A 60,948-nucleotide genomic window follows, 5' to 3' on the forward strand; every position below is an offset into this window, starting at 1 on the left:
CTCTCTGCTTCATTTATTTCCACCATTCTATCTTCCACCTCATTTATCCTCTCTTCTGCCTGAGTTATTCTACTGTTGGTTCCCTCCAGAATGCTTTTGATCTCAATTATTCTATTATTCATTATTGATTGACTCTTCTTTATTTGTTCTAGGTCCTTGTTAAACATTACTTGCATCCTCTCAGTCCTTGTCTCTATTTATCTATAGCTCCATTTTGTTTTCAAGATTTTGGATCATCTTTACTATCATTATTCTGAATTCTTTTTCAGGTAGACTCCTTATCTCCTCCTCTTGTGTTTGGTTTGGTGGATATTTAAAATGTTTTTTACCTACTGAATACTTCTCTGCCTTTTCATTTTGTTTAGATTGCTGTGTTTGGGGTACCCTTTCTGTAGGCTGAATGTTCAAGATTCCTCTTTATTGTGGAGTCTGCTCCCTGTGGGTGGGGTTGGATTGGTGGCTTGTCAAGATTTCCTGGTTGGGGGAGCTTATGTCTGTTCTGGTGGGTGGAGCTGGATCTCTTCTTTCTGGAGTGCAATGAAGTGTCCAGTAATGAGTTTTGGGGTGTCTATGGGTTTGGCATGGCTTTGGGAAGCCTGTCTTTTAACGCTCAGGGTTGTGTTCCTGCTTGCTGGAGAATTAGCATGGTATGTCTTGCACTGGAACTTGTTGGCTCTTGGGTGAGGCTTGGTTTCAGTGTAGATATGGAGATTTTTGGGTGAACTCTTGTCTATTGATATTCCCTGGAGTTAGTTCTCTGATGTTCTCAAATTTTGGAGTTAAGCCTTCTGCTTCTGGCTTTCAGTCCTTCTCTTACAGTAGCCTCAAGACTTCTCCCATCCATACAGCACAGATGATAAAACATCTAGGTTAATGGTGAAACAATTCCCCACAGTGACACCCAGAGAGATACACGGAGTTACATAGAGAAGAGAAGAGGGAGGAGGGACAAAGAGGTGACCAGGAGTAGAAGAGGGGAGTCAAAAGACGAGAAAGCAATCTAGCCAGTAATCAATTCCCTAAGTGCTCTCCATAGCCCGGAAGACCTAGAGAGATTCAAGAGTTACACAGAGAAGAGAAGAGGAAGAAAGGAGATATACGTGACCTGGGGGAAAAATCATTTCAGTTGCTCAGTTGTATCCCAACTCTTTGAGACCACATGGACTGCAGCACAGCAGGCCTCCCTGTTGGTCCAACACCAACTCCTGGAGTTTACTCAAACTCACGTCCATTGAGTTGGTGATGCCATCCAACGATCTCATCTTCTATCATCCCCTTCTCCTCCCGCTTTCAATCTTTCCCAGCATCAGGGTCTTTTCAAATGAGTCAGTTCTTCACATCAGGTGGCCAAAGTATTAGAGTTTCAGCTTCAGCATCAGTCCTTCCAATGAATATTCAGGACTGATTTCCTTTAGAATTGACTGGCTGGATCTCCTTGCAGTCCAAGGGACTCTCAAGAGTCTTCTCCAACACCACACTTCAAAAGCATCAATTCTTCAGTGTTCAGACTTCTTTATAGTCCAACTCACACATCCATACATGACTACTGGAAAAACCATAGCTTTGACTAGACGGACCTTTGCTGGCAAAGTAATGTCTCTGCTTTTGAATATGCTGTCTATGTTGGTCATAACTTTCCTTCCAAGGAGTAAGCGTCTTTTAATTTCATGGCTGCAGTCACCAGCTGCAGTGATTTTGGAGCCCTAAATAATAAATTCTGTCACTGTTTCTATTGTTTCCCCATCTATTTGCCATGAAGTGATGGGACTGGATGCCATGATCTAAGTTTTCTGAATGTTGAGCTTAAAGCCAACTTTTTCACTCTCTTCTTTCACTTTCATCAAGAGGCTTTTTAGTTCCTCTTCACTTTCTGCCATAAGGGTGGTGTCATCTGCATATCTGAGGTTATTGATATTTCTCCTGGCAACCTTGATTCCAGCTTGTGCTTCCAACAACCCAGCATTTCTCATGATGTACTCTTCATATAAGTTAAATAAGCAGGGTGACAATATACCGGCTCGACATACTCCTCTCCCAGTCTGTTGTCCCTTTTCCAGTTCTAACTGTTGTTTCCTAATCTGCATACAGATTTCTCAAGAGGCAGGTCAGGAGACCTGGTATTCCCATCTCTTTAAGAATTTTCCACTGTTTGTTGTGATCCACACAATCAAAGGCTTTGTCATAGTCAATAAAGCAGTAGATTTTTTTTTTGGAACTCTCTTGTTTTTTTGATGATCCAACTGATGTTGGGGGAGAAAAGAGAGAATGAAAAGGGGAGACAGCAATCAAGCCAGTAATCAAATCCCTAAGTGAAAAATGGATACTTGAAGATTAGATTCTTAAAAATTCAAAATTGATAACAAATATCAAAAAGCAAAGATTAAAAATCTAGAATAGAGTTTAGACTCTAGAAAATACAATATAAAAATACAAAACAAAATCAATCACAAAATTTATATATATATATGCTGGGAGCCAGCATGAGGAATTCCACCTGTGACAAGGTCATGCGGCAGAGCTCTGATGGCAAGGCTAATCAGACCTCAGGTTTTCCCCTTGGTATTTCCTGAGCATGTACCCCCCAAAATAAGAATCTGCCTGCTTTTCCACTCTTCTGATATTCTCTGGAAAAAGTCAAATCAGGGCTTTAGTCTTCTGCATTTGAAAGGGATGTTTCAGTTAAACCCCTCTGATAGCTCTCTAGCTTGCCTAACAGGTTCCCCCTGACCTCTTACAGCTTGTGAATTGCTTACAGCCCCCAACCCTGAAAGGCACAAAGCTTAAAGCATCTTAAAGATACAGAGCCTTTTTTAAAGAGCTAAAAATCATATTGGTGACGGGTTTTCACTGTTGACTCAATGATTGCAACTAGGCCTCCATATTCTTTATCTTTTAGGCACCTGGGAGGATGTTAATCAATGTAAATGGGATATGGAAAAAGATATATAGTAGTTTTGATGTTAGCCACCCTAGACTTTTGAGTTAATTACTTTTCTTTTGTTATAAATCACTGTACTCCTTTTACTTGTTATAAATTGCTGTATCTTTGCTATGTAAGAATGTAACTTTATTTAGTGCTTTCTGAGAGTGGCACCAGACTTTGAGAAGAACAACACAAATAAGTCTTCTAGTTGACAAATCCTTATCAGAAAAAAGGTTGTAAAATGTTAATTGGCCCTTTTGGCCAGAAGATGATGTAAATCACCTAAGACTTGTGTATACAACTAGGTATGCAGAGAGAAAACCTTGGTTTTGATAAGAGTCTGGGCTGCTAATGCTGCATAATTTTGTATTACCCATTGATCTCTATGTACAATCAAAAAGGTATAAAAGGCCTTCCTAGACAATAGAGGATGGGCCAGTCCCTGGACTGGTTTCCCCCATGTCTTCTCTTTACTCTAATTTCTGGCTGAATTCCCATCTGGGGCGAGGAGGCTCGCCATGTCTACTTACTTGTCCCAGCTTCTAAGATCCGTAAGAGAGAGAGCCCAAGGTGGGGCACTCTCCAATATTCAAACGGATGCTGGTGGCCTAATGTAGATGGTGCAAGCTCCTTGTCTGGAACTTTATTGGCTTTCCACGTAAACCAAGTTATTCAGCCTCTTCTCTCCACTTAATTTTCCTACTACACTATTTCTTCCTAATCTAATCTTATATTAATAAATAAATAAGTTTTTTCCTTCACCAATGCCGTCCTGGCTTTGAATTCCCTGGACCCCCGGGGCTGGACCCCAGCATATATTATATATATAAAATTTGCTTTAAAAATAGGGTCTTTTTTGGCAAGGTAATAGTAGGGTATAAAAATGAAAATTGATGGAGTAATAAAGAACTTAAAAAAATTTTAAAGTGACAATAGTAAAAACATATCTAGGAATTTCTCTGGAGCTGTTGTGGGCAGTGCGGTGTCAGTTCAGTTTCAGATAGTTCCTTGTTCCAGCTTGTACTTGTTCTCAAGGTCTATGGGCCCCCTCCAATGCACGGTCAATATCAACTACAGGATTTTAGTCTGTTGCACCTGTTGCTTCCAGAGCAGTTCCCTCTTCTTTGTTTATTTTGGCTTCCTCTGTCTGCCAGTCTCTTCAGTGTCAAATTTCTGCCCTGACACAAGGAGGCAAAGGTGGTCCCTTATTTAGGTTCAGTTGTGTTGTGGGGAGGGAGGGACACTGCAAACAAATGTTGGTGCCATGTGTGGGGAGTGCTTGCAGTGTAGGGACCGCACTGGGTTTGTTTGCCACATACCAAGGTGGCGTGTGCTCCCCACGTCTACACTGCTTAGGCTTCAGGGTGCTCTGCAAGGGCACTGTCCCAGGTGGGCCCTGCATTTTGTGCCCTTCCCATGTCGAAGCTGCTCAGGTTCTTGGGTACTCTGCAAGGGCTCAGACCCGGTTGGGGTGTGCATTTTGTGCCCTTCCCAGGCCTGAGCAGCTCAGGTGACCGGGTGCTTGGAGAGCGCCCTGTCCCAGGTTGGCCATGCGTCTTAATCACCTCCCTGGTCTGGCCACTTGGTTTCCCGAGTGCGCCATGAGAGCACTGTCTCAGGTGTGCCGTGTGTCTCCTCGGGGGAGCCGATCTCAGGCTGCTACACTCCTGGCAGATGTCAACCGTCCAGGATTCCAGGAAGACATGGATAGCAACTGGGAGCCTGCTCACAGTTTGGTGGAAGATGCCGTCTCTGGGGCCGAGATTGCAGCAGCCCTCGTCTTCTGGCTCTGGCTTTCACAAGCCTCCCTCTCTGCTTCCAGCTGGGGAGGGGCCTACATGCAGCCAGCTAACCCACTCCAGTGTTCTTGCCTGAGAATCCCAGGGACAGGGGAGCCTGGTGGGCTGCCGTCTATGGGGTCGCAGAGTCGGACACGACTGAAGCGACTTAGCAGCAGCAGTAGCAGCAGCGGCTCTCTTTTCGTATTCACTCAATCCTTTGTTCTGTGAGCATGCCAGGCTGTGCATTACAGCATTTGTGGCAAAGTTTTTTTTTTTTCTTCTCTCTGGCGATCCCATGATTTGGGTTGCTATCTCACATTAGCTCCCTCAGATCATCCTCAGGGAATTCAGGTCCAGTTCTTACCCTAAGGACTGATGATGCAACTCCCGCCTCCCTGGTGGGGGACGTGAGTCTCTGGGCTACTTCTCCACTGGCAGTTGTGGTTAGGCATGTATTCTGTGGTTTTTTTTTTCTCTCCTGATTATGTTGCCCTCTGAGGTTCCAAAACTCCCCACAGACCTGTCGAAGGGTTTCCTATTGTGGAAACTTCTCCTTCACAACTCCCTCCCCAGGATGCTGACTTTTGTCTTTTTTTTTTTTTTTCTATTTTGTCCTACCTCCTTTTGAAGAGAACAGGCTGCCTTTCTGGGTGCCTGGTGTCCTCTGCCAGCATTGTTTTGTGGAAGTTGCTCAACATCCAAATGAGTTTTGATGAATTTGTGGGAGAGAAAGTGGTCTCCTGTCCTATTCCTTCACCATCTTGGGACCACCCCACAGGCCTAGGTATTTTTCATGGGCCAACAGATTGGTGTGTGTGTTGTAAAACACAACATGAAAACAGAAAATTGAAAACACTAAAGTTTAAGTTACATGGCTACAGAATATGTAATGTTAACCTCATTATTTTATAATTTTTCTCAAGCTTGATCAGAATCATCTGGGGTTGTTAAAGCAGATTGCTTTCTATGCCAGCATATCTGACTTAGTTTGTCTTGGTTGGGTCCTATAGTTTGCATTTCTAACAAGTTCCAGGTAATGCCAATTAACCTTGTTGGGCCAGAGACTGCACTTTGAGAACCAACAATCTGAGAATGTTGATTCATGTTTATTGGCTTGAGCACCTAGGTAGTTAGTAAGTGAATTAGGAAATCATTAAGTGAATTAGGAAACTCAGCAAAAAGGGCAATTTGAAATGACTGGTAGAAAGATGATGAATCTGGCTTTTTCAAGGAAACAGAAGAGTCTACAGAGTCAATAATATATTTCAGTAATATGCAAATGAAGCTAATTCTTAACTGGACAGGTGAGAACTGGTGAAAGGTAAAATACAACATGCTGTTCTTTCACTATAGTAAGTGGTAGACAATACATTGGCTATGTGAGTCATCTAATCTTACATCAATTCCTAGTACAGAATAACCCCTGCAGGAGGAAACTGGCAACCCACTCCAGTATTCTTGCCTGGAAGTAATCCCATGGACAGAGGAGCTTGGTGGGCTACAGTCAATGGGGTTACAAGAAGTTGCACACGGCTGAGTGACTAAGCATGATCACGAGGCTGAGTACAGAATGCGCAGGGGACACACTAATGTGAATAAGAGTGTCTGCCTAGGCTTACTTGTATCAGTGTTCCAATTCAGAAGTTTAAAATGAATATTTTCCTATTTCTAGTGACATTTCCAAGCTTCCTGGTTCAGCCCTGTTCTTATGCACTGAAGTGTCCCTGGATAAATGATCTCTGTGACACTACAGATCACTTTATGAAATTTTCATTTAGGAAATATGGCAAATGACAGATGGTGGCAAATAAAGTGTAAATGACACCTCTGGTGTACATTTTCTACTCAGAACATGCTAAGAAAAAAAAAAACTGGAGAAAGTGATGTGATTGATCTTTTAAAATTTAAATACCTTTAACAATTAGTTGACTAATCGTGGCTCCTTATAAATTCTAAACAATGGCAAGGGTCTAATTTTCCTCATACAAATCTTGATTCCAGATGACTCCAATTAATTATTTAGTATAGATTATCTTCCACATGAGGACTCTGAATTGAAAGATTCCAAACCCTTGGCAATTTTTCTACTAAAATCATAAACACATATTTGTTCCAAGCCCACTCCTTTCCCTTGCTACAAGCACTATCATAGACAACTGATCTCTTCAAGGCTGTACCCTTTGCGCTGACATTGTTTGGGATTGTATCACATCAGTAATCATACTCCAATCATCCCAGCTCTTTGATGCTCTTGCTATTAGTGCCTGTGCTCTTTGATCACAGCATCAATCAGTTCTCTCAATTCATCAGCCAACTCCTGACCTTCTTCTCTAGAGTCAGAATTCTGTGATGCATCATCTAGCCCCGCGGTACTCAAATGCTCTGTGGCCAGTAGCATGGGCATTGTCTGGGAACTTGTTAGACATGCAGACTCTGAGGGCTCGCCAGACTGGCACTTTAGAATCATCTTAACAAGATTCCTAATGATTTGTATGCAGATAAGGCGGGCTTCCCTGGTGGTTTAGACTGTAAAGAATCTGCCTGCAATGTGGGAGACCCAGGTTGGATCCCTGGATCTGGAAGATCCCCTGGAGAAGAAAATGGCGACCTACTCCAGTATTCTTCCCTGAAGAATCCCATAGAGAGAGGAGCCTGGCAGGCTGCAGTCCATGGGGTCACAAAGATTTAGCGACTAAAAATAACAACTCTCTGCAAGAGTACTGAACTCAGTTATTTACAAATACAGATAGAAACCATGGGTCACAGGAGAAACTTGGACACACTTGAAATTTGTGGAATAAGGGAAGGACTAGTTGGAAGGTGAACAGGAATATTTGAAAATGGTTTCCTTGTAATCAGCTGTCTCTTCCCCCATCTTCTTCACCAGACTGAGTTGTCAGGGTTGGGATGTGTGTCTCATGCACACAGAATCCTCCGCCAGGCATCTTGCTTATAACATACACACTTAATGAATTTGGGGAATAAAATGGTTTTAAAGCATTTCTCAGGTATGATTAAATAAAATGGCAGTCTGAAGCATATGAATATTGCCAGCAGTTCAGATTATACCAGCAAAGGGGTGATGTTAATACCTGAATGCCAGATACTCAATCAAAATTAACCATCAACTTTCACCATTAGCCATTATCAGTGTTTCTCTGGTTACAGATACCTTTCTTAATACCCCAGCTCCATTAGAGAAGAGAAATTATGCAACTACTTTATAAACTGATTTATCAAGAGTCCTGCTTTTCTCTGCATAATGACTAAGTGCCTTACAAATACTTTCTCTGCCGCTTACTTGTAGAGTGATAGAACATTAGCTGGAGATTTAATGTCACCATGGTTGTGATTTGCATGTGGATGAAAAGTTAACATAATGCAGAACTGTGAAATTAAGCTGGTCGACTATGAGCAGCAGTCCTGCTAAGATCCATTCATCTATCCTCATTATTTCACCCCATGGCTTATTGTGTTTGCTGCTTTCTTCCATTACTCACAAAATTGTCAAATAAGTCCCAGAGGATTCACTGGCACATGGCTTCTTCTGGAAAACAGTGTTTGCAAAGCTTACATAATGGGACCGATGAAGCCAACATGTGAAAAAGCCCAATGTTCTCTTGCCTTGTTAACTGACCCTCGGCTTCAGAGGGAAGAGGGTGAATCTGGATAGGAAACAGAATGAGAAAGCAAATTATCAAGGGACTGTCTTGTATTTTTTTCTTACTTTAAATGATGCCTGTAAGAGTCGAGAATACATGAGACTTTATGACACAGTCCACAGTGGGAACTATCTTGGGGAAAAAGAAATGGCACAAAACTGATTACTCTAGAGTATGGGAAGCAGGGGGTCAAAGGCTTTTTCGAATGCAAAGTGTAGGAAAAAATAAACTACTGTGGGTCAATTGCAGGAAATGAATTACTTCTTCAAGTTTTGTTTGCTCATGAGATTACAACTGTGGTGCAACTGAAAGTGCATGTTATTGTTTTTTTTCTGGTAGGAAGATGAGCCAGGAAATGGTAAACCAGAGAACAAAGCTAGCTGCTTTATCAATTGAAATGTAATCTTGTGAAGAGGTAGGGGGAATGCTCCACACATCACTTTGGAGTCTCTGGGTGGCCTCTGCAGAACACCGTCCTCTCCACAGTCCTGTGCCCACATCCAAAGATGAGGTGCCCTCATCTCTACCTTCATTTGATCAAAGGAGCAAAATAAAAATAACTGAATTTAGCCTTAGTAATATAAGTCATTCAAACGATAGACAAGGGGAATGAAGGGCATTTTAATCAGAGGTACAGGGAACAAAATATAACTTGGGGATGGAAACAAGTATTTTATAATTTGGCAAATTCTGGTGTGCTAAGTGACACTAAATGGCCGAGTCATGAAAGGAAGTAGTACAGTCATGCCAGGTGACTGAGCAGAACTCCTTTCCAACCTCTGTACACACATTTTATAATCATGCCTCATTTAATCTCCCCCTCCATTCAAAGTACCCTTCAGAACCGGTCAGCAGGGAAATCAACTTCTAGAATGAGACTTTTATTAACCACAGGGTGGTTTCTCATACGTATGGGATGGTTAATATACTGCCCTACTTGAAGCCTAGTAGATTCTTCTTAATTCTATTAATGATCAGATTTTAAAATGTCTTTCTCTAATAAATCTTTATATTCATAAAGTACTTCAAATCTTGTTTGACTCAACAATGAAGAAAAAGTCAGCAGCAAGTTCTAGGGAATGAGTATAAAGAAAAAGCCATCATTTACCACTGAAAGAAAATATTTCTTAAGTTTAAACCAGAGCAAATAAGAAGCACATGACAATGTATGGTCGTAATAAAATTTTATTGAGAACCAGTATGATAAATCCTTTATAGAACATATAAATACATACAATTCCAGCCCTTTCCAATAAATGGCAATGTAACATTGGCGTAGGATTCCTGAATATCCCAAACACTTTGTTTTGTACCTGTAGGAGAGAAACAGTTCTTCTACAGCTTAACAACACAGAAGTGGGGTGCTCTGACCTATTTAGAGTGGGCAGCACTGGAGACAGAATTCGGCATGGATAAGGGAGGACTACAAATGAGTTCAAGTGGCTGAAAGAGTAGATGAATAAATATTCACTCTTCTCATCATGTATTTCAAACTCAGTCAAGAGAAGGCAAGGCATTATAAAATCAGACACAAATTAACTCGAGGACACATGAGCAAAGCATATCTCTCAATTAAGTTATACAGGGACACTGTAATAAAAGAGAGAAAATGGCCACTTTTACCTAAAATTCTACCTACCGTGAAGGCTTTTGATGCCAAATAATTGGAACTGACATCAAAGATGAAAAGGGAGTCAAATGACTCTAAGGATTAAAGGCTGACTTCTTGATGGGACCACAGATCAATAGGATTGATGTAAATAATGGATGTGACATTCACAGAAACACATGGGAGGATAAACGGATACTGCCTGACACAGTTTTACGGTTCTACTACCTAGTTTTTACATAGAGATCAAAGATACTACTGAGTTTTCTGGAAAGCAATTTTGAGAAATTTTTCATTTTGTTTTGCTTTTTTAACAAAGAGAAAAATATCTGAGGGAAAAATGATATAACAGAAACAGAACTGAAATGATGCCTCTTCCTTTCAAAACTAAGAAAACTAGTATAAAATTTCAGTTTCTACCATGGTGTTAGGTTATTAGTTTGAGTTTTATACCCTTTGCCTGAGTTTAAAAGCCAATCAAACTTTCTGAGCTAGTAAACAAAAACAAACAATGGCACAAGTATAAAATCTTGCCTGTTTAATAACTGATAACTTAATCATGTCAATATTGATAAATTTGCTAATGGATGACAGTAGCTAAACTGCAATCCAAATACAAACAAGAATCTTATTCAAAATGTTCTACTCCCTGCCTTGATGTCTTCCTGGTGCAGTGAAGTCACTCAGTCGTGTCCAACTCTGTGACGCCATGGACTGTAGCCTACCAGGCTCCTCTGTCCATGGGATTTTCCAGGCAACAGTCCTGGAGTGGATTGCCATTTCCTTCTCCAGGGGATCTTCCCGACCCAGGGATTGAACCCAGGTCTCCTGGTTTGGAGTTAAACTAATTAAGATGTTTGGTGAAGCACTGTGATCACTGTCCTCTAGTTAGTAGGAAGTGTTTTCTGTTCTTTTTCCCTTGGCTAGTAAATACAGTAGCTAAAAGTGCAGGTAGAGTACATTTAACTAAACCATACGGGCTCTATTCTTTCAAGCTGGACACCCATCCAAAAGCAAATTAGCTTTACAGTGAATGCTGACACCTTTGACCTGAAACGCTCATGCTCACGAGAAAGGCAAAGCTGGCCCACAGCTTACCAGCAGCACTTTAAAATCTGAGAGGCACAAGGTTGTTCACACTAACACAAGTCACAGAATAAGCTAATCCTGGGAATTGAGCCAGTGGACTGTGTCTTAGATCCCACTGTCATTAGCCTTTAAAGGGTCAGGTAGTTTCCAACAATATTAGCTATTTTGGTGCTACATGGAAAATAATAGGGGATTTCTACCCACAGGAACCAACATACACTCAGTGGGAATTTGGTTCAAAGTTCCAGTTAAAAATAGCATATTTTTATGACTGAGTTGTGAAATAGGCACATTTAAAATTCTTAGACCCTGTTTTTTAAAGTGGCAAAATGTTTCAAAATCAGTCGATATACATAGAAAAGATGAAACAAGCCTGGGAAAATCAGCAATGGAAGAAGGAGGGATGGGAGCTGATAAGTCAAAACATTGGTACAGAATTTAAAGCACCAGGAATTCTTCACCTACCATATAAATAAGCAATCCTGAGGGCTCAGAAATTGATAGTGTTAAAGCCTAGAGTATGCAAAGAGACAAAAGCCATTTGTTCTAAGAACGATCACTGGGTAATACTGTCTCAATAAATGGCATTTCTATCAAAAGCTTAGCGATTCTGCCATATAGCATCCCTCCCCCTCTTTAAACAAGTAGAATGCTTTACTATTTAGTGAAAAGACCAACATCTAGATAAGATAGGAAGGAAAATATCTTATGGCTTGTATCAAGCAGGCAACACTTTACAAAGCATAGTCTTTTCAAGATAAGTAAAACACAAGCTAAAGTTTAGAAGGTCAGTCAGAAAGGGTGGACTCAAATCCTGGGTCATATATATTCACACATAGAAATCTCATTTCCTGATCTTACTAATTCCAAAGAAGAAACACATTTATATTAAGTAATTCCAAAACATATTAGCTTATCTGGAAAAAACAAACTTTTTGTTAGCTTATCTTGAAATAACTATTAAATCATAATTTTCGTATAACGACCATCCCATTTTAGAAGTTTTTGATAAAGGCGTTGGATTATAGAGCCTGAATGCTCTCCTAAAAGGGGTAAATTTGAAAGTATGTTTAGCTCTAGTTTAGATAAAGATTGTGAATTTGAAAAATGGTGTTTCGGTCCCTAGCCAAGTTGACGGCTTTTTCAAATTTTGTCCCCTTTCATAACCACTTAGAGAAAAGCAAAGTCATAAAACTGTTATTAAAATACTAAAGAGAAGAGGTAGAGGGCAATATCAAATAAGAAGCATGTTTTTATCTACATTTAGTTTCTTTTAAATATTTTTAGAACAGTAACAGATGATTATATTCATAGCTTAAGTAAGAATACAATTGCCCCTAAGTTCTGAAATATATACATATATGCCCTCAAAATACTATACATATCACCTACCCTCCCTTTAAGAGAAACTGAAGTTACTTAAGATTTCCTTGGATATTTTAAAATAAAAGTCAATAACAAAAAGGAACTGAACTAAAGACATATTCTGAAAAAACAGTCAACTAAACTACACACAGAGCTTGACTCTATTGTTGCTTTAGCGAAGGTTTGATAATAGAGGTGCATGCAGAGGTGCAACAGAGGGGGAACTTTCCTTTTACAGTTCAAATGCAGGGAACCTGGCTTTTGTGGGCACTAGGAGATCAGCCAAGAAATATATTGTTCCAGCCATTCCTGAAGGAAAAGAAAGAGTCAAAAGTTATTATATCAAAAGATGGTATTTTTTATAGAGTGGCTTCATTTTGCAGATAAACAACATGATGATATAATTTATATGATTTAAATGAAGTAGGTGTCTGTTTTTATATGTTGCAGCTCATTAGAGGGGATCACTAGTAAGGTGCCCAGCCTCTTTATGCAAGTAGAAGACAGGAGGGAGAGTGGAGCCAGACTGGTTTAAGGCCCGGCCCTACCAGCTACCATATGTGAGCTCCTTCATCATGGCCTGACTTACCTCAGGCCATGAGCCTCAGATATCTCATCTATGACATGAGGATAATAATACATATTTCTGATGAGATAATTTATGATGACAATCTACAAAATGACTAGCATGTGCCTGGCTCCATAAACAGCAGTCATCATAATTGCTACTATTGGATCCACGGTGGTCTGGGTGCTAATGGATTTTTAATACTGAGTTATCATATTAGGAAATAAAGAAGTAGTTTAAGAAATAACTATAAAATCAATTTGCTGATAAAATATAACATATTACTAAGGAGACAAGTGGATGCTGATATTATCAGGCAAATAAGTAATGTGTGGAAAATACCTTCAAAGAGGGAGAAGGGGGTGTCCGGTGTCCGGCATCCGTGTTCTCCATAATCTAAGCACCATTCAGCAAACTAAAATGAGACCAAGTTAAGTTATTGAAATGATTTCTTCTAGAGACTCCCAAAAGTTGACAGAGGTTGTCTCTAAGATTTACTCTGAAAAGACAAAAACTATTCTCAAGGCAGGGAAAGGGTTTAACCCAGAGAAATGGATGGTCTAAAAAGAAACTACAAAGCATGGGAGGAATTTAATGAGTTTCTGAGTCACGTCTCCAGGGCTATCAAAGAAGAAAGGAACAAAACCACCTTACAGCTCCCAGCAAACACAACATCCCCCGGCAATGCTGTTGAGTAGCATTATGTCCTTTAAAAAAAACAAAAACAAACACCTAATTCAGTTGAATGGTTTTTCTTAAACTGTGTTTGTTCTATAGACTTATGGTTTAAAAAAAAAAATGAATTAAATCAGATTAACCAGAGCCACTACGATAACCTCCTGGGCAAAGGTGTGCTCTGTTTGACGGTCCTGAACCCTACCTTACAGGCCCTGTACAGGTACTTAGCATCCTGCGTGAGCTTGTACAGTGACAGGAAGGCGTAGGCATTCCCTGCAGTGCCGTGGCACAGCCCATACCCCTTCTTCAGCAAGCCATACTGCCAGATCACGTCCGCACATTGATAGGCATCATTGAGATACCGTTCTTCTTTGAACACCTGCAGAGTCAAGGGACTGAGTTTATTATAAGGGATATAAAAGATACTTCTATTGACCTTCCTTCCTGATAGGAGAGAAAAGAAGATGGGAAAAGGGAAGAAGAGAAAGGGAGGTCACTTAGTAAGAAAGGGTAAAAAATTCAGAGACAGAGATATGTCATATTGGTGGGGAAAAATTACAATAATTCATTAGCATTTTTTTTGTTTTAAAATACATAACTGGACATGACTTTGTCCATATGATCTAAGTTTTATATGCATGTGTGTTTGTGTTGTTGCTGTTTTTTACTTGCTAAGTCTTTTTGGACTCTCTGTGATCCCATGGACTGCAGCCCACCAGGATCCTCTGTCCATGGGATTTCCCACATAAGAATGCTGGAGTGGGTTGCCATTTCCTTTTCCAAGTTATCTTCCCGACCCAGGGATCAAACCCATGTCTCCTGTATTGGCAAGTGGATTCTTTATCATGGAGCCACTGTGTTTGTATAACTGAATGTTACTGGTGAAGTAGCCTTATTTACTTGCAACTTGCTATTATCCTTAGTCACTTTGCAAAGGATAAACACTATTTTCTCTGTAACAATGATGCTCTTCACTATTAGGAAGTTTCTTATACCCTGGAGAAGAAACTGTTTATAAAATTGATTATAAAACAGTATACTTTGCAGAAAAATAGGGATACATCTTTACAATCTTTTGTGACCTCCTAACTCTTGATTAAAGATGTGAAAAATATACGTGTGTGTGTGTGTGTGTCTGTGTGTGTGTATTTTTCCCATGCCATGTAGCTTGTGGGATCTTAGTTCCCCAACCAGGGACTGAACCCATATCCTCTGCAATAGGACACAGTCCCAACCACTGGACTGCCAGGGAATTCCTGAGAAATATTTTCTGAGTAGATATTTTTAAAAGTAGAGCAAGACAGTTTAAAAAATTTTTGTATTATATTTGACTTTCTGAAGGCAAAATCTGACCTACTAAGAGCTTATTCAGACCATAAGATGCCAGAGACTATTTAGAGTCTATAAAATTGTAATTTGTAGAACACGTACCAATGAACATCAATACTTGGTTTACTTCCATTTTCTTCCCCTCAAATAAAAACCTTTGCTTCTTTGATTATGGCTCTGTCATAACATGCTTTTTTAGAAGTGATACTTGCATTTTAAAAATTATGGTGAAATATATGTATGAAAGCTACCATTTTAATCATTTAAAGTGGACAATTCAATGGCATTAATTATATCCCCTGTGTTGTTTCAAGATGGTGAAAGAATAGGATGGGGAGGCCACTTTCTCCCCCACAAATTCATCAAAAGATCATTTGAATGCTGAGCAACTTTCACAAAACAACTTTGAACACTGGCGGAGGACACCAGGCACCCAGAAAGGCAGCCCATTCTCTTTGAAAGGAGGTAGGACAAAATATCAAAGACAAAAAGAGAGACAAAAGAGTTAGGGATGAAGACCTGTCCTGGAGAGGGAGTCGTGAGGGAGAAATTTCCCTACAGTAGGAAATCCTCTCACAATCTGTGGGGAGTTTTGGAATCTCAGAAAGCAACATAACCCGGAGAAAAGAAAAAACCAAATAAACCACAGAAAACATGCCTAACTGCAACTGCAGAAAAGAACTTCCCTGTGAAAGGCTCTAAGTGAAAGTGAAAGTGAAGTCGCTCAGTCGTGTCCGACTCTTTGCGACCTCGTGGACTGTAGCCCGCCAGGCTCCTCGGTCCCTGGGATTCTCCAAGCAAGAATACTGGAGTGGGTTGCCATATTCCTTATCCAGGGGATCTTCCTGACCCAGGGTTGAACCCAGGTCTCCCACATTGCAGGCAGATGCTTTTACCTCTGAGCCACCAGGGAAGCCCAACCTAACACCTAATGCACAGTCTGGCCTGCTCACAGAACAAAGGATTGCGGGAATACCAAAGGAGAGCTAGCCCCATACACACTGGTCCCTGCCCGCCCCGAGGCAGAGAGGCAGGCTTGAGACAGAAGGCAAGGGCCTGCTGCAATCTCAGCCACAGAGATGGCATCTTCCACCAAACTGTGAGCAGGCTCCCAGCTGCTAACCAAATCTTCCAGAGATTCTGGATGGTTGACACCTGCCAGGAGGGTCGCAGCCTGACATCAGGTCTCCAGGGGAGACATACAGCACATCTGAGATGGTGCTCTTGTGGCACACCTGGGAAACCAAGTGGCCGGGACCGGGAGGTGATTAAGATGCACGGCCCACCTGGGACAGTGCACTCACCAAGAACCTGGTCGTCTGAGCTGCCCAGATCTGGGAAGGGCACAAAACGCATGCCCAACCCACAGAGACTGAGCCAGAACTGTGTCTGAGTGTCTCCTGAGGAGGTACGGGTCAGCAGTGCCCTGCTGCAGGGGCAGGGGCTCTGGGTGCAGCAGACCTGGGTATGGCATAAACCCTCTTGGAGGAGGTTGCCAGTAACCCCACCATAGAACTACCAGAGCTTACACAGGATTGGTGAAAGAGACTCTTGGAGGGCACAAATAAAATCTTGTGCGCACCAGGACCCAGGAGAAAGGAGCAGTGACCCCTCAAGAAGCTGACCCAGACATGCCCATGAGTGTCCAGGAGTCTCTGGCAGAGGCGTGGGTTGGTGGTGGCCTGTGGCAAGGTTGGGGGCACTGAGTGCAGCAATGCCCACATGGAACCTGCTGAAAGAGGTCACCATTATCTTCAAAACCTCCACCATAGTTTGGCCTTAGGTCAAGCAACAGAGAGAGAACACATCCAGCCCACCAACAAAAACTGGATTAAAGATTTACTGAACATGGCCCCACACATCAGAACAAGACCCAATTTCCCCCACAGTCAGTCTCTCCCATCAGGAAGCTTCCATAAGCCTCTTATCCTTCTCTATCAAAGGGCAGATAGAATGAAAACCACAATCACAGTAAACTAACCAATCTGATCACATGGATCATAGCCTTGAATAGCTCAATGAAACTATAAGCCAGCCTATAGGGCCACCCAAGATGGACGGGTCATGGTGGAGAGTTCTGACAAAAAGTGGTCCACTGGAGAACGGAATGCAAACCACTTCAGTATTCTTGCGTTGAGAACCCCATGAATAGTATGAAAAGGCAAAAAGATAGGACAGTGAAAGATGAACTCCCCAGGTCGGTAGATGCCCGATATGCTACTGGAGAAGAATGGAGAAATAACTCCAGAAAGGATGAAGAGATGGAGCCAAAACAAACACAAGACCCAGTTGTGGATGTGAAGGGTGATGGAAGTAAAGTCCAATGCTGTAAAGAGCAATATTGCATAGGAACCTTGAATGTTAGGTCTATGAATCAAGGCAAATTGGAAGTGGTCAAACAGGAGATGGCAAGAGTGAACATCAACATTTTAGGAATCAATGAACTAAAATGAACTGGAATGGGTGATTTAACTCAGATGACCATTATATCTACTACTGCGGGCAAGAATCCCTTAGAAGAAATGGAGTGGCCACCACAGTCAACAAAAAGAGTCCGGAATGCAGTACTTGTATGTAATCTCAAAAACGATAGAATGATCTCTGTTCATTTCCAAGGCAAACTATTCAACATAATGGTAATCCAAGTCTATGCCCTGACCAGTAATGATGAAGATGCTGAAGATGAACAGTTCTATGAATACCTGATAAGACCTTCTAGAACTAACCCCCCCAAAAATGTCCTCTTCGTTATAGGGTCTGGAATGCAAAAGTTGGAAGTCAAGAGCTACCTGGAATAACAGGCAAATTTGGCTGTGGAATACAAAGAAGCAGGTCAAAGGCTAACAGAGTTTTGCCAAGAGAATGCACTAGTCATAGCAACACTCTCTTCCAACAACACAAGGGAAGACTCTACACATGGACATCACCAGATGGTCAACACCGAAATCAGATTGATTATATTCTTTGTAGCCAAAGATGGAGAAGCTCTATACAGTCAGCAAAAACAAGAATGGGAGCTGACTGTGGCTCAGGTCATGAACACCTATTTGCCAAATTCAGACTGAAATTGAAGAAAGTAGGGAAAATCACTAGACCATTCAGGTATGACCTAAATCAAATCCCTTACAATTATACAGTGAAAGTGACAAAGAGATTAAAGGGATTAGAACTGATAGACAGAGTGCTCGAAGAACTATGGACAGAAGTTTGTGACATTGTACAGGAGGCAGGGATCAAGACCATCCCCAAGAAAAAGAAATGCAAAAAGGCAAAATGGCTGTCTGAGGAGGCATTACAAATAGCTGAGAAAAGAAGAGAAGCTAAAGGCAAAGGAGAAAAGGAAAGATATACCCATTTGAATGCAAAGTTCCAAAGAATAGCAAGGAGAGAGAAGAAAGCCTTCCTCGGTGATCAATGTAAAGAAATAGAGGAAAACAACAGAATGGGAAAGACTAGAGATCTCTTCAAGAAAATTAGAGATACCAAGGGAACATTTCATGCAAAGTTGAGCACAATAAAGGACAGAAATGGTATGGACCTAACAGAAGCAGAAGATATTAAGAAGAGGTGGAAAGAATACACAGAACTATACAAAAAAGATCTTCATGACCCAGAAACCACGATGGTGCGATCACTCACCTAGAGCCAGACATCCTGGAATGCGAAGTCAAGTGGGCCTTAGGAAGCATCACTATGAACAAAGCTAGTGGAAATGATAGAATTCCAGCTGAGCGATTTCAAATCCTAAAAGATGATGTAGTGAAAGTGCTACACTCAGTGTGCCAGCAAATTTTGCATATTGAGTCTTCATTCTAATCCCAAAGAAAGGCAATGCCAAACAAATGCACTCATCTCACAAGCTAGCAAAGTAATGCTCATTATTCTCCAAGCCAGGCTTCAACAGCATGTGAACCGTAAACTTTCAGATGTTCAAGCTTGTTTTAGAAAAGGCACAGGAACCAGAGATTAAATTGCCAAAATCTGCTGGATCATCGAAAAAGCAAGAGAGTTCCAGAAAAACATCTACTTTGGCTTTACTGACTATGCCAAAGCCTTTGTGTGAATCACAACAAACTGGAAAATTCTTAAAGAGATGGGAATACCAGACCACCTGACCTGCTTCCTGAGAAATCTGTATGCAAGTAGAAGCAAGTTAGAACTGGACATGGAACAACAGACTGTTTCCAAATCGGAAAAGGAGTACGTCAAGGCTGTATATTGTCAGCCTGCTTATTTAAATTATATTCAGAGTACATCATGTGAAATGCCCGGCTGGATGAAGCCCAAGCTGGAATCAAGATTGCTGGGAGAAATATCAATAACCTCAGATATGCAGATGACACCACCCTTATGGCAGGAAGTGAAGAGGAACTAAAAAGCCTCTTGATGAAAGTGAAAGAGGAGAGTGAAAAAGTTGGCTTAAAGCTCAACATTCAGAAAACGAAGATCATGGCATCTTAGTTCATGAAGTGAGAGTCCCATCACTTCATGGCTAATAGATGGGGAAGCAATGGAAACACTGAGAGACTTTATTTTGGGGGGCTCCAAAATCACTGCAGATCGTGACTGCAGCCATGAAATTAAAAGACGCCTGCTCCTTGGAAGAAAAGTTATGACCAACCTAGACAGCATATTAGAAAGCAGAGACATTACTTTACCAACAAAGGTCCGTCTGGTCAAAGCTACGGTTTTTCCATTAGTCATGTATGGATGTGAGAGTTGGACTATAAAGAAAGCTGAGCACTGAATTGATGCTTTTGAAGTGTGGTGTTGGAGAAGACTCTTGAGAGTCCCTTGGACTGCAAGGAGATCCAACCAGTCCATCATAAAGGAAATCAGTCCTGAATACTCTTTGGAAGGACTGATGCTGAAGCAGAAACTCCAATACTTTTGGCCCCCTGATGCCAAGAACCAACTCATTGGAAAAGACCCTGATGCTGGGAAAGACTGAAGGCAGGAGGAAAAGGGGATGACAGAGGATGAGATGGTTGGATGGCATCACTGACGCAATGGACATGAGTTTGAGTAGGCTCCAGAAGTTGGTGATGGACAAGGAAGACTGGCGTGCTGCAATCCGTGGGTTTGCAAAGTCGGACATGACTAACTGACTGAACTGAACTGAACTGAACTGATGTTGTATTAATACAACCATCACCATTATCTATTTCCAAAACCTTTTCAACATCCCAAACAGAAACTCTGCACCCATGAAGTAATCATTCTCACCCTCCTAGGCCTTGATAACGCTTACGCTCCTCTCTCATTATGAATATGCCTATTTTATATGTCTCACATTAACCATCACAGCATGTAAGTGGAGTCATACTGGATCTGTCCTTTTGTTTCTGGCGTGTTTCACTTGGCATCATGTTTTCAACATTCATGCATGTTGTGGTATGGATCAAAAGTTAACTCTTTTCTAGGGATAAATCATACTGTTGCATGTAGACACCGTATTTTGCCCACCCATTTATCTGCTGATGGACACTTGGATTGTTTCCACTCTTTGGCTTCTGTGAACAATGCTGCTAGGGAACATTGGTGTACATATATCTGTTTGAAACCTCATTTTCACTTTTCGGTATATACCAAGGAGCGGAATTACTTTACTAGCGTGTGAGATGAGTGCAATTGTGCATATTTCCCATTCTGTTGTAAAGTAATGCTCAAAATTCTCCAAGCCAGGCTTCAGCAACACGTGAACCGTGAACTTCTGGATGTTCAAGCTGGTTTTAGAAAAGGCAGAGGAACCAGAGATCAAATTGCCAACATCCGCTGGATCATCGAAAAAGCAAGAGAGTTCCAGAAAAACATCTATTTCTGCTTTATTGACTATGCCAAAGCTTTTGACTGTGTGGATCACAATAAACTGTGAAAAATTCTGAAAGAGATGGGAATCCCAGACCACCTGACCTGCCTCTTGAGGAACCTATATGCAGGTCAGGAAGCAACAGTTAGAACTAGACATGGAACAACAGACTGGTTCCAAATAGGAAAAGGAGGATGGTACCCCACTCCAGTACTCTTGCCTGGAAAATCCCATGGATGGAGGAGCCCGGTGGGCTGCAGTCCATGGGATCACTAAGAGTCGGACACGACTGAGCGACTTCACTTTCACTTTTCACTTTTATGCATTGGAGAAGGAAATGGCAATCCACTTCAGTGTTCTTGCCTGGAGAATTCCAGGGAAGGGGGAGCCTGGTGCCCTGCCGTCTGTGGGGTCGCACAGAGTCAGACATGACTGAAGGCACTTGGCAGCAGCAGTAGCAGTAGCAGCAAGGCTGTATATTGTCACCCTGCTCATTTATCTTATATGCAGAGAACATCATGAGAAATGCTGGGCTGGAAGAAGCACAAGCTGGAATCAAGATTGCCGGGAGAAATATCAATAACCTCAGATATGCAGATGACACCATCCTTATGGCAGAAAGTGAAGAGGAACTAAAAAGCCTCTTGATGAAAGTGAAAGAGGAGAGCGAAAAAGTTGGCTTAAAGCTCAACATCAGAAAATGAAGATCATGGCATCCGGTCCCATCACTTCATGGGAAATAGATGGGGAAACAGTGGAAACAGTGTCAGACTTTATTTTTTTGGGCTCCAAAATCACTGCAGATGGTGACTGCAGCCATGAAATTAAAAGATGCTTACTCCTTGGAAGGAAAGTTACGACCAACCTAGATACCATGTTGAAAAGCAGAGACATTACTTTGCCAACAAAGGTCCATCTAGTCAAGGCTATGGTTTTTCCAGTGGTCATGTATGGTTGTGAGAGTTGGACTGTGAAGAAGGCTGAGCGCCAAAGAATTGATGCTTTTGAACTGTGGTGTTGGAGAAGACTCTTGAGAGTCCCTTGGACTGCAAGGAGATCCAACCAGTCCATTCTGAAGGAGATCAGCCCTGGGATTTCTTTGGAAGGAATGATGCTAAAGCTGAAACTCCAGTACTTTGGCCACCTCATGCAAAGAGTTGACTCATTGGAAAAGACTCTGATGCTGGGAGGGATTGGGGGCAGGAGGAGAAGGGGACGACAGAGGATGAGATGGCTGGATGGCTTCACTGACTCGATGGATGTGAGTCTGAGTGAACTCAGGGAGTTGCTGATGGACAGGGAGGCCTGGTGTGCTGCGATTCATGGGGTCGCAAAGAGTTGGACACGACTGAGCGACTGAACTGAACTGAACGGAACGGAAGGAGTGGAATTGCTTGAGCATATGTTTAATCCTGTGTTTAAGTTTTTGATGAACTGCCAAACTGCTTTTTATAGTAGCTGTGCCATTTTATATTGCCACCAGCAATGTCCAGGGAGAATCCTTTCTATTTTTAATTGATCTCCGGGATATTTATCTTGTCTTTGCCACTAAGACTATAGATCTTGGCTACTCTACCTGTCAAGTGAAGTGGTTCCTTGCTCTGTGAAATAATGTGTGCTATGGTATAAAAGGATACTGTGAGAATGAATTTTAATTCATATAGCCAAGTGAGTTTAGGTCCAACAAATGGTTTGTCTATGTATCCTTGAAGAACTATACAGAAAACTAATTAAGGTGATAGAATTTTATATTCTGTTTGCTAACTTATTTCTAAAAACGAGAAAATTCATGTTACCTTATAGGCCTGAATGAGCATGTAGATTACCCCGGGAGCTCCGTGGCACCAGTGGACGAGCAGATCACGACTGTCGTCCACACAAGGTGGGTAATTGCCTGAGGGGAATTTCAGTTGGCAGACATAGTCTACACTGGGCTTGACCAAATTATGTAGCTTCGCATGGCTCACTTGAAGGCTGGGCTAAGAACAAGAATGGGAATTATTAGTTTTGCTGAAACAAACAGTCCTTTTTAACACTCAAAGTGAAAGTGTTAGTCACTCAGTCCTGTCAGACACTTTGCTCAGGGATGGGTTTAAAAAGAGAGGAAAAGATGACCAAAACGAATTGGAAGTCATTAAATGGTTTTGGATTCCAGTCAATTTTTTCACTTACTGGGACAAATCAAAATTAGATTATCAGTTTACATCTGGAACCTTATATACATATTATTTTCAATATTTATTTTTACCTAGATACATATAAAAATTTCCAAAGCCAATGCTTAAGAATGTGAGCTAAGAGAAGTTTCCTAAGGTCTTATTACCTTAAGCACACTTTAAGGACCACAAAGAGATGCATTAGACAAATCAGGTACAACTTTCATCTAAAGTAGTAGAGGTGATAGTTTAGTCGCTAAATCGTGTCCGACTCTTTGAGACCCCATGGAATGTAGCCCATCAGGCCCCTCTGTTCATGGGAGTTCCCAGGCAAGAATACTGGAGTGGGTTGTCATTTCCTTCTGCAGGGAATATTCCCGATCCAGGTATCGAACCTGGGTCTCCTGCATTACTGGAGTGGGGTGCAGTGCCCTCCTCCAGGGGATCTTCCAAACCAGGGATTCAACCCAGGTCTCCCACATTGCAGGCAGATTCTTCACTGTCTGAGCCACCAGGGAAGCCCAAGAATACTGGAGTGGGTAGCCTATCCCTTCTCCAGGGGATCTTCCCACCCAGGAACAGAACTGGGGTCTCCCACATTGCAGGCAGATTCTTTACCAGCTGAGCTACCAGGGAAACCCCGGAACATGGCATATTCAGCTATTTTTCAGGTAAATAACACAAAATCCATTGAAAAGGCTCCTTAGTTTTGCTCTCTAACTGCGCCTTAGGCAGCAGATCCTTCCTTGTTTTCTACTGATTTTGTTCTTACTCCTGGAACTTCTTTCAATGGGTGTGCCTTATAATGAGGAGCAGTATTAATTCAAGGCATCTGCTGAAAGAGCAGAGCAGAGCAGAGGGCACTTCATATAGAAGAACAGGTCAAACACTTTCTCTGCACAAGTGGCATAAGGTGGGCAAGTGTGGTCACCTACAAATCAAACATCATCTCAAAGCACAGTGCCTTTTACGTTAATACACTTCAAATACACTTGGCAAGTGCTGTTGTTATTAAGTCATTGCATTGTGTCTGACTCTTTGCAACCCCATGGACTGTAGCCCGGCAGGCTCCTCTGTCTATGGGATTTCCCAGACAAGAATACTACAGTGGGTTGTGATTTCTTTCTCCAGGGGATCTTCCTGAACCAGGGATCGAACCTGTGTCTATGGCACTGGCAGACAGGTTCTTTACCATTGAGGCACCAGGGAAGCCCTTGGCAGGCACTACTCTTGTTTATCTAGGCCAGGTAATCACCGGAAGAGTGATGCGGCAGTTGACAGAAAAACCTGAGCTGGAGCACTTGTCTTCTTACCCGAGACAGTATAGCAGGAACCACATTCTAGTTTCATCATCACCACCTCTTACCTGCATCAGGTAGTAATAAATTCCTGCCAGGCCATGAGCAGCCCCCACATAATATTCTTGGTACCATTCAAACATCAGTGGAGTCTTTCCTGTGAACCTTCTCTTTCTAGTTAGGTCTTCTCCAGAAGTTAAGACTGTTTCACAAATCTACAGAGAGAAACCCAACCAGAATAAGGAAAGAATTAGAATGGAGTCAAGGGATTTTTGCTAACAGGTACTGGGGAACATGGCAAGTTAGACATCACCTTATGGCCATGAATGGGCACAGTTTGACTCTGTACTCAGAGAAGCACATGGGATTATTCTGCCTCAAAGAGGGAGAGTCTGGAAGATTTTGAACGCTTTTCACTACAGCTCATAAGAATTCACCTGTCAAAGAAAAATGAAACTCCCTCAGGAACAGAAGGAACACCTACACCTCAGAGGTCAGCTGTGGCCCTTATCTTCCTCTGAATGGCCCCTGAACTCTCACATGGAGCAGCTGGACTTCTTACCCTGAGTCACTCCCTTCAGGGTTAGGGCTAGGGTTAGGGTTGGGGTTAGCACCCCATGTGAAGCTGGTGGTGCTGGGATCATGCCTGACCTTCAGAGGTCAAGATCCACCTTCCCGGCCAGCTGCCTGGGATGTGCCGACGAGGGAAACAAAACCAACAGTTCAGGCAGACAGGAAGTGGGATCCTAAAAAGATGCCAGAAAGCACAAAATGTGGTACCTGCTGAATATGGCTCTGAGGAATCTTTTCCTCTCCAAAGTTCTTATTCACAAACAGAAGAGCACTGATGTAGCCCATTCGTCCATAGAGCATTTCACTTGGAGCATGGGGATCAATCTTATTTAAGTGAATTAGCCTGGGAATAAAAATACATGCCTAAGATAATGTGAAAGGGATTGGATGGAGATAGTTACTTAAAAATGGTACAATTAAAACACACACATACAAATATATATAGGGAGTTATATATATACACACATATGTGGGATTATTATTTATACTAAATATAGAAAATATAATATTTAAATATATTTACATAAAATATATTTAATTATATTTGCATATAAATTATATTGTATACTCTAAATATTAAGTAGGCTGGGCCAGACCATAAATGGGTAATCAGGGGTCAGCGATTAACCATCAACTACATTTCTTTTCTTCAGTTCACAAGGGAAGTGACAAATAAGAATTCAAAGAATGAAGAAACACATGATTATGGCTGGGACCACCTACAGTTTCCCTAGCCCCTCATGGCAGTATACCCGGAGACCAGCAATTGATAACCGAGAAGCCAAGAACTACTGGCTATTATAACATTCAGTTTGAGGAAATGACAAAAGTCAACACTCAAAGGGCCATCCGTTTCCATAAAATGAAATGCCTGCTGCACCCCAGTTATCGCCTTTCCTGGTTTACTTCTGAAATGTGTCATCTGGCCTGGCTGAAGTGTTTGTAGCAGCTTGATCCACCACTATCAGTTACACATACAAACAGCACAAAGGGATCAGTCAGGCTCCGTTTCCTCTGTCTCCCAGCATCTACTCCTTCCTTTCAGAAATAACCCTGGTTACCAATTTATTGTATATTCCGAGAATTATTTTATGCACAGATAAGAATACATAAACTTATTTATAAACATATTTCCCCAAATATTTTGTGACTCTACTTAACAATTCATCTTGCCAATCATTCCTGATCAGCACACACAGAGTAATCTTCTTTATCATAGGTGCATAGTATTCCACTGAATGACTATAATTTATTAGTTCCCTATTGATAGACTCAGTTCAGCTTCCCACCCAAAAAAGTTATTTTTGGTTCTGGTCCCAGGCGAAATGGAGTAAGCATATATCATCCTGCCTCTCACAGCACAAGTAGGTCCAGAACCTTCAGAAAATGTGTGAAGCTATTTGAAAACCCTGAAAAGTAAACAGTAGCTGGCAGAATGGGGATGACCAGAGTGCACTGCCAAACCAGTGGTGAGTTTACCACATTTTCCCTTCTGCTATTTCCCTGGCCTGAACTCAGTGCTGCTTAAAGCCTGGAAGTGTGCATCAGTGGGCTGAAAGAGTCCCGGAAGAAGCCCTTCAGTTCTGTCTCAGAAAAGAAGAGGAAAGGGAACTCTTAACAGCAGAGACTGGTAAAACACTTTATTTTTCTGTTCACTCCCCAGGCCACAAGCAATCTCATGCTGGCAGCAGAAGTGAAGGCAACTGGAGCCTACAGGGGCCAAAATTCCGAGAGAGGGACCTGTCCACACAGATTGGAGAGGCTGCAGTCCCAGGACTGTTGAGGGGGCAGGAGGCCCTTTGCCTCACTTCTCTTTCCAGCCCCCCCATCACTTGAACCTCCAGAGGCAGGCACAATTGTGGGAAGTGTGTGGCTGAGTAGGGTAACTGAAGCCTTGGGGAACCAGAAAGTAGGTGGAGTTCACAGAGGGATAAGAGCAAAGAGAAGCAGCTATACTTGTCGTCTGAACTCTGACAATGAACTTTTTTTTCTTTTTCTCTTTTGGCGGGGCGGCGGGGGGGGGGGGGGCAGGAAATATGATAGCGAGGGAAAATGTCCATGCTATTTTACATTTTTCATCACATTAAATTTTGAAAGCACATCTCAATTATCCCTAAATTATCCTATAAATTCAATGTGAGATCATTTTAACTATTAAAATGATTTAGGTTTTGATGAAACTTGACAAAATGATTTTGGTAAACTAAAAAAGCAAGGAGGGAGAGAGTGGGGGCTTCTGGAAAAGAGGAGTAATGAGAGGACACTAGTCTTACCAAAAAAAAAAAAGATCTCGTCATCAGGTAGCTTATGACACTACACATGCTATTTAATCTCTATACTTCAAATTTCTCAACTATAAAATGAATGATGCCTTCCATTTTAAACATTTATTTTTAAAGCAGTGAAGTATAAATAATGCCTGCATATGTATATTATCTAACTTTAGTCTACATACTAAAAATGTTTAATAAGCATTTGAAGTAACAAAAAAATCCTTCCCCTAGAATGACTGGTTGTATCTCAAGTATTTTATAAAGAAAGCTGAGCGCCAAAAAATTTGATTCATTTGAACTGTGGTGTGGGAGAACACTTGAGAGTCCCTTGGACTGCAAGGAGATCAAACCAGTCCGTCCTAAAGGAAATCAGTCCTGAATATTCACTGGAAGGACTGATGCAGAAGCTGAAGCTCCAATATTTTGGCCACCTGATGCAAAGGGCTGACTCATTAGAAAAGACCCTGATGCTGGGAAAGATTGAAGGCGGGAGGAGAAGGGGATGACAGAGCATGAGATGGTTGGATGGCAACACTGACTCAATGGACATGAGTTTGAGTAAGCTCTGGGAATTGGTGATGGACAGGAAAGCCTGGAGTGCTACCGTCCATGGGGTCACAAAGAGTTGGACATGAATGAGTGAGTGAACTGAAATATTCTAGTAAGGAATCAACATTCATAGACACCTGGCACTTCAAATAACTTTATCAAAATTTACACCAGAGGATCTGATAACATGAGCAGTAAAGAATGTTAGGAAATACTGGTGGAGTGAGTGGCGAAGATGGGTGGGATGTTTGGGAGACGGTACAGGCTCTAGCCACTGTTTGATGAGTAAGATCCAAGAAGGATCAGAGGAGGATGTGGTTTTTATCTGCCATCTCCAGGGCAGAGGACTAACTGTGTGCGTGCGTCTTCTTCCTAATAAATGTTTGTACATTTGGTAGAGTTTGCTTAACTGCTTGTGCCTTCATTTACTCAGTGGTAAAATGAAGGTTATAGCTGAGAGGGTACACAGCCCCCTACCTCTGATTTCTGGAGGCCACCAATATCTACAAACGACGAAAACAAACAGGAAAACAAGAACCTAACAATTGCTACCACCAGGCTATACATCAGTAGACAGAGAGAGCTAGCTCTGAAAGGAAGGTACTTGTGAAAGAGAAGACAACTCTCCTCTCCTGAACCCTCCCCAACCACTTCCACAAGACTGTGGTGGGAGGGGAACTCTTAGGATTAAAAATGAAGAAGACACACTTTAACAAGCAGAATGATTTTTTGTTGTTGTTGTTTACAGCAGCTTTATTCACAATTACCAAAATTCAGAATCAACCCAGTTGTCCATCAGTAGGTGATGAGGATAAGTGAACTGGGGCACATCCAGAGGAATGAGACAATTTTAGCAAGTAAAAAGGGCTGGCAGTTATGAAACAATAACTGAGAAGAAGTTAGGAAAGCGTCCTTAAGGAAACCTACTCCCCTATAGGAAAGAGAGGTTTGAAAGAGCTTGGCTGGTTGCAGTTACTGACAAAGTTAAATGTTTCCATATTTATACCTCAACAAATGGAGTCATCTCAATCAAATTGGCTAAACATGCAAATGCTGGCTCATGCATTTCTTTTGCATTAAAACTCTCAGTGGAATAATGGTTATTAGTAATAGGGACACAGTGGTCAGAGGTTGCTTTCAATTTTCTCATAATACCTTGCTTGACTTTTTTCCCTCTCCAATGCCAACAGGGTTATCTGGTCTATAACCACAGGGTAGTTTTTTTCTACTTTAATACCCCCCCTCATCCCCACAAATCTCTAATATTTTTAAATAATTTAAAAACATTTATTAAGAAAAATTCTGTTTTTTTTTTCTCACTCCAGAACTGGAAGCTCAGTAATGTTGAGAACGTAATAAATAAAATCTGTTAACTAGATACAAACTCAACTGTTGCAGTAAACAGAATAAACATCCCAGAGTTTTCATAAGAATTTATTATAAAGTATTAATATAAATGCCTCAAACTGTATAGAATTTAGAGATAGAAAAGCACTTTTGATTTTTGTAAAGGGTATTACTGAAAGAACTATTCAAAGAATGAAAGCACTGGCAATTTTTTAAATAAACACTGCTCTATGGAAGTTACTAAAAACAATACATATTGCATTCACTCCAATGATGTTCTCATCTAAATAAAATGTGTTTGAACCAGTGAATTAAAAAATACCATTCTTTTATTTGCCTTTGTCATGACCTGCATCACCGCTAGCTGTGTGCTTAGTCGCTGTCATGTCCGACTCTTTGTGACCCCATGGACTGTAGCCCACCAGGCTCCTCTGTCCATGGGGATTCTCCAGGCAAGAATACCGGAGTGGCTTGCCATGCCCTTCTCCAGGGGACCTTTGCAACCCAGGGATCCAACCCAGGTCTCCCACATTGCCAGCAGATTCTTGTTTGAGCCACCAGGAAAGCCTGATGGCTTCCACAAGGAACCACTAGGTGGCGATATATAATTAGCATACCAATTATTTTGCAACCAAACATTTGGTTATTCAAAGGAGATGGCAAGTACTTATTTTCAAATACTTGAAAATGAAAGTACTGGTCAGTGCATCTCATTATAATGAGTACTTAAGAAGGAAGTACCTCACTTTTTTTATGGATTTGAACTCATTAAAACTCACTAGCTGCATTTATCTAACTGAAGAAAGCTGAGAGCTGAAGAATTGATGCTTTTGAACTGCGGTGTTGGAGAAGACTCTTGAGAGTCCCTTGGACTGCAAGGAGATCCAACTAGTCCATTCTAAAGGAGATCGGTCCCAGGCGTTTTTTGGAAGGAATGAAGCTAAAGCTGAAACTCCATACTTTGGCCACCTCATGTGAAGAGTTGACTCACTGGAAAAGACTCTGATGCTGGGAGGGATTGGGGGCAGGAGGAGAAGAGGACGACAGAGGATGAGATGGCTGGATGGCATCACTGACTCGATGGACGTGAGTCTGAGTGAACTCTGGGAGCTGGTGATAGACAGGGAGGCCTGGTGTGCTGTGATTCATGGGGTCGCAAAGAGTGGGACACGACTGAGTGACTGAACTGGACTGAACTGAACACAGTGTTCATAGGGCACTATTTACAATAGCCAAGACATGGACGCCACCTCAGAGTCCAGGCATAGATGAATGGATAAAGAAGATGTGGTACATATATACAATGGAATATTACTCAGCCATTAAAAGGATGAAATAATGCCATCTGCAGCAACATGGATGGACCTAGAGATTACCATACTAAATGAAGTAAGTTGGGCAACGAAGGACAAATAGTATACAATATCCCTTATATGTGGAATCTAAAAAATGATAGAAATGAATTTATTTACAAAACAGAAACAGTCTCACAAACACAGTTAACAAACATATGTTTACCAAAGGGGAAAGGGTTGGGGAGGAATTAATTAGGAGTGGGGTTCACATATAAATACTACTATAGATAAAACAGACAATCAACAAGGATATACTATGTGTAGCACAGGGAACTCATATATATACATGTATATGTGTGTGTGTGTGTGTGTGTGTGTGTGTGTGTGTATATATATACATATACAATCGTTTAATCACTAAGTTGTGTCTGACTCTTTTGTAACCCCACAGACTGTAGCCCACCAGGTTCCTCTGTCCATGGGATTTCCCAGGTAAGAATACAGGACTGGGTTGTCATTTCCTTCTCTAGGGGATCTTTCTGATCCAGAGATTGAAACTGTGTCTCCTGTTTAGCAGGCAGATTCTTTACCACTGAGCCACCTGGGAAGCCCATATGTATATAAAATCAAGTATACTTCAATAAGTGCTTCCCTGGAGGCTCAGACAATAAGAATCTGCCTGTAATGCTGGAGACCCAGGATTGATCCCTGGGTCAGGAAGATCCTCTGGAGAAGGGAATGGCTACCCAGTCCAATATCCTTGCCTGGAGAATTCCATGGACAGAGGAGCCTGGTGGGCTGCAGTCCATGGGTCGCAAAGAGTCAGACACAACTGAGTGGCTAACACACGCTATACTTCAATAAAAATTTAAAACAAAGTCAGAAAGAGAAAGACTAAAACAATTACTAAAACTAGGGCTTTTAACATCATGCTTTAGATGCTATATTATTAAGACAAAATGAAGCAATGATAGCATTTATTGATCATAATGGTTATTTTATGTATTTTCAGAAACTCTCAAACCCAGAAGCGCATCACTGCAGCTCCACTTATTTGTTTTGCTATGTGGATATTAACAGCAACCGATCTTTAGAAGAGACAAGTCACTGAAATGTCACTGAAGCAAGAACAAAGACATAAAAACAGGATAATTCTGTTCCACTCCTAGCAGTATTTCCCCAGTGTGTTACTGGGAAGAGTTTTTGCTTTTCATCATCAAAAGGTTTGTAATTTTTAAAAAAGAAGTCCTTTTCTTCTTCATTGCTACAAAAGAGAAAGGGTATACATTTTCTGACCAGAAATCCAAAGTTCGTCACTCTGAGTACTAGCTTGAAAGCATGCTGTGTGTGAGGGTAAGTCACTTAACTGGGCACAAAACAGGCAATGCTCTTTATTTATGTAGTAGCACCAACTATCTCTGTGTAGAAGGAAGGGAGAAAACAAGTATACTTGATTTATACTGCTTGTATAAATCAAGCAGTAGGAAGAACTGGCACTATTTGTTAGCTTCCTCTCCACTTGCCTCAGCCAACTGCCAGACAGCTTTGAACAAGAACACACCTATGTATACACATTCCTTTCGGGGAGTCACAGACCTCTCCAAGAAAAGTATAAATGTTCTCTCCAGACTGAATATAATTCAGGAGTTTTCTATATACCCCCGGAAGCCCTAAGTTTCTCAAGATCCCAAAGCTAAGAAGCCCTACCTTAGGGAAACACTGATTTCTTTGGATTTCAATTTGTCTAAGGATTAATCCCAAAGGCCCTTTGGTTTCTAAAACTCAAGATCATGGTTCTGGGAGACTGCTATATTAAGAAAATACAGGAATGGTAAGCTGAAATACAGTGCTGGCAGTGGAGCACATGGATGGCACATGGAGAATATGAATGTCTCTGGACACAAAAGGACTGTGCGATGAGCGGAAGAAGGTTAGGCACAAAGTAAAACAAGGAAGAGGTGGTGGTGGTTTAGTCACTAGGTCGTGTCCGACTCTTGCAACCCCATGGACTGTAGCTACCAGGCTCCTCTGTCCACAGGATTTACCAGGCAAGAATGCGGGAGTGGGTTGCCATTTCCATCTCCAGGGGATTGTCCAGATCAGGAATCGAATGCAGGTCTCCTGCACTGCAGGCAGATTCTTTACCGACTGAGCTACCAGGGAAGCCTGGTAATCACAAGTTTAATAAATAGGTGAGCAGGTTTATTAAATAACCAATGTCATCAAGTAATTTTGTATTTCCTGAAGTTAAACTGAAAAGACTGAAATTTTTCCCTTAAAAGGGAGGAGATGTGAAAGTAATTTATAAATAATTCTGTTTCTTTTTGGTCTGCCATGAACTTCAGGAATCTAAAAAATCAAACCTGAGGCCCAAAAGAGGTATTTTCCTATCATACACCTGCATTCTATATTTTTAACCTTAAGTCTATAAATAAAATATTGCTGAAATGTCATAAAACAAAAAATGATATAAATAACACTTTTAATATCAAAGTATCAAGAAAAAAGACATTTTATTCTAAGTGTTTTATAATAATCCAATATTAATAAATGGTATTCTTCCCCAAAGAGTGTTTCTTAGAACAATAGACCCTAAGATGTCCTGACATTGCCTGAGACAAGTATGGCAAATTCTGCTCCCTAGAGTCACCTGAGTTTCCCATGAGTTTAAAAGCTACTGAAGACTCTGAGCAGCCAGTAAAAGCACGCATGTAATTTTAATTAGTATTTCCACACTGCATCTGAATACACAAATCTTGTTTTCATTTAATACCTAATAACATTCGTCACTTATGAAACTATTACTCCTTGGGTATACACAGTTTGAGAGAGGCTGACATTATATGTAGAATATAAGTTCAGTTCAGTTTAGTTGCTTAATCGTGTCCGACTCTTTGCGACCTCATGGACTGCAGCACACCAGGCCTCCCTGTATATCACCAACTCCTGGAGGTTACTCAAACTCACGTCCATCGACTTGGTGATACCATCCAACCATCTCAACCTCTGTCGTCCCCTTTTCCTCCTGCCTTCAATCTTTCCCAGCATCAGGGTCTTTTCTAATGAGTCAGTTCTTTGCATCAGGTGGCCAAAGTATTGGGGCTTCACCTTCAGCATCAGTCCTTCCAATGAGTATTTAGGACTGATTTCCTTTATGATGGACTGGTTGGATCTCCTTGCAGTCCAAGGGACTCGCAAGAGTCTTTTCCAGCACCACAGTTCAAAAGCATCAATTCTTCAGCACTCAGTTTTCCTTATAGTCCAACTCTCACATCCATACATGACTACTGGAAAAACCATAGCCTTGACTAGACGGACCTTTGTTGGCAAAGCAATGTCTCTACTTTTTAATATGCTGTCTAGGTTGGTCATAACTTTTCTTCCAAGGAGCAGGCGTCTTTTAATTTCATGGCTGCAGTCACTGACTTCAGTGATTTTGGAGCCCCCCAAAATAAAGTCTGTCACTGTTTCCATTGTTTTCCCGTCTATTTGCCAGAAGTGATGGGACCAGATGCCATGATCTTAGTTTTCTGAATGTTGAGTTTTCAGCCAACTTCTTCACTCTCCTCTTTCACTTTCTTCAAGAGGCTCTTTAACTCTTCTTTGCTGTCTGCCATAAGGGTGGTGTTATCTGCATATCTGAGGTTATTGCTATTTCTCCTGGCAATCTGATTCCAGCGTGTGCTTCTTCCAGCCCAGCATTTCTCATGATGTACTCTGCATACAAGTTAAATAAGCAGTCTGACAATATACAGCCTTGACGTACTCCTTTCTGATTTGGAACCAGTTTGTTGTTTCATGTCCAACTCTAACTGTTGCTTCTTGACCTGCATATAGATTTCTCAGGAGGCAGGTCGGGTGCTCTGGTATTTCCATCTCTTTAAGAATTTTCCACAGTTTGTTGTGATCCATACAGTCAAAGGCTTTGGCATAGTCAATAAAGCAGAAGTAGATGTTTTTCTGCAACTCTCTTGCTTTTTCGATGATCCAATGGACATTGGCAAATTTGATCTCTGGTTTCTCTGCCTTTTCTAAATCCAGCTTGAACATCTGGAAGTTAATGGTTCACATACTGTTGAAGCCTGGGTTGGAGAATTTTGAGCAATATTTGGCATTGGTTTTTTTTGGGATTGCAATAAAAACTGACCTTTTCCAGTCCTATGGCCATTGCTGAGTTTTTAAGGCTACTACAATTTATTTTTATGAAACTTAAGAGTGATTTATTGAATGAGACTTTCTTGTGAACCTCTAAAGCAGAGGGATCCTCAGCAAATAAAACCAGAAATACTAATGCTATTCTAATAGTAATTTGGCAAAACAACTACAATACTGTAAAGTAATTAACCTCCAATTTAAAATTAAAAAAAATATGGCATATAAGTATATGAAAACATGCCTCTCAACATATGTCATCACAGGAATACAAATTAAGACAGTGAGATACCAATATACATCTATTAAAATGGCCAAAATCTGGAACACTGACAAAACCAAATACTGACAAAGATGGTGGGAATGCAAAATGGTACAGCCACTCTGGAAGACAGTTTAAGTTTTTTCCAAAATGAAACATAGTCTTATCATACAATCCAGCAATTATGATCCTCGGTATTCTACGCAAAGAGCTGGAAACATATGTCCACACAAAAACCTGAATATGGATGTTTTTCACAGCTTTGTTTATAGTTGGTAAAACTTGAAAGAAACCAAAGTGTTCTTCAATAGGTGAATGAATACATAAACTATGGTACCTTTAGACAATGGAATATTATTCAGTGCTACAAATAAGAGCTATCAAGCCATGAACAGACATGGAGAACTCTAAATGCATACTATTAATGAAAGGAGCCAATTTGAAAACGCTATATACTATACGAATCCAACTCTATGACATTCTGGAAAAGGCAAAACCATGGAGATGGTAAAAACAACAATAGGAAGAAGGGAGGAGAGATTAATAAGCACAGCACAGAGGATTTGAAGGGCAGTGAAACTACTCTGCATGATACTGTAATGATGTATACATGTCATTATACACTTATCCAATCCCATAAAATGTACAAAGCCAAGAGTAAACTATAGACTTTGGGTGTATGATGTGTCAAAACAGGTTCATCAGCTGCAGCTAGTGTGCTCTGTGGAGGATGTTGATAATGGTGGGGGGTGCGGTGGTGCTATGCATGTACAGAGCAGAGCATGTACGGGAAGTTTCTGTACCTTCCTCTCAGTTTTGCTGTGAACTGAAAACTGCTCTGAAAAGTCAGGTCTGCGAAACAACAAAACAAAATAAAACAAAACAAAACAAAACAAAAACCTTTGCTGGAATTGCAACTCTCTGTGTGTTATTTTTCACAATAAACTGTGGAAAATTCTGAAAGAAATGGGAATATCAGACCATCTAACCTGCCTCTTGAGAAACCTGTATGCAGGTCAGGAAGCAACAGTTAGAACTGGACATGGAACAACAGACTGGTTCCAAATAGGAAAAGGAGTATGTCAAGGCTGTATATTGTCACCCTGCTTATTTAACTTCTATGCAGAGTACATCATGAGAAATGCTGGGCTGGAAGAAGCACAAGCTGGAATCAAGATTGCCGGGAGAAATATCAATAACCTCAGATATGCAGATGACACCACCCTTATGGCAGAGAGTGAAGAGGAACTAAAAAACCTCCTGATGAAAGTGAAAGTGGAGGGTGAAAAAGTTGGCTTTAAGCTCAACATTCAGAAAACGAAGATCATGGCATCTGGTCCCATCACTTCATGGGAAATAGATGCGGAAACAGTGGAAACAGTGTCAGACTTTATTTTGGGGTGCTCCAAAACCACTGCAGATGGTGACTGCAGCCATGAAATTAAAAGACGCTTACTCCTTGGAAGGAAAGTTAAGACCAACCTAGACAGCATATTCAAAACCAGAGACATTACTTTGCCAACAAAGGTCCGTCTAGTCAAGGCTATGGTTTTTCCAGTGGTCATGTATGGATGTGAGAGCTGGACTGTGAAGAAAGCTGAGTGCCGAAGAATAGATGCTTTTGAACTGTGGTGTTGCAGAAGACTCTTAAGAGTCCCTTGGACTGCAAGGAGATCCAACCAGTCCATTCTGAAGAAGATCCCTGGGATTTCTTCGGAAGGAATGATGCTGAAGCTGAAACTCCAGTACTTTGGCCACCTCATGCGAAGAGCTGACTCATTGGAAAAGACTCTGATGCTGGGAGGGATTGGGGGCAGTAGGAGAAGGGGACGACAGAGGATGAGATGGCTAGATGGCATCACTGACTCGATGGACGTTAGTCTGAGTGAACTCTGGGAGTTGGTGATGGACAGGGAGGCCTGGCGTACTGTGATTCATGGGGTTGCAAAGAGCTGGATACGACTGAGTGACTGAACTGAACTGAACTGTGTGTTAGAATATTTCGGGGGGAGTCTTGGGCTTCCCTGGTAGCTCAGCTGGTAAAGAATCCACCTGCAATGCAGGAGACCCTGGTTCGATTCCTGGGTTGGGAAGACTAGTGGAGAAGGGATAGGCTACCCACGCCAGTATTCTTGGGCTTCCTTGGTGGCTCAGCTGGTAAAGAATCTGCCTGCAATGTGGGAGACCTGGGTTCGATCCCTGGGTTGGGAAGATCCCCTGGAGAAGGGAAAGGCTACCCACGCTAGTATTCTGGCCTGGAGAATTCTATGGACTCTAGTCCATGGGGTCTCAAAGAGTCAGACATGACTGATCGACTTTCACTTTAACAGTACAGCATGCGGAGTTGCATGGCAGACAGATTTCCTCGTAGAATTCTGAAAGTGTTCAATAAACTTTGCTAAAGCAAAAACTGTAATTTGTTGGTATAAAAGTTTCATAATTCTTCATGATTCACAAGCTTCTCAGGGCTGCCCTGATTTATACTAAAATGAAACTGGATTTGCAAGTCATTATTTCTGAGAGAAGAGCCATTTTGGCTCTGTGATCCCTTGCGAGGCCTCTCCCAGCCCACTAGAGCACATGCACCACATTTCTTCCAGTTCCTGATCCTGGACAGCACCCTGGACTAGTAATCACATGACTAGGCTTTTGATCTCATTTATGGTAAGGAACTGACGTTTGATCTTGAACATGTCAGTGTCATTACATCTTGCAATAAATAAGGATTACAACGGTTGTTTCTTAACTACAACTCGGGAATAATTTGAGAATTGATCAAATGACAGCAGTAAGATTTACTGCTGAGAGAAAAGTAAATTCAATAAAACATTCTTCTGCTAACACACACAGAGTTACGGCAAAATGTCTAGACAGTTATTCTCAAAAAGAAACAGGATTACCGGGTGATGCACTCTTCCGCCTGCTTCTCATTGTGCATTTTGTGATGCACCACAGCAGCCACTGCCAGTGGTCCCCCGTCCCCGCAGAGGAAGGTGATGGAATGCTTGCTCAGAGAGTTCAGGCTTTGCTTGACGTAGCCATGTGCCATCTGTAGGTAGGTGGGGTCCCCGAACACATCATAGAGGTGTAAGTAAAGCACAGCAATACCTGAAAAGCGAAAAGAAGATCATGTACGGATAAGGAAAGAGCAGCTGACCGTATTATTCTGGGGTATCGTCTACTCAGCAGTGTTGATTTTTGATAAGCTAACAGCAAGTATATAAATTATCTGGAAATTCAGATGACCTTAGTTCTAGACTCAGCTTTCTTACTAAGCAGCTCTAAGAGCAGTAGGAAAATACTCACGTTTTTTCAGTTTCCTCATCAATTCAAAATTAAAATAGGAACTCTCAGAACTCTCAACCCAAGTTTACTATGAACCCTTGTTACACTCCAGCTACTGTGTTCATTTTTTCTTTTGAGAGTCCCCCTGTTTTATTTATTTATTCACTGCCGCATGGGGCTTTCTCCAGCTGCGGCGAGCGGGGGCTGCTCTCTAGCTGCAGTGCACCGGCTTCTCATGGTGGTGGCGTCTTGTGCTGGGGAGCATGGACTTCAGGGCGCTTGAGTTTCAGCAGCTGCGGCACCTGGGCTCAGTAGCTGTGGCTCCTGGGCTCTGGAGCACAGGCTCAAGAGCTGTGGTGCATGGGCTTAGTTGCCCCATGGCATGTGGGATCTTCCCGGATCAGGGTTGAAACTTGTGTCTCCTGCTTTGGCAGGTGGATTCTTTAACACTGAGTCACCAGGGAAGCCCCTGACGTATTGTTTTTGATAGTAAAAATCATACGTCACCAATTTTTGGTATAATCAATCATCACCTATCTATTTTACAAATAATAATTTCCTTAATAATAAACAAGAAATGTTTGTTCTTATGAGCTGAAAAAATTCAAAGACTGGGGAATGAAAAACTCAATTTTTCTTTGTATACAAGATCATTTTTTGCATGAGAAGGTAGGTAGAGTAATAACCAAATCCTCCATCCCAGTACCATTCCAGGCAGGGATTATACGAAAACTATTAAGTTTTTTGAGATCTAAGAAAATAAATTCAGTTTCTCAAATTTTTTTTTAACCCTGTTTAAGACCCAGCCACTTTAGTAACTATACTAGAAAAGCTGCCAATAACTTTTGCTTTGGGCTTTGATTTGCTTCTTATCCTGCTCTTGAAGGCTGCTATATGTAACTGAGGCCTTTATGTGCATGTCCTCATTCCAAATGCCTGTCACAGTAGATAGAGCGTTTTCTCGGAAGCCGACTGGTCTCAGGGCAGACTCAGAGAGGTGGGGTAGAGAGCCTGCCTGCCTGCAGCATTTCCAGAAACTCATTTCTTCCCTTAAAGTGCATTTTCCATCTCATTTACCATTTTTAGATGATACAGGGCCTCTGTTTAAATCTAAATTAATAGAGCCAATCTCTTCATGGATTTTGGGGGTGTAAAAATGCGGTTTGCAAAATTACTTTTCACTGTACTGAGGATAATTTTAAATTTAGATAGTTTTCTCATTTCGCATGGGTAACCTCCAAAGCTTTGTGCTACAGACAATTCAATTTCGCATGTATATTAAGGCCAAATTTTCATTTCCTGCCAAAGTTAATAACCTTGTCTGCTCTTTCAAATTGGCCTGGTGTTAGTAATTCCACAAGCTGCTGATCAGACGTACCAATACTTAAGGTTTGTAGACATAAGTGTACAAAACCATGCATATGGGTTAGAAAAAAAAATTCTCCTTTTCACAAATGATCAACGTCAAGAGCTTCTTCTAGAATTAGGTTCTTAATAGGCTTCATCTCCATCCATACCAGGCATCTGCACAATCTGTTTAAACTGTTACTCTTTGATTTTGCCCTTCTATTCCCATCACTGCCTGAACTCCCCTAATTAAGTTATGCAGGCACCAAAGCCAGATAATGACATGACTGAGATCCGAGAAAATGAAAAGTGATTAAATACAAGCCCAATGATTGTTTTCCTTTTTAGACCTTTGTCTTTCATTATCAACAATTCCTTTTGGACTGAACATTTAACAAACAAAACTCATTAAAGGTGTGTGCAATTTTAAAGTTTGATGCATTTCTCGTGAAAAAAACGTAATCATTTACAAGTCTCATGATACTTCACTTAGATGGAAATTTTTTAAAATTTCTTTTTGATCAGCAGAAAATTAGCTTTCCACAGCTTCAGGTTCTATTTCTGTGTTTTCATTCTGGGCCTCTGTGTCCATATATTTTGATTAAGCAATCTTCTGTTAGGTTTGTAGTTTACACCACCTACCTTCTTCCCTGCTATGAGACACTCAAGGTCAAAAGGGTTTCGAGTAAGGAGTGCTACTGCCAATTAGAAAAATCTACCTGGGCAAGCTTATTATAAATCAGTCTGTGTGTGTGTGGTAGTCATCAGTCGTGTCACCATGGACTGTAGCTCACCAGGCTCCTCTGTCCATGGGAATTCTCCAGGAAAGAATACTGGAGTGGGCTGCTATTTCCTTCTTCAGGGGATCGTCCCTGACCCAGGGATCGAACGAGATCTCCTACATTACAGGCAGATTCTTTACCATCTGAGTTATCAGGGAAGCATAAATCCGTCTAGGTCAGGAAAATAAGGCAAGATGCATTGAGTCAAAGATATTCAATGTCTCATCAATATTTTATACCCCAGGGAGCCTAATAATAGACAAAATGAGGGACTTGTCTGTGACCAAACATCTTGAACTTGATTCTTATGGTCTTCTAACCTTTGACAGTAGTCATGTATACAACATCATCTTTGCATAAAACTGAAGGCTGACTGATATGGCAAGGTGGGAAATAAAAGATACAACCTCAACGCTCTCAGGGTAAACTCATCGAGTCCTTACATTTCCTCACAACCCTGGCCTCAATCCAGGCTTTTAAACTCTCTTTTCAAACGGAATTCTTAAATCAAAATAAAGGTGTTCTTCATGGAAAAAGTCAAACAGTATTGCAACGCTTAATATACATTGGCAGTCTCTTGGCCTACTTCTATTCCTGCCTCCCAGAAGCAACCACTTACAATAATTTTAGGTATTTCCTGTAGTATCTGCCTCCATATTTCCAATAATATGCTATGTGCTTTCTCTTGATTTTTCTTCATCAAATACTTCTGATTCACCTTTCACTCCTGAAAATAAGGATTTAACTCTTGCAACAGAGACAGCTAAATGGAACCCCTAAATTTATCTCCCTTTTCTGTAAACAATAATGCCTTGGATTTTAGCTAGGCACACGGTTACCCAGAATAGTATGGGTAAGAACGTGTGCATGGGTAAGTTCTGACCAATGAGACAGAGTGGAAATAACAGGGGTAACTTCAGAAAATGTTCTTGAAGGGAGCAGACCTGCTGTTTCTTTTTTCCTGGTTGGAATGCAGAGGTGACGGGTGTACCTAAGCAACCGTTTTAGACCATGAAGTGGTAGTTCTGTGATGAGGATGGTAACATATCAAGATCAAAGAAGTTCAGAACCCAGAGGACTGTGAAGGTGCCACACCATGACTATCCTACACAAGACAGATATTCTGTTGTGGTAAAGCCACTGTTATTTTAGGTGTGTTCCCCTTATGCAAGCAAGCCTAATCCTAAAGAACACAGCTCTCTTCAAAACTCAGGAGGCAGGCGGAAGGTAGACCACATAGGGTCTTATAAACCAGTTAAGGATTTGCGGTATTATTTGAAAAGCACTATTTAAGAGCACAGCTAAATTTGTGTTTTTAATATTTCGCTGCAGAGGGAGGTGGGAAGGATGTTCAAGTGGGAAGGACATGGGTAAACCTATGGCTGATGCATGTTGATGTTTGGTAGAAACCAATGTAATACTATTAAGCAATTATCCTTCAGTTAAAAATAAATAAATTAAAAAATATTTTATAAAAAAAATTTTCACTGCAATTGCACTGTAAGATTTGGAAAAGAATATATGGAACAGTGGATGCAGGAGGAGCAGTTAGGATCGGTGAGGAGTACAAATGAGAGGCCGAGTAGCTGTAGTAGAGATGAAGTGAGACTGAACGGGAAAGATACCTGTCTGGAAGGTACAAGTCAACAGAACCTGCGGGGGAATGACTGAGAGGGAAAGATCAAGATGACTCCCTAACTTCAATGGCTGGATGGGCGGTGGTGCCATCCTCTGAGATGGCAAACGCCTCGAGGGGAGGGCCACTTGAGAGGGAAGACTACAGCTGTATCCTTTCAAAAACTCACCCCCAAATATGATTCCAATTCCTAACGGACATTTAATGAGAAGAAATGTTTTTTAGTGGTTTCTAGGATAACACCCATCAGAACTGGTCATGAGGTTCAATGCAGGATGATATATGGAGTTTAAACTTTTTAATGTTTTCATCAATCACAGAGTATGTTACATAATCAAGAATATCCTTGGGTTCAAATTTGAGCAGCAGATAAAATGTCCTTCTCTACTGTTTGGTAAGCAAATGGTAGACTATTCAAGATTTCCTTTCTTTTTCTACCCTTTCATGAAAAGGTAGAATTTTCTAGAAGAAAATTCTAGACCCGAAAAGACTGAAATGAGATTTAAAATTTGCTTGCAGTTAATTGTAAAAATATGCTCCAGATTGTTTTAGACTTTAGAATTATGTTTTTAAGAAAAAGGAAAGACTGCCCCACCTTTTATGAATCTGGATGAAGTTTTCATTGATATAAACTTTAAGTTAAAATATTCTTCTATTATTTTAGTTGGTCCACTCCATGATAACCACTGTCACTAAAATATGAAAGCTAATGCTTTTTGGTCTTACTTTGACTATCTGGTTAGGAAACATACTGACCTATTTTAAAAGAGAAAATAATCCACATGAAACTATACACTGAGATTATTAGTAAAGCAAAATCTAATCCATTATTTTCCCATTAATCTTCAAGTCATTAAAGGTGACTTTATAAGAAGTATTGGGGATAATGTTCTAATTCTGTTAAGCAATGAGTACTTTTCTTCAGGAACAAGAGACCATTCCTACTCTGGATGGTGTCTTTATTTCCCAAAGGGTACAGGAAAGTTGTTATTGGGCTGCCATCTCTAGTTTACAAGTAAAATCAGACACATTTAAGTAATATCAGTAAAAATGAATCAATAAAGTATCCTTTAGAATCAAGCATGGTAAGTCAGTAATTGTTTTAGAAATCCCATGTTAATTCTGTAGTTATTCATAGCCTCGGACACTGACTTGATGGAGAAGGAGCAGACAGGTGGACACAGTACCCTCTTCTACCCCAGAGATAAAAAATTATCATCAGAAGTAGGTATGGGCAGAGTGTGGACTGAAAGGGAAGCTTCATTTGTGGTAAGCTTGACACAAAGCAAATGCAGAGAGTGCTCCCAGCATGTGGAATCATCTAAGCAAATCCATGTGGACAAGAGGACTAGGGGATGACCTGGCTAGTAAGACTGGACTCCTTGGGGGTTCAAATTGTTAAAAACTAGACACAGAAATATAGATTTAATGCTAATCTATTGTCAATTTATGTGAAGGAGTACTCAAAAACAGTATTTTTCAAAGATATATTTAGCTATACGTGTTAGTCTAGGTTCTGCAAGGTGGGATTGAAATATAGGACTTCCCTAGGGACATACATAACATGAAGGGTACTGCAGGGCATCATGCCAGCAATTGCATGCTGCTTCCACGTGCAGCCCCTGGACCAGAAGAGGTGGTCTCACCTAACTAGAAAGAAGCTGAGAGGTCTAACCCTCCTGGAAACCAAGAAGGAGAGGGACAACCAGATATGAATGAGCACTAGAAGTGTCTGACACAGGGCCTGGTGGGGAAGTGGCAGAAAGAGGAAGCCAAATCTTGGACAGGTCAGTTCTGAGATGTTCATTAGACATCTCAGTGGAGATATCAAGTAGGCAGCAGGATGCATGGGTCTGAGTTTAGGGAAGAGAGGTTGGACAAATGTCCTCCAGAAAATAGAAAAAAAGAACCTATGTATCTCCTGTGATCTCAGAGGCCAGTAGAAACCCAGATATCTATTACTTTGATCTAATAACTTGTGGAATCTGTCTGGTGTCTCAAAACTACAGTGTTCACTATGACAGACTGCAACCATAAGTATCTACAGAAACCTCAGTTAATTAAAATGAACAAATTTAAAATTCAGTTTTCCAGTCACACTGGCCACATTTCCAACACTTGGAAATGTAATTAACATATGGCTAGAGTAATTAACATATGGCTAGTGGCTGCTGAATGGACAGCAAAGAAACAGACTGATCACTGCAGAAAGGTTCAAGGACATTACTGCATTAGGGACAGATGTCTTTCTTTATATAAAAAGTTCAGTATGTCTGGCAGTGCTCACAGATCATCCCACGAATCTCTTGGCTTTAAACTGTTGAAAACTAATTTACTTGAAAGACAAAAAACAAATAAAAACTTTGCTGTAAAGGAATCCATCATGGCTTTCAGTATAGATGCTCTGCACCAGATTTTTTTCTATTCTGTTTCCTTCTGTAGCTACAACTCTGGCAAGGGAGGGTGAATTGTTTAGGGACACTTCTAAATCTGCAATTTCCTTACTCAGCTACTTATCCCCAGCAGTACTATAAATATAGCCAGCTGTTGAGAGGTAATTAATAGGAAGCCTTTGAATTTCTGAGGGATCATTAGTCGTATTCATCTTGACCAATCAAGACCTTGATGCATCTCAAATGGCTATGGAGATGATAAAAATCTCCACAAATGTATGAAGCTCTCAAAGCACTTCTCTGTAATTATGCATTTGAGATTATTCCTTAACATTATCCATTTATTTTACAACCAGCCTATACTGATATAAAAACCTCTGCCATGGTACTTCAGTTCTGCAAGTTATTTCCTTATAGGTTAGGTACTTTTGAAGACTCTTCTTCATGTATACTCTGGTACTCTTCTTCATGTATACTCTGGTGGGAAAAATCATGTTCAGATTATGGATACTGCTGCAACCACTGGAGATGTTCAGTAAACGCCCAAGAATGGGTCTTAATAGCTTTGAGTGATACCGAGACAAGAACTTCCTAAAGGAGGGGGGATGGGTTGCTTCACCCTAAGTTTCAAACAAACTGTTCCCTAGTTGAAATTTTTAAAGCTCATCAATTTTTTTTTCATTCAAATTAATGGAAATATGAGAAATGAAAGTTTTCTCTAAATAACCCCATATAGTATGATCACCTGCTTTCTAAGCAGGCTGGTATTTTCTAATGCATTATTTTTAATAATTATCTTAACCTCGCGTGTGTTTTGAGCGTGTGTTTCCATTTCTTCAACAAAATGACAGTGTCTTTAGTGCAGGGCTCCCAGTCCCTGAAGTTATTCTCCGCAAAGCCTGGATGTGAACACTGCACTGACCAGTACATCCAGTCTATCTTCAGGTTAAAGCTGGGCGTAGTGTCGGCTTTCCAAATACTCCAGTACTTTTAATACAGGTAACCTGAGGAGGAAACTAGCTGTGACTTTAAATCCTTAATTTAAAAATATTGACCCAAATGAAGAGGTGGAATTGCAAATAAAAAAAGGCAAATGAGCACACTGAAGAGGTGTCTTCTTTTCTCCATTATCTATTTCCAGAGCTAAACAGGAAAAGGGATTAAGATTTTTAAAAAGGGGGATATTATACTTTCCTCCTTCCTTCCCTCAGTGCCCTGCAGTGTACTGCTTCCTAACTGTCAAATTAGGAAGTGCTCCTATTCTGTTATTCAGACTACCATGAAAAGTGAAAATGTTAGTCGCTCAGTTGTGTCCGACTCTTAGTGACCCCATGCACTGAAGCCCACTAGGCTCCTCTATCCACGGGATTCTCCAGGCAGAATACTGGAGTGGGTTGCCATTCCCTTCTCCAGGGGGTCATCCTGATCTGGGGATAGAATTTGGGTCTCCCACATTGCAGGAAGATTCTTTACCGTTTGAGCCACCCAGTAGGCCTTAGACTACCTTAATAGGTGATAAATCCTTTAACACAATAGTTATTAAGAGTAACTTAATTCAGGTTCATGAATCATTGCTTGATATTGAAGCCTATCTATGCTACTTCCTAGCTGTGTGATCTTACCCCACTTACTAAACCTCTCTGTGCCTGAGCATTTTTACATATTAAATGGAAATAACAGTAGCTACTCCATATATGTGTGTGTGCACGTGCTAAGTTGCTTCAGTAGTGTCCAGCTCTTTGTGACCCCATGGACTATAGCCTGCCAGGTTCCTCTGTCCATGGGATTCTCCATGTAAGAATACTAGAGTGGGTTGCTATGCCTCCTCCAGGGGATCTTCCAGACTCAGGGATCGAACCTGTGTCTCTTACATCTCCTGCATTGGCAGGCAGGTTCTTTAACACTAGCACCATCTGGGAAGCCCAGCTACTCCATAGCTATTGTAAATCATTCTGATCAGTACAACAGTCTCCAGCACCCAGTAACTACTCAATAAATGCCCAAACCCCATTAGTCTGTGATTCTGAGTGCTGAATGAGTTTCTTTGTCTCATCACTGATGCCTGATCTAAAGGGACAGAAAATACAGAGGCAACCATATTCTTCTTCCTCCTCCTATCTCCTGCCTCTCTCCTCTCTCACTGGCTCCTCTGAGGAGGGTTAGCAAAATCTTCCCCGCATCAGGACGTCTTTCTTCTCCTCAATCCTGTTTTCATGTTGTTATCCACTCTTTGGCTGTCCAGAGGCTCTTTAAGTCTAGGGAGTTCTCAGTTGGCATGGTGGCAAAGAATCCACGTGACAATGCAGGAGATGCAGGTGACTTGGGTTTTGATCCGTGGGTCAGGAAGATCCTCTGGAGCAGGAAATGGCACACACTCCAGTATTCTTGCCTGGAGAATCCCTTGGTCAGAGGAGCTAGGTGGGCTACAGTCCATTGGGTCGCAAAGAATTGGACACAACTGAGCATGCATGCACATGAGAGCAGGTAAGTTTAAATTGGGGGCAAGAAGGAGGAAGCCCACTTTATGTCCAGGTCTAAACGATATGCTTTTTATCCAACTCTGCCAAGTATAAAGTAAATATTATGTATGAGCCCTGTCTCATTGCTGAGTTCACTTCTCAATTGCATCAGAGGTTGAAGGGAATGGGATGTGATTAACTCTTTTACATCCTTGAGACATGAAATGAGTTGGATTCTCACTCTTTCCCCATTCTGCCTAGTTTTGTTATTGTTTTTAGTTTGCACAGATGGTAGCTAGAGTAGTAAAAGACAGGTTATTTCCCTTTCACTCACCCATTCATTCATTCAACATTTATTAAGCACCAACTATGACCCTGGCATTGTGTTAACCGCTAAAGTTAATGGAATGAAATTGACAAGACATGCCACCTGGTATTGTGGATAAAAATCAAATGCTTAGATATGTCTCTTTCTTTACCTGCTGTCAGTTCTTCTGATCTACCTACAAACACTTACATCCTACTCTGTGCTTCACTCAAGCACACTGGTGATATCTAAACCCTACAGCTGTTTCAAGCCTGTGTGTCAGCCATTTATTAATAAGATTGCTGACAGCACAATGACATCAGCACCTAATAAACTGTAGGCAAAAAGAAAGCAGGCAACATTCATGGTGCATTCATCTATCTAGTGATCACTGTGAAGGGCCCTCACAGACCCAGTGGAGATCCACGCCACTGATTCCTTCCATTTGTCCTAACAGTGCTGGGTGGGAGGCACAGATGCCTCTCATGATGGTGAAGGACACTTGGTCAAGGCTCAAATTAGACACTGAAATGCTGGCTCTGATGAAGAGCTAGTTAGAAGAATATCAAATTGCAAAGAAAAGACACCTGGCCAGAGCAATTTCTTTCAAATATCTGGCATCAGCAGAAACTAAGACCCACATGCTAAAACTGTAGCTCAGAGGCTATAAATTTGGCAGATCAGAGGAACAGCATCTTGAAACACTTTAATAACTTGCATTTAGAGCGTGAGTTAATATTACTCTAGGGATTATGCTGCACATCCTCTTATTTAAAATGTTATCTAATACTTGAAAAGAGGAAATATATGCCAATCTTAGCCTCATTAACTTTGCGAGTCAGTATAGAAGATTGGGTCATGTCTTTTAGAACTAAAGCTGCTAGAGTCCTGTGTGTATTTTTTGAGTGTGAGTCGATCATTATTTCCCTTGGGAATTATCATAGTTAAGAGTGGGAAAAAATGAAATTAAATGAGGGCTAGCACTTTTCCTCATTCCCTCTTTAAGACACTAGTTGAGATCAGCCATCCCTTGGGTTTACTTTTCTTACTTGGTTATCTGCAAGGGAAGCAATCTTTCCTACTAAATGCTAATTTCTAACATGAGAAAACTTCATCTGCTCACTTAATCCTTTATAATAACAGTACCTCACCAGTGCTTCATGTTTTCCATTTTATAAAGCACTTTACAATCTTCTCCCTCCTAGAAAAAATCTACTTGGAGCAGAACCCAGATGGCAGGGAGAGTCATGTCCTCTGGTGAGTCCCACAGATCCCTGGACACCACCTGTGTGTGTACATGCTCAGTCCTGTATGACTCTTTGGGACCCTATGGACTGTAGCCCACCAGGTTCCCCTGTCCATGGGGTTTCCCAGGCAAGAATACTGCAGAGGGTTGCCATTTCCCTCTCCAGGGGATCGTCCTGACCCAGGGACTGAACCCATGTCTCCTGCATCTCCTGCAGTTGCTGGTAGATTCTTCACCACTGAGACACATGGGAAGCCCACTGTCAAGGAAGTCCCTATTCATTTTTTAAATGCGAGCAAGTTATTAGATGAATTTTAACTTACCTCATTTAACCATAATTTACTTAAAAGTTATTGATACCTTGTCTTCTGTTACTGCTTCAGGATAGTTCAAAAAACAAGCTACCGAACAGAAATAGGTTAACCCTTGCTGGGTCTTTGATCTGGAGTTATCTCTGAAAAAAAACCTTTGAAAACAATCTCAATTTGTGATTAAGTACATTTACTAGCATAGGAATTTCCTGGCGGTCCAGTGGTTAGGATCCCATGATTCCACTGCAGGGGGCATGGGTTCAGTCGCTGGCAGGGGCATCACCTACCATCATTTAATAGCTGGACTTCAGATTTGATCTTAAGGGGTTTCCATGCCCGCTATTTTTCTATACTGTCTGCTGTGTGCATGGGCACACTGAAAGGTTCTTAACGGGGCACCTAAAGATCTAAATGGCTTCCCTCGCCTCCCAAGCTGGGAGTGTATATAGCAAAGAACTCTTGAAACTCTACCAGGAAAGGAATAAAGCTAAAAATGAACAACTCAATGCTTACTGCTGGTGTATGTCATACATCAATATCATGATGCACTACACTTCAGTGTATTCGATTTTACAGAGGAGGATTTCAGTGAAAAGAACTGAGGCTGTTCATTTCAAACATCGCTTATTAACAGTTGCAAGAGCTACTGATTGCTTTCAGACTATGGGTAATGTTTTACACAAGAGGATCCTCAACAAGCCTTTTCAAACACAAGCAATTATAAGGAAAAGCTTCTGTTTTGGCCCAGTTAATTTTCTATCCTGAAGCCATGCTCTGAATATATTAATTTAGGATTAGAAAGGGGAAGAACGCTCTAAGGAACAAAGCCGAAGATTACACTTTTCTAGCTGCAAATGCCCATAAAATCTTTCTAGGGTTTTTTACTCTATGTCCAGTCTCAAATAACGTTTTCCTGCAGACATTTTAATAGTAGTTATTCTTGCCTTTCTAACAAGCCATGATTCCCTCAATCTTTCCAAATTCTTGTCATGTTTTTGCAGGGCTTACTCTGATTTTTTCTAAAACACTTATAATTGACTAGTCATTAGCCATTTCTAAAAAGTTGGTATGGTTCACATTACTTCATCTCATAGCTTATGTGTTGGTCTTCTTCACTTTTTTACCTATCAAATGTATGGAGTAAACCCAAATGTAGGAGTGGAGAGTAAACTTCAACCATCCCCCCACCCCCCCACCGCCACACACACACACACATTCTCAGGGACTAAAGAGCAGGGTTTTTGTCACTAACTAGCTGTGTAGCCTTGAACAAGGTACTCAGCCTAGCTTTGATTCAGTTTCCTCATCCTCAAAATCAGGGTATGAATAGGATGCATGCCATGGAGTTGTTTAGAGATGTAGATGCGTTATTTAATGCAAAGCACTTGCGTGGAGCCTGGCATATAACATTAGTGACTGGCATACATGCACACACACACACTAGCTCCTGTCATTCAAATGTAAATCCTATTAGCATTTTATTAACAAGAGTCAAATTGTAATTTTTCCTCTTATCTTTCCACACTCAGATAATCATGAAATTGCATACTGATGATCCTCATTCCTTTAGGAGCCAAAATTCATTCAATCAATGTGTTTTATTATTAAAGTATTGAATTGTGTTTTGAACATTAATGTATAGTAATAATGTGTTAACTCTCAATTACTGACTGAAAAACCTGATTATTCACAACACTTCATTCCTGAATAAGCAAAAGAGACCAGAGGGATTTGTGGTAAAAATTGCTTCATTTGCCAATAAGAGATAGTTATGGGATTTTAAAATTATTCTTTCTTTCCTACTTAAGGATCAAAGCATATTACCTCTCTGTGGTATATAAAAAAAGATAAACACCAAAGAATACAGCTTGTAAAACTGCACTATGACAACCCACAGGTATAAATAAAGGCTTCAGAGATGATATCTGAATCCTATTAAAACTTCATGTTAATCACTCTCATCACCATATTATATCCTCTGCTTTTATTTAAAAATGAAAGTCAAGATAATTTTAGTTGTAAAATAGTTTGTAAAGTCTATGTTAAATACTTTCTAAAGCAATGATCTGCTTCTTTGAGTGTCAATTTAAACTTGTCTATGTCACCCTTACCAGTAAAGCAGTATCGTGTTTTCTAAAGCACATACAATACACAGAGGTACTCTAGCAGAAAAGTAACCTATCACTATTAGTCTCAATTTTTGTTGGAAAATTAAAAAATGATGTGAATCCCGTTTTTCAGTTTTAAGTTCATATGTAACATTAAAAACATATGGGTGCTTTTTCCCTTCACTGAAACTCTTTCAAGATCAAGCTGAACAACTGAGACAAATCTAGGCATACCATGAATGAAGTATCATGAAGCTGGGCAGCCTAGCCCTGTGGTTTTCTTTGGAGTCATAAGCCAGAAACAGAGATACATGACTACAGGGTGTACTGTGGATTGATAAATGTTACAAACAAATTAAGGACTTTATAACCCTGTGACAGCCAGTGAGACTTTGAGAGGAAGCGGAAAGGGGAGGCAGAGAGCTGTCTACTCAGGCTGAGAAACCACTAATGTTTCACAGTGTTTATAACCTGCTGTAGACCCATTTCTAAGTTTAAGTTACACTGGCTCTAGAAACACAATTTATGACTTGGCATTTCTAGAATACTTTCTATGGCAGGCTTTATGAAAAGACTATTACTTATAGAAATTAAGGAACTTAAAAGTGAGTAAGAAATTTTCAATCAAAATTAAAATATTAATCTCCCTAGAAATACAGTAGGCAAAATATTGCTTAGCCTATTTCAAACATTTATCAGTTCAGTTCAGTTCAGTTCAGAAGTTCAGTCTGAGAAAAGAGTCGGACTCTTTGTGACCCCATGGACTGCAGCATGCCAGGCTTCCCTGTCCATTGCCAACCCTCAGAGCTTACTCAAACTCATGTTAATGATAAATTTATCCTTATAAAAATTCTCCCAAATTAAGAGAGCCAGGTTAGAGAGCCTTTTGCAGATAGAAATATTGTGGCTTACTGTCTACATGCCTTGTGCAAACATAGGAACAAAAAAGGATCCTTTTTCATGCTGTATAGAACTTATAGCAGAGATTGCTAGGTCTTACCCTAAATCCACGTTCCTCTTTCCTTCAGTAACAGACCCCAGTTTAGACTACATTCACCATCCTTCCTTGTTAAGGGGTATGACCATGTGACTATGTTCTACCCAATGCAAAGAATGTAGAATTGAAATGCTGCGTAGGACTTCCTGGAAGTCTTATTTTAAAGGAAAGAAATGCATTTTTTTCTTTGCCTTTTTCCTCCCTGCAGCCTTGAAAAGCCAATATAATGGCTGGATATTCAGTTGCTATTTGGTCAAGGGAGAGAAGCTAGTGCTGAGGGATGTAGCTATTGCTGAGTCGCTAAGTGATGTCTGACTCTCTGAAATCCAGAAAAGGGCCATGCCAAAGGACTGGCTGAGGGACGATGGAGAAAGAAATGAGCCTGGGTTCCTTTTGACATCCTGAGGCCATCACCGTACCTCTGGACCACCTCCCTCTGGCTTTCTTTTATATCTGTTTTGTTTTGTTCAGTTGTTAAGTTGTGTCTGACTCTGCTACCCCATAGACTGCAGCATGCCAGGCTTCCCTGTCCTTCACTATCTTCCTGAGTTTGCTCAAACTCATGTCCATTGAGTCAGTGATGCTATCTAACCATCTCAACCTTTGCTTCCCTCTTCTCCTCTTGCCCTCCATCTTTCCCAGAATCAGGGTCTTTTCCAATGAGTTGGCTCTTCGTATTAGGTGGCCAAAGTATTGGAGCTTCAGCATCAGTCCTTTCAATGAATATTCAGGGTTGATTTCCTTTAGGATTGATTGGTTTGATCTACTTGCTGTTCAAGGGACTCTCAAGAGTCTTCTCCAGCATCACAGCTCAAAAGCATCAATTCTTTGGCACTCAGCTTTCTTTACAGTGCAACTCTCACATCCACACTTGACTACTGGAAAAACCATAGCTTTGACTATACAGACCTTTGTCAGCAAAGCAATGACTCTTCTTTTACATCAGAGTAAAAAAAAATTTTTATCATGTTTGATTCACTGTAATTTTGATTATTTTGGGTATATGAAACTGAACCCAATCCTATTCCAAAAACAATCCTATCCAAATCAGCACAGAAATTAGACCGTATTTCTTCTGGGGAATGAAGCTTAACAAAATAAGATAGAAATTTAAGGTTCTAATTGTAGCAATCATATTACAATCATAGTTTCTCAAATAAACTACATATTATATTAAAAGAGTTTCACTGTATATGATAATAAATATTTAATAGATGTGAATGCTAAAGAAGGAAATAAAGTTTTAAAAAATTTCTATTAGTGTTTCCCAAAGGAATGTTATTTTGGAAAAATTAATAACAAGAGCAAAAAATAATATTTGCAAATAAATAGAAATATGACCCTAAATTTGGTGAACAAAGTTAAAAATATATAATTCTCTTTTCCTCAAAAGAGTTACTTTTTGAAAGATAATGAGGCACAAAAGTAACATACAAAGCCACTCATTATTATGTAAACACTGCTTTGAGACAGAACACAAAGTGTTTTTATTGTGTTAAGATGGTCATGAATGTATTTTTGCTAATAAAATTGCAGTTATGAATAGATGATACTTGATAAGACATAATATGATATTACGATATTCTGTGGTTGAATCAGCTTTAGTTTCTCCCCAACAAATTTTTTGTTCAGATGGAACATTTGCATAGGAAAGCATTTTACTTAGGAAAACACTGGAGGAGACAATCCATTCTATGTGGAAACAACGGTTTTATAACAGTGCTTGATCAGGAGGCATTAGGAACCTTGCCTTGAAAGCCATTATCAAATTTATCTAGAAAACTTTATGCTATATCATAAAATAACCAGCAACTGAAGAAATCCTTAACTGCTTACTATGCCAATTTGCCCCTGCTTTCAGGGGACAGCAATATCATAGATACTGAAGGATAAAAGAGTTGAAAGACACAGGCAATTCAAATAAAATGATGCCAAAAACTCGATATTGCCAGAAAAATTTTAAACAAACTTGCATTCTACTTTGGAGTAACTTTTTTCCTTTTTCTATTTCCAAGGAAATTTTAACTTTGATTCTCAACCAGCTCTGCCAATAGTGAAGATTATCCTTATGTTGTCAAACGATCAATTCAAACTTGAAATCAATCACTTCTTTTGTTCCTAAAGTAAGGTACCTTATGATATATAATATAAGCTCACCTGAAGGTGAGTTACAGATTTATCTCATTCTTTTAACAATCAGTTATGGAATGAAATCCAGCCATCTGTCTCAGTTGTCCTGTTCTGTTCAAATCCTCATAGTTTTAAATAAAGAAGAGTAATACTAATCAATAAGATTCATTTACCAATGACTGCACACCTGGAACACAGTATAGCTAATCAATAAACGACAGCTGTTGCTATAATGTCTCTCTTGAAACAAAACACTTTCATTTTATTCTCATCTTAACATTTTTTGTGTTAAGCTTCTAAATCCACAAAAATTATAACATTATACTATAAAAGGGAGGGTCCACATGTAGCTCAGATAGTAAAGAATCTGCCTGCAATGCAGGAGACCGGGGTTCGACCTCTGGTTTGGGAAGATCCTGGAGAAGGGAATGGCAATCCCTCCAGTATTCTTGCCTAGAAAATCCCAAGGACAGCGGAGCCTGGCAGGCTACAGTCTGTGGGGTCTCAAAGAGTCAGACACAACTGAGCAACTAACAATAACACTATCTAGACCACTCCTTTTGTTTTATAAAATACTGACCTTAAATGTCCCCGAGAGATTAAAATTTTATTGATTTTTTTCCGCCTTCCCATACTCAGGAGAAGGAACAGAATCACTTGCCATAAGAGAGGATTACTAAGAGACTGCTATTATTAACAGTAAATTCCTCTCCTAGAAAAGCTCTCAACGTATGCTTTTAGAAAGACCATCACCATTTGCATCAGGACCATGGAGGCTTGTAAACTGCAGATTCCTGGGTCCTGCTCAAGACTACTGAAGCAGAATCTTGCCGTGAGGCCTAAGAACCTGCATTTTTATGATAAGCCCCATTGCCTTAAAATAAAATCCAAACTCCTTAAGCTAAAAACCTATTCCTCCTTATCTGCTTTTCAGAATAACTGGGAAACACTAAGTCTCCAAGCTGTGTTTCCTTCAAGATTAGAAAGCTGTCTTCCTGCTCTCTGCATTTGTAAGCTAGCTGCAGTTCAACTTTCCTTCTTTGGTTTCCCTCTTTCTTACTTTTTTGACATCTATGTACAGTTTCCTCCCAAACTTTCTCAGCCTCTCAATGACCAGCAACACAGAGAATGTACATCAATGAGCAATGACTACATTGGAGGGTTAGTTCATGGAATCTATACTCTACCCCGAGTTCCTATATGGACACCTGTTACATGGTAACTTAAAAAAAAAAAAAAAAAAGACAATTTTGGACATGTTTTATTTCTCATGGGTAAATTCTCCTGTTTCATGCACTGCATTTTGGGAATCTTCCCAACTCTTCTCAGTGAAATTCCGTTTCTGAATTAACTATGTAACACTGAACATCAACTTTTCACCCAAGTATGAAAGCCATCCAAATTTGTGTCAGCCATGAATTCTAGGAATATGCTTACTCTGCTCTAAATTCTGGACACTGTTAAAGATCCAGAAGATACCAGGTTAGGCTGAGAGCACAGCATTCTCCCCAGAAGCAATTACTTCTATGCAGATGCAGGAAGCACTTAAGGGTGTACCATCCAGCCAGGCAGCTCTCCTCTCCTATGCTTGTGCCAGCTCCCAGTCAGCACTTCATACCTGCCCAGCCAGTGTAAACAGTGCTATCCCGAGGGTCTGCTGACTTCAGGCCTCTCTCCATTTGCTGAAGAAGCTCTCGAATCTTATTGTTCAAGCGTTGTGAAAACTCAGGAGTCAGCTGTAGAAAGTAAAGGGAAAACAAGTATCAAAAAATATATGCCACTTGGTGTCCTAGGCTATAGGCTGTTAGAAATAGGAGGCTACTTCATTTCCTTTCAAGCTGCAGTTTTTTGCCTGAGAGAACAGGACAATTATTTTATTCTTAAACAACAAGGATGAATTAACAAAATGTAAAAGTACTACTGTATTTTCTTACTCAAGTGAGGAAATATTTTTGATATAACTTAAATGTTTTACATAAAAATTTTAATTAAATATTAGACTGCCAGTGTTAAACAGGATCACAGTAATTTCCATTTACTAGGAATCATCTATTATTTAAGTCAGTATTTCTTTTTATAATAAAAACCATTTTATTAAACTAAGCATAAAACAGAAGATATTTGCTGTTTTCAAGCAATTGGATTTATAGTATTCAGATGCAATGTTAATTCCCAAAAGAAATACTAATTGCTTCTGTTGTTTAAAGCATCTGCCTGGAATGCGGGCGACCCGGGTTCGATCCTTGGGTCGGGAAGATCCCCTGGAGAAGGAAAACGGCAACCCACTCCAGTACTCTTGCCTGGAGAATCCCATGGAGGGAGGAGCCTGGTAGGCTACAGTCCATGGGGTCACAAAGAGTCGGACACGACTGAGTGACTTCACTTTCACTTTCTGTTGTTTAAAAATGATGATAAATATTTATTAAATAATCCATTTAGAAAAAAATGTATCAACATTAAAAAAAAACTGTAGAAGTAGCATAAGAAAAGCTAAATAAATTCACAGATATTAGGAGCCTTCAGCAGAGTGGAAAGAACATTGGATCAAGACACAAAAACCCATGCCCAGCACAGTGCCTTGCAGGCTACGGGCCTCACAAATATCGCTCAATGAATGAGCCAGGCCACATCCTTGTCTGCTATTAGCTGAGTGATCACACTCAACCTGTAACTTCTTTATGCTTCAGCTGCCTTGTAAAGTCAGGATAATAACACCTGACTCACCAATGTCAAAGGTACACTGAGGATCAAATGAGATTGTGGGTCTCATACACTTTGCATTCAGGGATTTAAATGCTGACATTTTTACTATTTTAAGCAATCCAATGATCTATACAAATATTTTGGATACAGACTGAAAACAAACTAAGACTGGGCTGTGAGGTTGGTGATATCCATATAAAAGACCATAGATGAAGGGCAAATGGTGAGGTTTACCAAAAAATTATGTTAATTGTTCTAATAACTGAAAAATATTTAGAAAGTTCTGGATACATTGAATCATGAAGTGTCTTAAAAGGTAACTTTAATATATACCTCTATTTTTAGTAATCTGCCCTGATTCTCAGACTTGGATTTCACAAAACAGTGAAATAATGTTGGGGAACATTACAAAAGTACAAACATTTCATTACATAAGGACGGTAAAAACATATATAACAATGACCTGAAAGCATCATAGCCTCATTTTTTTTCAAAAGGGCATTTTAAAAAAATGTAGGAAGGCAGTAGGAAAAAAATATAGGAAAGAAAAATGTAGGAAAGGCAGTATCAGAATTATTAGTGGTAATAAAAGACATTAAATTTTTAAAAAGACTGATACTTTGAAGAGTATCTCTGATAAGGCAAATCAGATGATCAACCATATCTGGGTTATTTATTCTAAAGCATCACTATGATCCCCTATTTCACACTCTGAAGAAGAAACCACATTGTTTGACAGACACACACTCATCATTTAACAATGTCTGCCAAGACGTTAAGATTTCAACAAGCCTTAAAAATACATTTAGTAAGATAAAATATACTTCAGTATTAATACAAAAGGCCTATAAATCTTAACTAGATAGAAGAGTGCATCTACATAAGAACATGTCATATTCTGTTCGTAGATCATGGATAATTTATCATCTTACCTGACCTTACTGTAAGTGACCGAGAATAATGAGAATGCCTCAGCCTCAAGAAAGGACATTACCTTCTATTTGGCACATAATTGCATTTAGTAAAAGCGACCTGCCTAAGAATATTGATTGCTTGTGGCAGACCAAAAAATTATTCAAACCTAGCAATAATATGAAAAGTTTCTAAAAGCCCTTTTTCAAAAGATGCCAGAAAACAGAGCAGTTTCTTATTGAAATATTTGCATTAACAAGTTAAAGGAGGACAGATCTCCAGAGTCTGTTCCTTAGTGTTCAACATTAAACAATTCTAGAAGTGGGAGGAGGATTGTCCAAAAACTATGTGTCAAGCAATAAATTACACTATTATTTTGGGGCCAGAGTTCAAATTTATGAGTATTGTTATTTTTCTCCCTTAGATACAGACTTAAATTTGTAATTAGCATTTACTTTGTAAACATCCTAAACAACGAGCTACGTTCCATTGAAGGCTTCTGTCATTAGGATCTATACTCAACTGTTCTCTTTGCCAAGAAACATGAAGCTGCAGATCTTCCTCCAAAAAGACAAGACAAGACAAATGCTTCAGCTTCAAGATCTGCAGAGCTAGACAGAACACAGGTCCAAAAAGCCAAAAGGAAGCCATCTGGCTTCAAGGTAATGATTAGAAGCTTTGTTTTGGCAGTTCAATTCTGGTCTTAAAAGAATCATATTAATTCCAGCTCCATATACACTTAAGGCAGCCTTCTATCTTACAACTCTCTGCCATCTCTCTCATTCCTCCTACTTGCACTACTCAAGTTAAACTACAATGTTAAGTGTTTTAAGGAAAGAATCAACAGAATTACTGAAAGTTCACTTGGCAGATATGGACTCTCTAAAGCCCTTCAATCACAAGCAAAATGCTTTTTGTATGGCTGATGAGCCTAGAAGAAATTAGCTGGTAAAATTTGAAAATGTGTGCACATTTAAAGAGATCACTCTTCCCACTTAACACTTTAAGACTTCTCCACTAGGTGTATACCCTCTTAACAACTATGTTCACAGACATGAGAAAACACAGGCCTCTGGAATCTCAAGCCCAGGTTCTCTTGTAACCTCACAGTGACTTGTGAGGTGCCCATCAGTTTAACTGACCATTTTCATGTATTCATTCATTTATTTATTTTCCAGTTGTGGGGTTGAGTGGAAATGGGACAAAGATTTCAGGCCTATGTCCCAAACCTCTCTTAGCAGCTAGCTGCAGTTTAAAGATGTCTTCATTGCACTCTGGTTTACTCTCGTCCTTATCTTGTCGGTACTCCTGTTCAATCATAAAACAGTAACACTGCGCATGTGAAAAGCCAGCAGGATTTCTCACCTCTCTTAAAAAACAAACCAAAAATGATTAAAAAAAAAAAAAAAGGCAAGATTACACAGTAAATTGCAGAGCTGCCAATTTTTATAATTTAAATATCAATGACTGAAGTTATTTCAATGATCGATTTCTACTACAAATATTATCAACAACTTCTTATATAAGTTCAACATGTTAGAGCTCAAACTATTTTCATATGTACTTTATATATTTAAAGTACTTTATATGTTTATACTGAAATTATGTATTTTTAAAAAAGGGATAGTCATCCCTTTCTTTCATGCAAAATCGAACTCCTTTCCAAACACTGGGGTTTGGAGGTAGGGATGGAGGCAGGTATTTCCCAAACTCACCCTCCCAGCAGAATCAAAGTAGCCTTCGGCCAGGGATTTGTTATAATCAGCATAAGGATTCGGGAAGGCCCTCTGCGCCATGATGCCAGAAACGAGCCTGCAGAACAGGGGAAAAAGAGAATCTACGTTGAGATACGGGCCAAGGCCGCGTTGCGAAGGCGGAGGCCAGCGCCCGGGGAACACCTTCCTTCCAGTCCCTCGGCCACTGAGCGGTCCTGGCGGTTCGAGTGGACCCCTGGCCCCCCGCGGCCCAGCCGTCAGGGTGTGGCACCTCCGCAAAAGGGCTGCCAGGGCTGCTAACCCACCGCGACGAAGGGAGTCCGTTTTGCACCCCACGTTCACACTTGTGATTTCAAGCAACTGCCCGTCCAAGATCCCAAAGCCCTGTACACACGGCCTCTGGCCACTCACCCCGCTGCCTCCGGACAAAAACTGAAGAGACGCTTTCACTGCCCACTTCCTGCCAGCTGGACCAATCAGAGCCTTCGCCACCCCGGAGGCCCGCCCCCTTCTCATTTTCAGTTTGTTAAAGAGACAGAAGTGTTAAAGGGTGGGACAGGTGATTTAATTCCCGGAGAGCTGGAGAGGGAACATATCTTAGAGTAATGTGCAACAGTGGGCAATGTTTCCTACTTTTATTCTCCTTTAAATTAAAAAAAAAAAATCAAGTAAACTAATTCAAGTCCAGATGATTCGCAAGAATTCGATTTTTAAAATATTTTTAATTTGGAGAAGAAAACTTTGAGTTCTGAACACATTCATAGTCCTACTGCTAGGACTGAAGGACTGAATAAAATTGAGGAGGATTATGTCTCTCCAGAGATTTGCCAAGCGTTTTTTTTTTTTTTTTCCCTTAAACAAACAAAAAATATAATTAAACACCATCATCACTCTTAGTGACAAAGATCTTTGGAGATAATTTATGATAATTTAACCTCAAAGGCACTCAGTCAATGTGAGTGGCCAATGGCTAGGTGTCACATGGCAGCTGCTAAAACTTCAAGGAAAATAACATGAAAGCACAAATCACAGCTCTTAAGAACTTTAATCTGCTCCTTTAGTTTAAATTAGATCATAATACTGTATACCCAAGCCCTATAAAAAGATAACAATGTCCGGTAGATCAAGACGTAACATTCAATTCATAACATACAATTTCAATATTTAACAGTCTCTAGTATTTGAAAAATTTTGCTTTCATTTAAATTTAAATCCCACCTGGTACACATTAGGCCCATTCTGTTGCTCAGAGAATTTTGAATTTCAGTTAAATGATCAAAAATAGTCATTTCTCTTCTCTTTCCTTCCTCATGTTTCAGTGAAGGTCCCTAGCCCTAAACCTCTTGTGGAAGCTCAATCCCCAGCTCACCTCCACGTTGGCCTAAGCTTGTTCCTCTGTGGCTGTCATCCCAAAGTCTCCTTCTGCCCTTGCTCTGGCTCACTTTGTTCTTTTGAACCACTGCCCTACTAGGACACTTGCTAGCTCCTTCATCAAATTCATGAAACTTTAGTAGAAGCACTCAGTGAATCTTAAATTGGAACTCTTATTATAATAGGTATGTGGAGGAGCAACTCGTAAGAGGAAAGAAATGGAGTGAGAGCCATTTTCAATTGTTTTTCTTTAATTATTTAAGGCTTACTATCAGTTTATCCTGTTCACGGTCTTTGAGCAATTAAAATCAGAGTGATATTTATGTATACTCATGACTACTAGAGGAGTTGGGCTGTCCAGGTGGCTCAGTGGTAAAGAATCCACCTGCCAATGCAGGAGACTAGGAATCTATCTCTGGGTCAGGAAGAGTCCCCTGGAGAAGGAAATGGCAACCCACCAGTATTCATGCCTGGGAAATCCCATGGACAGAGGAGCCTCGTGAGCCCCAGTCCATGGGGTTGCAAAAG

The 60,948-nt window shown here is 40.5% G+C and overlaps 1 protein-coding gene across 1 annotated transcript; it reads right to left on the reverse strand.

Annotated features, from left to right (window-relative positions):
- Nucleotides 1–9,552: 9,552 nt before the first annotated feature.
- LANCL1 (LanC like glutathione S-transferase 1) lies at nt 9,553–59,444 on the reverse strand. Its single transcript, XM_068967911.1, has 10 exons — nt 59,355–59,444; nt 59,050–59,146; nt 55,338–55,455; nt 37,619–37,826; nt 25,048–25,183; nt 24,336–24,482; nt 22,610–22,792; nt 13,878–14,054; nt 13,340–13,412; nt 9,553–12,738 (listed from the first exon to the last, which is right to left on the reverse strand). The coding sequence occupies exons 2-10, from the start codon at nt 59,128–59,130 to the stop codon at nt 12,662–12,664; spliced, it is 1,200 nt and encodes a 399-aa protein (XP_068824012.1). The 5' UTR covers nt 59,131–59,146; nt 59,355–59,444; the 3' UTR covers nt 9,553–12,661.
- Nucleotides 59,445–60,948: the final 1,504 nt, after the last annotated feature.

This window comes from Capricornis sumatraensis, chromosome 3 (genome assembly GCF_032405125.1).
Source record: "Capricornis sumatraensis isolate serow.1 chromosome 3, serow.2, whole genome shotgun sequence".
NCBI lineage: Eukaryota > Metazoa > Chordata > Mammalia > Artiodactyla > Bovidae > Capricornis > Capricornis sumatraensis.

What these genes read in the sequence shown, in the direction of transcription:
- LANCL1 (XM_068967911.1), bottom strand. Translation starts at nt 59,130, where the DNA reads ATGGCGCAGAGGGCCTTCCCGAATCCTTATGCTGATTATAACAAATCC. An exon ending in GCGGAAGAGTGCATCACCCG is followed by an intron (nt 25,184 to 37,618) that starts GTAATCCTGTTT and finishes TTTTATTCCCAG; the next exon opens with GCTAATTCACTTAAATAAGA. An exon ending in CCCCTTCTCCCTCTTTGAAG is followed by an intron (nt 12,739 to 13,339) that starts GTATTTTCCACA and finishes CTTTTCCTTCAG; the next exon opens with GAATGGCTGGAACAATATAT.